Consider the following 72089-nt stretch of genomic DNA (forward strand, 5'->3'; position numbering starts at 1 on the left):
ATAAATTTCATAATTTGATATTAGAAGACTGTTCAGTGTGGTACATAACTCACCTTCTACAGTGTCAATAGCCCAGTTAATGCAATGCCCTTCCTTTAATCATTTATTTTCTGTGTATTGAATTGTGAACATTAATGTGTTTTCATATCTTCTTCCTTATGTCATATCCAGCTGTATGTTTCTGAGTGCCAGAATGTTCAAGAAGATTAGTAAAATAAATCTGAGCAACGGAGAGAGCTGCCTGTAGCTTTGTTACATGATACATTCAAACAGGGTAGCTTCTTAATCCAGTCTGTTAAATTCACTTAAATTTATTTTTTTGTTATTTAGGTGAGTAAGTGATTTTTAAACTAAGTGATTATGTTAAATATTTTTATCCCAATTGCATTGTTTGTGGCACTATTATTTAGATTCTAACAGCTACTTTGTTGTTGTTGTTGTTATTCCTCATATATTCCAAGCACTGTGCTAGGCAGTGTTCAATTCTGTTTTCACAAGAGTTCTGCAAGATAGGTGTTAACTTGCCCAGGATCACACAGTAGGTCATACAGTACTTGAACTCAAATCAATCTGATTTTTTTTTAATTTTCCTTTAAGTATGTGACATACCAGGACTGTTGAGTTCAGTGTTACTGGATTGAATCAGATAAGGAGCCCTGGTGGTGCAATGGTTAGGCGCTCAGCTGCTAACCAAAAGGTTTGCCGTTTGAATCCAACAGCTGCTCCTTGGAAACTCTATGGGGCAGTTCTACTCTGTCCTATCGGGTTGTTGTGAGCTGGAATTGACTCAACGGCAATGGATTTTTGGTTTGTATTGAGTTAATCAGTTGTGAACATGTCTCGGCTATGGTACGTCACCCCACAGATTGCCAGAGTGCGTTTCCTTTTCCCTTCTCTCCAAACCACATGCTTTCTTCCTAAAATGGCACTCTTCATCCTGCCTGAAAAGCAGCCCATTTTTCTTTCTGGGTTATATGTGTGGCTGCTGTGCTCCACTACTGAACCATCCAAACAAGCAGAGCACACTTACATTGATCTCCTATGTGCTCAAGACAGATTTGAGAAACATTCAGGAGGGAAAATCAACAGGATTTGGTAATTAATTGCACATGGGAGGAGACAGAATTAGAAGGTGCCTTGAATGATTGTCAAATTTCTGGCTTTAGTAAATGCTGAATAGATTGATGAGTGGAGAGAAGAACCATTCACCAAGAAGCAAGTACAGAGGAGGAGCACTTAGCAAGAAAAAGACAGAGTAAGGAGAAGGACTGAGCGAAATGTCAATTACAGGGTTGAAACTATAAAACAGAGTAAAAGACTGGAGAGACTTACATTTAGAGTGGGCCGTAAAGGATGACAGGGATATGAGGCAAGGTGGGATTACTGTGCCACAAGGTGGGATTAGTGGCCCTGCTGACAAGTTTGGTCAGAGTCACACAAGATTCTGCCAAATGATGTTCAGATTGGAAACTCAGCAATGGCGATGTTCAGAAACTCTGCTTTTTGATGACAGGATAGCAAGTCTGAAATTCATTTATTCAATAATTCATTCAACTAATCCCTACCATTCAGTAGCAACTGAGTCAACTGAGAATATAAAGATGAATTTAACATCATCCATAAATTATAGGGGCTTTCGGTCTAGAGTGAAAAACATAAACATATAATTTAGTTATTACATCATACGCTGTAGTGGATATAACATGTATGGAAATATCACCCAGATGATCCTCAGTGGTCTGGGGTGCAGGGTTCAAACCTGTAGCTGACTGGTGACACAGTGGTTCAATTCCACCTTTCAGGCGACCAGTAGCCTGCTTTTTAGGAGCCCTGGTGGTGTAGTGTTAAGGAGCTCTGCTGCTAACCAAAAGGTTGGCAGTTCAAATCCACCACCTGCTCCTTGGAAACGCTGTGGGGCAGTTTTAGTCTCTCCTGTAGGGTCTCTATGAGTTGGAACTGACTCGACAGCACCTAACAACAACAACATGGAAATATAAAGGGAATTTTTCTTATATGTAGTAGGGTTTTGTCTCACTGGTTTCAGTATATGATAGGTATCAAAAGATATCTAACATTTTCATCATCAAAAACTAGGGCACTCTACATTGACTTATCTAATCATTAAATAAATTCATTTTATAGGTCAAGCATAAATCTATCACTAGGGGTTAATTCAATTTTTAGAAGATAATGCAGTGATTGAATTAATGATGTAGAGCCATATATTTTTACACGGAAAGAAGACTGAAAAGCATTAAGTTAAAAAAAAAGGTTATGAAACGATGTATTTTGAAAATCTCAATTTAGTGTTTTTCTTTTTTTATTAACTTTTATTGAGGTTCAAGTGAACGTTTACAAATCAAGTCAGTCTGTCACATATAAGTTTATATACATCTTACTCCTTACTCCCACTTGCTCTCCCCCTAATGAGTCAGCCCTTCCAGGCTCCCCTTTCGTGAAAATTTTGCCAGCTTCCAACTCTCTCTATCCTCCCATCCCCCCTCCAGACAGGAGATGCCAACACACTCTCAAGTGTCCACCTGATATAATTAGCTCACTCTTCATCAGCATCTCTCTCCTACCCACTGTCCAGTCCCTTTCATGTCTGATGAGTTGTCTTCGGGGATGGTTCCTGTCCTGTGCCAACAGAAGGTCTGGGGACCATGACCGCAGGGATTCCTCTAGTCTCAGTCAGACCATTAAGTATGGTCTTTTTATGAGAATTTGGAGTCTGCATCCCACTGATCTCCTGCTCCCTCGGGGGTTCTCTATCGTGCTCCCTGTCAGGGCAGTCATCGATTGTGGCCGGGCACCAACTAGTTCTTCTGGTCTCAGGATGATGTAGGTCTCTGGCTCATGTGGCCCTTTCTGTCTCTTGGGCTCTTAGTTGTCGTGTGACCTTGGTGTCCTTCATTCTCCTTTGCTCCAGGGGGGTTGAGACCAATTGGTGCATCTTAGATGGCCGCTTGTTAGCATTTAAGACCCCAGATGCCACATTTCAAAGTGGGATGCAGAATGTTTTCATAATAGAATTATTTTGCCAATTGACTTAGAAGTCCCCTTAAACCATGGTTCCCAAACCCCCGCCCTTGCTCCGCTGACCTACGAAGCATTCATTTTATCCCGGAAACTTCTTTGCTTTTGGTCCAGTCCAATTGAGCTGACCTTCCATGTATTGAGTGTTGTCCTTCCCTTCACCTAAAGCAGTTCTTATCTACTAATTAATCAGTAAAAAACCCTCTCCCTCCCTCCCTCCCTCCCCACCTCGTAACCACAAAAGTATGTGTTCTTCTCAGTTTATACTATTTCTCAAGATCTTATAATAGTGGTCTTATACAATATTTGACCTTTTGCCTCTGACTAATTTCACTCAGCATAATACCTTCCAGGTTCCTCCATCTTATGAAATGTTTCAGAGATTCGTCACTGTTCTTTATCAATGCGTAGTATTCCATTGTGTGAATATACCACAATTTATTTACCCATTCATCCGTTGATGGACACCTTGGTTGCTTCCAGCTTTTTGCTGTTGTAAACAGAGCTGCAATAAACATGGGTGTGCATATATCTGTTTGTGTGAAGGCTCTTGTTTCTCTAGGGTATATTCCGAGGAGTGGGATTTCTGTGTTGTATGGTAGTTCTATTTCTAACTGTTTAAGATAACGCCAGATAGATTTCCAAAGTGGTTGTACCATTTTACATTCCCACCAGCAGTGTATAAGAGTTCCAATCTCTCCGCAGCCTCTCCAACATTTATTATTTTGTGTTTTTTGGATTAATGGCAGTCTTGTTGGAGTGAGATGGAATCTCATCGTAGTTTTAATTTGCATTTCTCTAATGGCTAATGATCGAGAGCATTTTCTCATGTATCTGTTAGCTGCCTGAATATCTTCTTTAGTGAAGTGCGTGTTCATATCCTTTGCCCACTTCTTGATTGGGTTGTTTGTCTTTTCGTGGTTGAGTTTTGACAGAATCATGTAGATTTTAGAGATCAGGCACTGGTCGGAGATGTCATAACTGAAAATTCTTTCCCAATCTGTAGGTGGTGTTTTTACTCTTTTGGTGAAGTCTTTAGATGAGCATAGGTGTTTGATTTTTAGGAGCTCCCAGTTATCGGGTTTCTCTTCGTCATTTTTGGTAATGTTTTGTATCCTGTTTATGCCTTGTATTAGGGCTCCTAAGGTTGTCCCTATTTTTTCTTCCATGATCTTTATCGTTTTAGCCTTTATGTTTAGGTCTTTGATCCACCTGGAGTTAGTTTTTGTGCATGGTGTGAGGTATGGGTCCTGTTTCATTTTTTTGCAAATGGATATCCAGTTATGCCAGCACCATTTGTTAAAAAGACTATCTTTTCCCCAATTAACTGACACTGGGCCTTTGTCAAATATCAGTTGCTCATATGTGGATGGATTTATATCTGGGTTCTCAATTCTGTTCCACTGGTCTATGTGCCTGTTGTTGTACCAATACCAGGCTGTTTTGACAACTGTGGCTGTATAATAGGTTCTAAAGTCAGGTAGAGTGAGGCCTCCCACTTTCTTCTTCTTTTTCAGTAATGCTTTGCTTATCCGAGGCTTCTTTCCCTTCCATATGAAGTTGGTGATTTGTTTCTCTATCACCTTAAAAAATGACATTGGAATTTGGATCAGAAGTGCATTGTATGTATAGATGGCTTTTGGTAGAATAGACATTTTTACTATGTTAAGTCTTCCTATCCATGAGCAAGGTATGTTTTTCCACTTAAGTATGTCCTTTTGAATTTCTTGTAGTAGAGCTTTGTAGTTTTCTTTGTATAGGTCTTTTACATCCTTGGTAAGATTTATTCCTAAGTATTTTATCTTCTTGGGGGCTACCGTGAATGGTATTGATTTGGTTATTTCCTCTTCGATGTTCTTTTTGTTGATGTAGAGGAATCCAAGTGATTTTTGTATGTTTACCTTATAACCTGAGACTCTGCCAAACTCTTCTCTTAGTTTCAGTAGTTTTCTGGAGGATTCCTTGGGGTTTTCTGTGTATAAGATCATGTCATCTGCAAATAGAGATAGTTTTACTTCCTGCTTGCCGATCCGGAAGCCCTTTATTTCTTTGTCTAGCCTAATTGCCCTGGCTAGGACTTCTAGCACGATGTTGAATAAGATTGGTGATAAAGGGCATCCTTCTCTGGTTCCCGTTCTCAAGGGAAATGCTTTCAGGTTCTCTCCATTTAGAGTGATATTGGCTGTTGGCTTTGCATAGATGCCCTTTATTATGTTGAGGAATTTTCCTTCAATTCCTATTTTGGTGAGAGTTTTTATCATAAACGGGAGTTTGACTTTGTCAAATGCCTTTTCTGCATCAATTGATAAGATCATGTGGTTTTTGTCTTTTGTTTTATTGATGTGGTGGATTACATTAATGGTTTTTCTGATATTAAACCAGCCTTGCATACCTGGTATAAATCCCACTTGATCATGGTGAATTATTTTTTTGATATGTTGTTGAATTCTATTGGCTAGAATTTTGTTGAGGATTTTTGCATCTATGTTCATGAGGGATATAGGTCTGTAATTTTCTTTTTTTGTAATGTCTTTACCTGGTTTTGGTGTCAGGGAGATAGTGGCTTCATAGAATGAGTTAGGTAGTATTCCATCATTTTCTATGCTTTGAAATACCTTTAGTAGTAGTGGTTTTAACTCTTCTCTGAAAGTTTGGTAGAACTCTGCAGTGAAGCCATCCGGGCCAGAGCTTTTTTTTGTTGGAAGTTTTTTGATTACCGTTTCAATCTCTTTTTTTGTTATGGGTCTATTTAGTTGTTCTACTTCTGAATGTGTTAGTTTAGGTAGGTAGTGTTTTTCCAGGAATTCATCCATTTCTTCTAGGTTTGCAAATTTGTTAGAGTACAATTTTTTGTAATAATCTGATATGATTCTTTTAACTTCAGTTGGGTCTGTTGTGATGTGATCTTTCTCATTTCTTATTCGGGTAATTTGTTTCCTTTCCTGTATTTCTTGAGTCAGTCTAGCCAAAGGTTTATCAATTTTGTTAATTTTTTCAAAGAACCAGCTTTTGGCTTTGTTAATTCTTTCAATTGTTTTTCTGTTCTCTAATTCATTTAGTTCAGCTCTAATTTTTATTGTTTTCTTCTGGTGCCTGATGGATTCTTTTGTTGCGCGCTTTCTATTTGTTCAAATTGTAGGGACAGTTCTCTGGTTTTGGCTTTTTCTTCTTTTTGTATGTGTGCATTTATCGATATAAATTGGCCTCTGAGCACTGCTTTTGCTGTGTCCCAGAAGTTTTAATAGGAAGTATTTTCATTCTCGTTGTCTTCTATGAATTTCCTTATTCCCTCCTTGATGTCTTCTATAACCCAGTCTTTTTTCAGGAGGGTATTGTTCATTTTCCAAGTATTTGATTTCTTTTCCCTAGTTTATCTGTTATTGATTTCTAGTTTTATTGCCTTGTGGTCTGAGAAGATGCTTTGTAATATTCGATGTTTTGGATTCTGCAAAGGTTTGTTTTATGACCTAGTATGTGGTCTATTCTAGAGAATGTTCCATGTGCGCTAGAAAAAAAAGTATACTTTGCAGCTGTTGGGTGGAGAGTTCTGTATAAGTCAATAAGGTCAAGTTGGTTGATTGTTGTAATTAGGTCTTCCGTGTCTCTATTGAGCTTCTTACTGGATGTCCTGTCCTTCTCTCAAAGTGGTGTGTTGAAGTCTCCTACTATAATTGTGGAGGTGTCTATCTCACTTTTCAGTTCTGTTAAAATTTGATTTATGTATCTTGCAGCCCTGTCATTCGGTGTATAAATATTTAATATGGTTATGTCTTCCTGATCAATTGTCCCTTTTATCATTATGTAGTGTCCTTCTTTATCCTTTGTGGTGGATTTAAGTCTAAAGTCTATTTTGTCAGAAATTAATATTGCTACTCCTCTTCTTTTTTGCTTATTGTTTGCTTGATATATTTTTTTTCCATCCTTTGAGTTTTAGTTTGTTTGTGTCCCTAAGTCTAAGGTGTGTCTTTTGTAGGCAGCATATAGACGGATCGTGTTTCTTTATCCAGTCCGAGACTCTCTGTCTCTTTATTGGTGCATTTAGTCCATTTACATTCAGCATAATTACAGATAAGTAAGTGTTTAGTGTTGTCATTTTGATGCCTTTTTATGTGTGTTGTTGACAATTTCATTTTTCCACATATTTTTTTGTGCTGAGACGTTTTTCTTAGTAAATTGTGAGATCCTCATTTTCGTAGTGTTTGACTTTATGTTTTTTGAGTCGTTACGTTTTTCTTGGCTTTTATCTTGAGTTATGGAGTTGTTATACCTCTTTGTGGTTACCTTAATATTTACCCCTATTTTTCCAAGTAAAAACCTAACTTGTATCGTTCTATATCGCCTTGTATCCCTCTCCATATGGCAGTTCTATGCCACCTGTATTTAGTCCCTCTTTTTGATTATTGTGATCTTTTACATATTGACTTCAGTGATTCCCTGTTATGAGCATTTTTTTTTTAATTAATCTTAATTTGTTTTTGTGATTTCCCTATTTGAGTTGATATCAGGATGTTCTGTTTTGTAACCTTGTGTTGTGCTGATATCTGATATTATTGGTTTTCTGACCCAACAATATCCTTTAGTATTTCTTGTAGCTTTGGTTTGGTTTTTGCAAATTCTCTGAACTTGTGTTTATCTGTAAATATCTTAATTTCGCCTTCATATTTCAGAGAGAGTTTTGCTGGCTATATGATCCTTGGCTGGCAGCTTTTCTCATTCAGTGCTCTGTATATGTCATCCCATTGCCTTCTTGACTGCATGGTTTCTGCTGAGTAGTCTGAACTTATTCTTATTGATTCTCCCTTGAAGGAGACCTTTCTTTTCTCCCTGGCTGCTTTTAAAATTTTCTCTTTATCTTTGGTTTTGGCAAGTTTGATGATAATATGTCTTGGTGTTTTTTTTTGGATCAATCTTAAATGGGGTTCGATGAGCATCTTGGATAGATATCCTTTCGTCTTTCATGATGTCAGGGAAGTTTTCTGTCAGGAGATCTTCAACTATTTTCTCTGTGTTTTCTGTCCTCCCTCCCTGTTCTGGGACTCCAATCACACGCAAGTTATCCTTCTTGATCGAGTCCCACATGATTCTTAGGGTTTCTTCATTTTTTTTTAATTCTTTTATCTGATTTTTTTTCAGCTATGTTGATGTTAATTCCCTGGTCCTCCAGATTCCCCAGTCTGCATTCTAATTGCTCGAGTCTGCTCCTCTGACTTCCTATTGCGTTGTCTAATTTTGTAATTTTATTGTTAATCTTTTGGATTTCTACATGCTGTCTCTCTATGGATTCTTGCAACTTATTAATTTTTCCACTATGTTCTTGAATAATCTTTTTGAGTTCTTCAACTGTTTTATCAGTGTGTTCCTTGGCTTTTTCAGCGGTTTGCCTTATTTCGTTTCTGATGTCTTGAAGCATTCTGTAAATTAGTTTTTTATATTCTGTATCTGATAATTCTAGGATTGTATCTTCATTTGGGAAAGATTTTGGTTCTTTTGTTTGGGGGGTTGTAGAAGCTGTCATGGTCTGCTTCTTTATGTGGTTTTATATCAACTGCTGTCTCCGAGCCATCGCTGGGAAACTTGTTTTTCCAGAATATCCGCTAAAAAAAAAAATGCAGTCAGATCCCTATTGGAACTGCCTTTGGATTTTAACCGCCACCTTGTTCCCTGTAAGGATGCAAGTCCAAGATTTGGATCATATATGCCTGGCTGTAGCTGGTTCTGTAGCTGGTTCTGTGTTTTTAGTCCAATTATGGATGGATTTTTGGTTCCTGGGTTTTTTGTGGTTCCTTCTCTCAAGCTGGAAGAGTGGGTTAGGAAAAGACCAAAAGAAAAAAAAGGGGGGGGGAAGCAAAGCCGCCGCGGAGCTGGAGCCGTTCTCCCTCTGGCTCAGGAAATTCCAATGTTAATGAAGCCGCCTGGGGAGGGTGGGGGAGGGATCAGAGAGATAGGAGAGTCGCACCTCGGAATATAACCAGAGTTGCTTGTCTTGCTTGGAATGACTATTTTATCTGAGATTCCCGAGGGGCGTGTAGCCTATGTGTGCTGGCTGTGTGGAGATTGCCCCCGGGGGTCTGGCCCGCTGAAATTGAGGTCAGATCCTCCACTGCCAGTCCAAAGCTCAGCGTCAAGGTTCCCCTGCTGGGACGCTGCTCTCCCAACTCCAAAATCAGTCGCTGCCTCCCGGGAACTTCTTGTCCTGCCAGCCGCGTCGCCGCGCGCCCTCACGGACTGGCTGGGCCCCCTCCCAGGGTTAGTTCAGGGGAGTAGAGCTGCGCCCTGTGCTTGTGCCCTGGCAGCGCCCAGTCAAAGCCAAGTTTCCCTGGCTGGTACCCTGCGCTCCCGGCTCCAAAACCAGTCACTGCCTCCCGGGGACTTCTCCCACCAGCCGTGTCGCCGCGCCACCCACGCGGACCCACTGGGCCCCCTCCCAGGTTCAGTTCAGGGGGGTAGGGCTGCTCTCCTTGTTTGTGCCATCACAAGATTTATGAGTTCAGCTCCCCTGGGCCCAGACCTAATCACGGTGCCAAGGTTACCTGGCTGGGACGCTGGCTCCAGGCTCCGAAAACAATCGCTGCTTCCCCTTATTTGTTCTTTTTCCGTCTCTAAATCTGTGTTTGTTGTTCAGGGTTTGTAGATTGTTATGTCTGTGATCGATTTACTTGTTTTTCTGAGTCTTCGTTGCAAGAGGGATCCGAGGTAGAGTCTACCTAGTCGGCCATCTTGGCCCCGCCCTAGTGTTTTTTTTAAAGTAGACAAACACAATACTCCAAAAGGATAAAATTGTTTTCTCCAGGGAGACGATTTCTCATTTCTCTTTGTCTGTTTCCATATTTTTTTATGTTCTTAATTATTAAAAAGACCAATTCTATTTTAGAAAAGTAAATTTTATATACCGTGGTGTTAATAAACTAAAATCACAAGGCACAAGTGCTTTCGATTATTTTAAATTTTGTACCAAATAATATGTATATTTTTAATGTAATAGGTTTTATTTTTTAGAGCAGTTTTAGGTGGACAGAAAAATTATGCTAAAAGTACAGAGAGTTCCCATACATATACTCTCCAACCATTTCCTCTATGATTAACATCTTTTAAAAATTTTTATACAAAATAATATTAATAAACATCTTTTCATTTCAAAAATGCTTGTTGAATATTTTTTACGTATATGTTTTGTGTATCACCAACCTGAAAGAAAAGAAAATTTCATGTGTGCTCAGCAAGAAGAAATGACTTTTAGCAACTTTTAGAGATATGTTATGTTTTATGTTTGCTTATTTGTTTGTTTGATTTTTTGACAAATGATCTTTCTGAGTTTATTAAGATTCTGAGTTTCCTGTATGCGGGATTACAGTCAGAAATATGGAAACCTATCTTGTGCAATATCTGGTTAGCACAAGAATGATTACTTTTAAGTACCCAAACCATGTATTTTGAGAAGAATTGTTTCAAATGGGATTTATGGTAAAATTATTTAAAACACTGCATTTGTTTAGGGTAGCACAGATTCAATTGATAAATTAGAGGAGTGTAAAATAAAAGCTTGAAGTAAAGCAAATTCAAGGAATGTTTGAGATAAACATTAGCTCTCTACTCTCCAGGAAAACATTACTATGACCTTTCCTCTTGGCTTCTGTGTTAAGGCTTGTAATTCACTAATACTTTACAAGAGAAAATTATTCTGATGTGAACAACACAGAGAAACAAGTGATTAATGGACATTCACAGTACCAGGTTATCTGAGAAGTGTGTCAAGGACTTTCCTTTGGGTGAGACATGTCAAAAAACATAGTCATTCCACTCCTAATAAAAGGTAGCTTAGACTAAGAGTGGTGCTATCAAAATAAATAACTTTGGGTGTGAAAAAAAAACACAAACTGATAGTCACTTGGCTGCCCTTCAAAGAGGTGAGAGAGGGTGATGTTTCTGAGTTCTCAAAATTTCAAAGGGGAGAGAGAATTTTTTAAAAATCTAACTCATTGATAAAGAAAATCCATAAAATATAAAGCTTCTATTGCTGTGAACCCAATTTTATTGAAATTTAGAATCACTAGGATCATCAATCAGTGGTTTTTAATGATCATCAATCAGTGGTTTTTAAGGAAGAGTCAGAGAGTGGATTATTCCAAACTAATTCCCAAATGGTCAAAATATGTGCCATGCATTGGCTTCCTACACATTTGTCAGGAAACAAAACAACTTGTATAATGGTGTTCTCTGTCTTCTCTGCAGACCTGGGATTCATGAACAATTCAGTGAAAAGCACTGTGACCGAATTTGTCCTTCTAGGCTTCCCTAGTGGCCAGGAGATGCAAATTTTCCTCTTCTTCCTGTTCTTTGGGGTCTATATATTTACCATGATGGGAAATGGCACCATTATCTGTGCTGTGAGGTGGGACCAACGACTCCACATCCCAATGTGTATTCTCTTGGGGAACTTTGCTTTCCTTAAAATCTGGTACAGTACCTCCACTGTGCCTAGTATGCTGGCCAATTTCCTTTCAGAGACAAAAACCATCTCTTTTGTTGGCTGTTTCCTGCAGTTCTATTTTTTTACTTCCCTTGCTACAACTGAAATATATCTCCTCTGTGTCATGGCATATGACCGGTACCTCGCCATCTGCCACCCATTGCACTACCCAACCATCATGACCCTACGACTCTGCTATATCTTGATGTTTCTTTGCTGGGTGTTTGGGTTCCTTAGTTACTCAGTCTCCACAGTGTAACTCTCCCAATTATCTTTCTGTGGGCCCAACATCATTGATCACTTTGTGTGTGACATGGACCCACTGATGTCTCTGTCCTGTGCCCCAGCTCCTACTACTGAGATTGTCTTCTATATCCTGAGCTCCCTCATTATGATCCTCACCCTTCTATACATCCTTGGCTCTTATACCCTTTTACTGATAACTGCGTTAAAAGTTCCTTCAGCAGCTGGTAGGCAAAAGGTCTTTCCCACCTGTGGATCTCATCTGACAGTGGTCTGTCTATTCTTTGGGGCCCTCTTGGCAATGTATGTGAGCCCCACATCTGAAAACCCAGCTGAACTTCAGAAGATTATTACTTTGTTCTATTCTGTGGTCACTCCCTTCTTAAATCCTCTGATTTACAGCTTACGTAACAAGGAGATGAAGGCCGCATTGAAGAAAGTCTTGAGGATAGAATGAGCATAATCTATGTGAGACCAAGCAGACCACTGTCCACACAAAAAGGATCACTTAAGAAAGACTTGATTTCAGCTGCCAATGCACACTTTAAAGAAAATATTTTCTCAGTGGGGCCCTTCATTGACTTATTCTTCAGCTAACCAGGAAGAGGTATATTATAATTGACTTAAATGTAACAGCTATATTTTCAACATGGGCAATCCCAGTAGATTTAAGGGCATTATATCTGTGGTATTTCTCAATGTATTAGCTTTGATTACTGGGGGGATTGGGTGTAGAAGGTTGCAGAGCCGTTATCCCAGGTGGATCATCATTGGTGTACTCAAGGCATTTCATAACACAGTCTAATATTTTAAAAAATGAATTTGAAAGAAATTTTAATCCCTAATGACTACAGAACTAAAAGAGTTAGTAACAGAACAGCTTTCTAATTTCCTTGCTTCTTGATGGTTGAGAGCCTTCCAGACTAGGGACAAACTGAAAGTTTCATGCTTATATAAGTAGTAAATGTTTTAACATTAGAAAAAGTAGTAGTCATTCTTTCATTGGACAACAAATACTATTGGGCAACTAGTATGTTCCAGGCATTCTTCTAGGCACTAGAGAGACGCTATAACCAAAATGGTCAAAAACCAATACCAACACGGAGTTTGCATTCTAGTTGCAGAGAGAGAAACAATAAATAAGTAAAATACACAGCACGTCAGAGAGAGGTAAGTGCTATGGAGAAAGGGATAAGAGGGTAGGGATTGTAAGAGAGAGGGCTGAAATTTTAAATTTTAAATAGGAAGGCCACCCTGAGGAGTCAAGACTTTTTAAGCAAAAACTTGAAGGAGGTGAGGGAGTAAGCCATGTCAACAGCTGAGGGAAGAGTATTTCCTGCAGAAGCAAGTTCTCTACAAAATTCTGAGGCGGGAGCGCGTTCAAGTAACACCAAGGAGGTTGGTTTGGCAGTCGAGAGAATAAGGGAAAGACTACTAGACATCAAGCCAGAGAGTGACAGGGAGGCAAATTGTTCAGGACCTTATAAGTCATTTTAAGAACTTTTATTTCTTCATGAGATGAGAAACCTTTGGAAAGTTTCAAGCAAAGGAGCAACATTATCATATTTAGATTATAAATTTTCAACTCCTTGGATGTTTTGTTGATAGTAGACTGTAGGTTGGAGGTTATGTGAGATTGAATCTGAGATGAAATCCACATAGGACCTTACAGATCCAATTTTGCTATTATTTCTACTGTAAAAATGACTAAGTCCTAATCTCCAGCTAGCAAGATTAGATAAAATAGCAATTTTCATTGAAAATGAACATAATGTAATAATTTTACAATTCAAATCATTCTAGTTTGAGTCCACTAAAATTGCCCCATGAAACTTTGCTATTACAAAGGCCTACGAAGGGAAAGTTTGTATGAACAAACCTTTCATGTGTATATGACTCACATTCTACTCCTTAATACCTAAGTAATACATTTGATTAAAGAAACTCTCCTTCATGAATTATATCTTTTTTCACATCATGTGATCCACATACATAGAGGTTTCTGATCATGATGAATCGTACTGTTAAAGCATCCTGGATAACTCTAACCAGTAGCTTGTTGCTGTTAAGTTGATCCAACTCATGGAGACTCCATGCATGCATTACACAGTAGAAATGCTCCATAGGGTTTTCTTAGCTGTAATCTATAATAAGCAGACCATCAGACCTTCCCTCCACGGTTCTGGTATTAGGTTTGAACCACCAAACTTTAGGTTAGTATAAAAAACAAAAACCCAAACCCATTGCTGTCGAGTTGATTCCAACTCATAATGACCCTCTAGGACAGAGTAGAACTGACCCATAGGGTTTCCAAGGAGTAGCTGGTGGATTGCAACTGCCAACCTTTTGGTTAGCAGCCAAGTTCTTAACCACTGCTCCATAGTAGCCAATCACAAACTGCTTGCACCACCCAGGGATCCAGGACTCTGACCTAGAAGTTGAGCAATTTTTCCTAAACAGTGTTCCTGCTGTTCAAGAAACTGTCATTTAATGGAGGGTGAATCCGGGGACAGCAGCTTGTAAAAGTGAGATATAAATGTATAATGCAGTTGATTTTGCTTTTATAAACAAAACAAAACATAACAAAACTGCCTGCTAGAACAGTAGTTTGAATAGTGTTTAAACAGCAGCGCAGTATGTGAAGAAGTTCTACCCTGTGATTATATGTGTCCTGCATAGATAATGACAAAAGACGGGGAGAGGGCTCACTCAGCAAAATTGTGATGGTTTGGAAATTTTCCTTTAGTATATTCAGTATCTCCACCTCATTCTATTCTTTTTTTATATTTGTACTTTATTATAGTTAATAAGTGGAAAATTCAGATTGTTTTACTCTAAATCAATTTTATCCCCCTCCCTCCCCCTCATTGAACCATGTAGGGAATCCCTTTTCTGTACAAATGGTTAACACACTTGTTTGGAGATCAGCTACAATGGAAAATGATATGGTGCTTCCTTAAAAGACTAGAAATAGAAATACCATACAATCCAGCAATCCCATTCTTATGAACATATCATAGAGAAAATAAAAGCCACCACTCAAATAGACATGCAAACACCCATGTTTGTTGCATCATCATTTACAATAGCAAAATGATGGAAACAACTTAATGCCCATCAACAGATGAATGGATAAACAAATTATAGTACATACACACAATGGAACACTATACAATGAAATATCTCACAACATAGACCAGGCATTCTTCTAGGCACTAGAGAGACGCTATAACCAAAATGGTCAAAAACCAATACCAACACGGAGTTTGCATTCTAGTTGCAGAGAGAGAAACAATAAATAAGTAAAATACACAGCACGTCAGAGAGAGGTAAGTGCATTATGCTCAGTGAAATAAGTCAATCACAAAAGGACAAATACTGTATGAGACCACTATTTTAAAAACTCAAGAAAGGTTTACACACAGAAAAAAACAATCTTTGATGGTTAAGAGGAAGGGAAAAAAACTAACCAGATTGTTGTTGTTAGGTGCGTTTGAGTCAGTTCTGACTCAAAACAACCCTATGTGCCACAGAAGGAAACACTGCCCGGTCATGTGCCATGCTCACAATAGTTGTTATGGTTGAGCCCATAGTTCCAGCCACTGTGTCAATCCGTTTGGTTGGGGGTCTTCCTCTTTTCCGCTGACCCTCTACCAAACGTGATGTCCTTCTCCAGGAACTGATCCCTCCTGACAACATGTCCAAAGTATGTAAGACACTGTCTCTCCATCCTTGTTTCCAAGGAGCATTCTGGTCGTACTTTTTCCATGACAGATTTGTTTGTTCTTTTGGCAGTCCATGGTGTATTCAATATTCTTCACCAACGCCACAACTCAAAGGCGTCAATTCTTTTTCGGTCTTCCTTATTCATTGTCCAGCTTTTACATGCATATGATGTGATTGAAAATACCACGGCTTGGGTCAGGCACACCTTAGTCTTCAAAGTGACATCTTTGCTTTTCGACACTTTAAAGAGGTCCTTTGCAGCAGATTTGCCTGATGCAATGCCTGTTTTGATTTCTTGACTGCTGCTTCTAGGGGTGTTTGTTGTGGATGCAAGTAAAATGAAACCCTTGACAACTTCTAACTTTTCTCTATTTATCTTGATGTTGTTTATTGGTCCAGTTGTGAGGATTTTTGTTTTCTTTATGTTGAGGAGTAGTCCATACTGAAGGCTGTGGTCTTTAATCTTCATCAGTAAGTGCTTCAAGTCCTCTTCACTTTCAGCAAGCAAGGTTGTGTCTTTTGCATAACGCAGGTTGTTAATGAGTCTTCCTCCAATCCTGATGTCCCGTTCTTCTTCATATAGTCCAGCTTCTCGGATTATTTGCTCAGCATACAGATTGAATAGGTTTGGTGAAAGGAGACAACCCTGACACACACCTTTCCTGAGTTTGAATCAAGCAGCATTCCCTTGTTGTGTCTGAACAACTGTGTCTTGATCTATGTACAGATTCCTAGTGAGCACTATTAAGTGTTCTGGAATTCCCATACTCCACAATGTTATCCACAATTTGTTATGATCCAAACAGTCAAATGCCTTTGTGTAATCAATAAAACACAGGTAAACATCCTTCTGGTATTTTCTGCTTTCAGCCAGGATCCATCTGATAGAAGCAATGATATCCCTGGTTCCACATCCTCTTCTGAATCTGGCCTGAATTTCTGGCAGTTCCCTGTTGATATTCAGCTGCAGCCACTTTTGAATGATCTTCAGCAAAATTTTGCTTGTGTGTGATATGAATGATATTGTTTGATAATTTCCACATTTCATTGGATACCTTTCTTGGGAATAGGCATAAATATGGATCTCTTCCAGTTGGTTGGCCATGTAACTGTCTGCCAAATTTGTTGGCATAGATGAATGAGCACTTGTAATGCTGCGTTTATTTGTTGAAACATCTCAATTGGTATTCCGTCAATTCTTGGAGCCTTGTTTTTTGCCAACGCCTTCAATGCAGCTTGGACTTCTTCCTTCGGTACCATCAGTTCCTGATCATATGCTGCCTTCTGAAATGGTTGAACATCAACCAAAAACTAGATAGTAGACAGGTGCAAACTTTGATGAAGGAAAAGACAGTACACAATATACAGGAAATCATTACACCTTGACCAAGGAGAAGCCATAGAAGCTTCCTAGGCACATGCAAACACCCTGAGGAACTGAGTTACTGGGGCTGAGGGCTGGGGACCATGGTTTCAGGGGACATGTAGCTCAATAGGCATAACATAGTTAACATAGTTCATAAAGAAATGTTCTACATTCAACTTTTGTGAGTAGCGTCTGGGTTCTTAAAAGCTTGTGAGCAGCCATCTCTTTGTCCCATCCGATCCAGAGCAAGGGAGTATGGAGAAAACCAAAGACATAGGAAATATTAGTCCAAAAGACTAATGGACCCCATGAACCACAGCCTCAACCAGCCTGAGCCCAGAACAACTAGCCAGTGCGAAGCTACCACCATCGACTGCTTTACAGGATTCACAATAGAGGGTGGAGAAAAATGCAGAACAAAATTCAAATTCACAAAAAAACAAAACAAACCAGGCTTGCTGGTTTGACAGAGACTGGAGGGACCCCTAAGACTATAGCCCCCCAGACACCCTTTTAACTCAGAACTGAAGCCACTCCTGAAGTTCACCTTTCTGCCAAATATGACGCAGTTTTATAAAATAAACAACACACATAAGGAAAGTGCTTCTAAGTTTAATTGTGTATACAAGACCAAAAGGGCAACACTCGCCTGAAAGCAAAGATGAGAAGGCAGTAAGGACAGGAAAAATGGATGGACAGAAACCACGAAAGACGGGAGTGTTGACACATCACAGGAATTGCAATCAACGTCACAAATCAATTTCTGTAGGAATTGTTGAATGAGAAACTAATTTGCTCTGTAAACTTTCACTTAAAGCACACACACACACACACACACACACACAAAAGGAGTTAAGAATCCACCCAAAGTCATCTTGGAAGACACACCTACTTCAAAAAAAATCAGCCATTGAAAACCCTGTGGAGCAGAGCACAGATCTAAACTGAGACACATGGGGTCGTCATTGGTTAGAATTGACTCAATGGCAACTAGTTTGGATTTGGTTTATACAATGTAGACTTGTTTTCCTCTTCTGTTTCTTTCACAGATTTTTCTAAAGTACTTTTTAAAAAGATTTTTAAAAGTTTTATTGCATTTTAGATGAAAGTATACAGCACAAATTAGTTTCTTATTCAAAAATTTAGGCACAAATTGTTTTGTGACATGGGTTGCAATCCCCACAATGTGTCAGCACTCTCCTTTCCCTTTCCACGCCATTCATCTCGTTTTCCTATCCCTTCCTCCCTTCACATCTTCTTTTGGGCAGGTATTGCCCATTTAGTCTTGTATACTTGATTGAACCAAGAAGCACATTCCTCGCCTGTGTTATTGTTTTATAGGCCTGTCCAATCTTTGGCTGAAAAGTGGACTTTGGGAGTGGCTTCAGTTCTGAGTTAGCAGGGTGTCTGAGGGCCACATTCTTGGGGTTCCTCTAGTCTCTACCAGACCAGGAAGTCTGGTCTTTTTTTTTTCTTTTATGAATTTGAATTTTGTTCTACATTTTTTTCCTGCATTGTTTTGAACCCTCCATTGGGATCTCTGTCATAGTAGTTGGTGGTGGTAGCCAGGCACCATCTAGTTCCTCTGGGCTTAGGCTGGTGGAGGTTGTGGTTCATGTGGTCCATGAATCCTTTGGACTGGTATTTCCCTTGTATCTTTGATTTTATTCATTTTCCTCTGCTCTGAACATGGTGGGGCCAATAGGTGTACTTTAGACACTCACTGGCAAGCTCTGAAGACCCCAGTTGCTACTCACCACAGTTGGATATAGAACATTTTCTTTATGAACTATATTATATCAATTGAGCATGATCCCAGACCTCAGCCCCAGTAACTAGGCCCTTCAAGTTGTTTGGATGTGTCCAGGAAGCTTCTATGACTTTGCCTTGGTCAAATGGTGCTGACTTCGCCTATAACATGTGCTGTCTTGCCCTTCGCCAGAGTTAACACTTTTGTATTATCTAGTTAGTGGTTTCTCCTCTCCACCCTTTCCCTTCCTCACAACTGTTAAAGATTGTTTTTTTCTATGTGTAAAACTTCAGTTGGATTTTTATAATAGCGGTCTCATGCAATATTTGTCCTTTCATGGTTGACTTATTTCACTCAGCATAATGCCCTCCAGATTCATCCATGTTTTAGATGTTTTGAAGCTTCGTCATTGTTGTTTATTTACGTGCAGTATTGCATTGTGTGTATGTACTAACTATAATTTGTTTATCAATTCATCTGTTGATGGGCACTTAGGTTGTGTTCATTTTTTTGCTATTGTGAATAATGCTGCAAGGGACATAAGTGTGCACATGTGTATTTGTTTGATGACTCTTATTTCTCTAGGATATATTCCTAGGAGTGGGATTGCTGGATTGTGTGGTATTTCTATTTCTATCTTTTAAGGAGGTGCCGTATCATTTTCCATAGTGGTTGTACCATTTAATTTCCCACCGGCAGTGCATAAGAGTTCCAATCTCCATGAAACCCCTCCAACATTTGTTATTTTCTGTTTTTGTTTGTTTGTTTAGTGCCAGTTATGTCAAGGTGAGATGGTATCTGATTGTAATTTTGATTTGCGTTTCTCTGATGGCTAATGGAAACCCTGGTGGTGTAGTGCTTAAGAGCTATGTCTGCTAACCAAAAGGTCAGCAGTTCAAGGGCACCAGGCACTCCTTGGAAACTCTATGGGGCAGTTCTAGTCTGTCCTATAGGGTCGCTATGAGTCAGAATCAAAGGCAATGGTTTTTTTTTTTTTAATGGCTAAAGGTCGTGAACATTTCCTCATGTGTCTATTAGCCTCTTGAATGCCTTCTTTGGTGAAGTGTCTGTTCATATCCTTTGCCCATTTTTTAATTGGATTATTTGTGTTTTGTTATTGAGGTGTTGAAGTATTCTATAGAATTTAATATTAGACCCTTGTTCAATATGTTGTAGCCAATTTTTTTTTCCTCAGTCTGTAGGTTCTTTTTTTATGTTTTTGGTGAAGTCTTTTGATGAGCATAAGTGTTTAATTTTTAGGAGCTCCGAGTTTTCTAGTTTTTTGTCTGGTGTTTGTGCATTGTTTGTTATGGTTTGTATTGTATTTATGCCATGTATTAGGGTCCCTAGCATTGTCCCTATTTTTTTTCCCATGATCTTTATCATTTTAGGTTTTATATTTAGGTCTTTGATCCATTTTGAGTTAGTTTTATGCCTCATTCTATTCTTGTTTCCCCACCCTACCCTCTAGCTTCCAGTTGCTTCTCTATTACAAATTCAGAAAGAACTTTCTATCATCATTTATTAGTTTTCCTAAAAATCTTTCATGCCAGTGTGCCTTCTCTCTTGGGTATTTGTATTTTAAAATTCTTATCTCTAGTTGTCAAATAAAAAAAGTTGTTTCTTCTTAAAGGAATTTATACCTTTCACCTGCCCTTGAGAATATGCTTTTGGTTAGGGGGAAAAGCTAGGGAGCTTAGTTGCCCCAGAGGAATGGAAATTTCTCTAAGCCCTAGGGAAGGAAATTCTAATTTAGGAATGATGTTTCCATGATTATCTTGAGAGAAAAAATGGGAAGTTGGAAATCAAGCCTTGAGATTCTTGAACATGTAATCATAATTATTATTACATAATAATTTAAAAACATTTATATTCACTATTTTATTTCCTCCCTGTTTCCCATATCTGCCCTAACGACCCTATAGGACAAGGTAGAACTGCCCCACAGAGTTTCCAAGGAGGGCCTGGTGGATGTGAATTGCTGACTTCTTGGTTGGCAACCATAGTACTTAACCACTATGCCACCAGTATTTCCCAGGAAAAGTAATTCTGTATTTAATACTTGAAGAAACTGGAGCTCACCAAGCTGCCACATCTAATAAGTGAAAATACTCAGATTAGAACCCAAATTACCTGTGTCCCAGTTTTCTTTCCATTACCCCTGTCTTCGCTTTAGAGCCAACCCTGCTCTCACCCAGTGTCTCTCTTTAGCCCAGGGCACCCACGCTCATAAAATGTCTGAATAATCTTTTCCACCATTTCCTTGCCTATCCTAGGACTCTTTCAAAATTCTCTCCAGTTGCTTAAATCCAACCCTGCTTTTCCAGATATTAGATCTTAGCCCCAAACTCAACATCGCACATACCTCAGCTCAAAATGCCTATTATGCCTACAAATATCATTCTTATTCCTCTGTCCAAACTATACTCAATTGATTCCTGATTCTACTGACTCCAGTGCTCTACCTCCTACCACAGTGGTTCTCAAACTTTGGTGTGCATCACAAATGCTGGAAAGCTTGTTAACACAGATTGCGGGGCCCCACACTCAAAGTTTCTGATCAGTAGGTCAGGGTAGGGGCTGAAAATATGCATTTCTAACAAGTTGTCAGGTAATGCTAATACCGCTGGTCCAAGGACTACATTTTGAGAAAATTTATGCTTCTTCATCCTCACTTCTAAACTCAGCCGTGATCTCTACTCGAGCTCTTATGGCTCAGATTGAATTCGTCTTTCTCTCAGGTCCTCAGGTGCTCTGCCTCATGTTGTTTGTCCTCCTTTCACTGACTGGTATCACTGAAAGAAGTCATACTTCCCACCTCTGAACCGTTTACAGTGCCAAACTTTCATTTTCAGTAATATTACATCATGTCAGCCAACAGCCTCGCAAATTTTGTTTTATAGAAGACTAACTTTTTTCAAACAGATGCTTTCAAACTGCATTTAAAATTGAAAAAGGGGATTCTTTATACTGAATATAACAAAATTAAATTATGTATAGACAAAGATTTTTTAATGTAATTGCTTATTGGTTAGTTACCAAGAATGAAGTAAGTCTATTTTCCAGAGACGATCAAACACACACTCACACTGTTGTCTCTCCTCCCCCATCTACCACCACTCCCCACCTCCCACCCTGCCCTCTCCACTGCCCACTCTCTTCACCTTCCCCTCTTTCTCTCAGGAGATTCGATCCTTAGAGGATGATGTCTTCACTAAGAGGGAAATTCCCCTGGCCTCTCCTGATATTTATTCTGGTCTCTGTGTCTCACTAGTCCAGCGCCTGGGGGAAATATACACAAATATAGATCAGATTAGATGTAAGCGCAGGGAATGATGCCTCCCAAGAAGCACACTGGGGAACTATGGGGTCCTTTCAGGGGAGACTTGACCTGTAAAATAAATTTCATTTTGTTCTGAGTACTAAAGGCTCTTTACACTGTAAGGAAACAAGTCTCTGGAGCCAGAAATGTTCTCTGTCCCTGACTCAGTTTTTAGGTCATGTTAATAAGGAAAGTTTTGTGGCTGGAGTTTCTCTTACAACTTCCTCTTGGAGCCAGAAATGCCACCAGGTACGTAAAGAAGGTGCACGCATCAGTGCATCACCACGCCTGTGCACCACTGCTGTCAGAGCCTAAGAGCATGCTGGCCCTTCTGTAAATCCACTGAGTCTTCATTCCTTTGTTCTTTATAGGGCTCTGCAGTTCTCTTCTCCCAAGACACCCCGGAGGAGTGCTCAGAGTGATATAGTCACATTTAGGGCTCACAAGGTACCACAGTGTGCCCACCGTGCTGCTCACTTAGGGAAAATGATGCTCAGATGTCTTGGGTATTATTTTTTGGACACTAAATTTCCTTCCATTAGGATGTAGTCTGAATCTGGTAACCAGACCAATTGCAGTGGAGGCAATCCAACTCATGGTGACCCCACGTGTGTCAGAGTAGAACTGTACTCCATAGGGTTTTCAATGACTGATTTTTCAGAAACAGATCACCAGGCCTTTCTTCCAAGGTGCCTCTGGGTGGACTTGATCTTCCAGCCTTTTGACTAGCATCCAAGTGGATTAACTCTTTTTATTACCCAGGGAATCTGTCAGGGCTTTGTTTTTAATATTGGTGCAATGTAGTTTTCATTGATGGATTACCCTTCATCAAGAGAAATTAAAGCAGGTCATTCTTATATTTTTCAAGTTGTTGTCAAGTGGCAAGGGGAAACTGAGAAAGAAGTAGCCCAGCAGACTCTCTGGTCTTTTAAATTTATCATAATACCTAAATATTAAAGGGAGAATAACCTTTTCACTTATAACTTAAAAAGTGAATGCTCTTTGCTGGTCAAGTGGCTTAAATACCCAGCAAATTGTTGGTTATCAGGGAGGGTTTGGCTTGCTTTCTAGTTCATACAGGATGGATTGCCCAGGCTCTCTGTTCCTCCCCTTCTCTGTAGCTGCCCTTTTGTACAAACAGTTTTGGTGAATAGAAAGATAAATGAACTAAATTTATTTTTCCCTTTAAGCTACCGATAGATGTATTTTGGAACTAGAGGCAGTAGAAACACATCCAGTAAGATTTCAAATTATCTGTGAAGTTCATTTATCCACCTTATCCATCTTTCTCTGACCCTGTATTCCATAGATAACTGAGATTTCACTGCACCACGATTCATGGCGACAAAATCTCAGACATGATGAAGTCAAATGACTAGCTGGGAGTCAAGACTTACAAGATCTGGCTACAGGTCAGGGACCATGAGTTGGGATGATATTTCTATTCTTGAGGCCAAAAAATGCCTGACCTGTGACTAAGGAAAGTTAATTTGTGTCTCATATTTCTGCCTATTGTTTCAAAAAGTCCAAAATGTCCATTGCTGGGTGCAGAGGTGTGCTACATTATAATTATCCCCTCGACATCTCCTTATCTGCTAATGGACATAATAGCTACTAATCAACATAAAGTATGTGCTTTAGGGGGAGATTATTGCCCTCTGAAGAAACCCAGAACTCTGTCAAGCTCTCTTAGTGTGGCAAAAGAGGAAGGACTATTATCTGGCACGAGTAAATATAGCAATAAATGATGTCCATTGCCCACAGGGGGCCTTCCACTTGTTCTTTTTTCACCTTTTATTACTATCCTTCCCCTACCTGTTCTCTCTACATGCTATATGGCCCATTGACACAGCTGTCCGATTAGTATTTAATTCTGAGGGAGAGGAACTTGGATGTTCTGCTCCCAAGACATGAACTGGGGCATGCTTGGATACGATCTAACCCTGTGAACGGGAGCCTAACTTTATAGGCCCGAGGCCGGTGATGATGCGTGCTGTTCTACTCATCCCTGCCCTGTTTATCCTGTGAGTAATAAATGCCTCTTGGTCATGCCATAAGAAGTGTCTGGTCTGTGCTCTGATCCAAATGGTCTCCCACTGAGAAATTGTGAATATAGTGACATTGCATCCATGTTATGCCAAGTAGAGTTCGTTATCATGCCACTGCCACTACATATGTTTATCTAAATTGCTTCTAATTGGAAAAAATATTGTTTTCCCCATAAACGGCATACAGTGGTATATGCATGAAACACACTGCTCCAGGAAGCCCCACTCACACAGACACACATCCGTACAGATGTAGGTGGCAGCAATGATTGTTTCCACAAATCGTAAGTTTCAAAGGTGGAGAAATTTTTCAAGATCTTAGCACACTGGTAGGACCATAACAGTGAAGAAAACATTTGTTAAATGTCTGAATTAAAAAGTGGAGGAAATTCTGCAGTACATATTCAGCATTCAATTTTTTTTTTTTTTTTTTAATCACAAGCCCAGTAACTATAATTTCCAACCAAAAATGAGAGCATGTAGTCTGGCAAATATAAGTATAGCTGTAGGAAGTATATTGAAAATTATGTCTCTGCTACTCATTTTGGTGTACAGGTCATCATAATTACATTCCAGTGAACCAAATCTTTTAGGTGAAATTTACATTTTCAGAAAAATCATGTGTGTTAAAGATAATTTTTTTCATCATTCTAAAAAAAAAGATTGATGCAAATATCCAAAGTAACCTTAGCAATAAAATGTTTATCTTTCCGGGTTTGCTCCAGGTTTGATCAAGTGCTAAGAAGCAGGCCTCTTGCTCTCTCCAGATGGTATAAATGGCATGAGAATGGAATTAGGTGAGTATCTTAACAGTGACCTAAATAAATAATATGGTCATTTATTCTATTTTTAAAGCCAATATATTACTGAACTTAAGATATTGATGGTGGCTTTCCCAGCCAAACGTTCTGAGTTTTAACTGGCAAAGTTTAGGACATAGAATTCAACCAGGACTGATAGGTTCAAGAAGGTTATTAGCAAAATACCCAGGTTTATAGCCTTGTCTCAACTTCTGATTCAGCCATCATCAGAAAAACCTTTTTTGGTCTCCGCGTATTGTAAGGAGACCCCTCTGCTCATTATTGAATTTAGGTAAAAGCAAGATTATGAGGGGACATAAGTTGTGTTTAGAACTTAATTCCTGGTGAATATGAAGGCACATGAGTGTATGTACTAGAGAAATTGACTTGGTAGCAGCAAAACACCAAGCTGCCTCAGGTGCCCAGCTGTGACTGTGGGGTTGTGGAATAGTACAGCTGCTGGGGAAAACAAGCCAGGGGAAATGGTGGTGAAAAGAATGGTGTATAGGGCACATAACAGCTGTCCTCAGTAATTTAAACCCTTTACCTCCATGGTCGAAGAATTAGACTTGTTTTGTGTAGCTACAAAGAGAAGCCCCAGCATCAGCATGTAGGAGTAATAAGGGAGACAGCATTTGTGCAATATAAGGAAGTGCTTCGAGAGAACCAGGGCACCTTAAGCAAAATATGGACGAAGTGTTCAGCAAATCCAGATGCCACCTGAGAGATATGGTCTAGAGGGAGCAAGGCTGGTGGTTTGTGAACCGTTTTACAGAACCCTAAGCATTCTGCAGCACCCCCTTGGGAGCAGTGACAGCAAGGGAGCGCAAGGTTACCACCTAGCTCCATTCTCATCTGCTTATGTTGAATGTCTACATGTGAAACTTGAACTAAGAAGGCAAATTAACAGCAATATTTGTTTTAGATTTATACTCAGTTTTGCTTCAAAGTGAAAGGGTGAGTCCAAAGTTTATATGTATATATAGGATATCCAAGAGGCCCTGATTCTATCATTAAAGTTGAAACCGAGACTTACAGTTATAGGAAGGTTTGAAATGTTTATTCCAAACCAACCTCCAAATGGGCCAGTGTATCTAGGAATTATTAGCTTTGGATATTCAAGCAAACTCCTTAAATCTCTCCGAGCTTCAGTTTCTTTATCTGTAAAAAAAATGGAGAAGAAGAAGGCAATAAAACATACCTCCTTATGGCTCGAGGGGCCATGAGCAAGACCAAATGAGATAATGTATGTGAAGACGCTTAGTACATTTTTCCACCAATTATTAGCTTTTTCTACAAATGTTCATTATTATTCATTCCTTGCTCTCTTCTGTTTCTTGAACAGCTTTGAGAGCCCAGAATAAAACAATGCATGTCGTGACTGAGTTTTTCCTCCTGGGTTTCCCTGGCCAAAGAGAGACACAGATCTTACTGTTTGCATTAATCCTGATGGTCTATCTCCTGACCCTGCTGGGGAATGGGGCTATTGCCTGTGCAGTGAAATGGGACAGGTGGCTCCACACACCCATATACATCCTCTTGGGAAACTTTGCCTTCCTAGAGATCTGGTATGTTTCCTCCACTGTCCCAAAAATGCTGGTCAACATCCTCTCTGAGACTAAGACCATCTCTTTCTCTGGCTGCTTTCTTTCTTCAATTCTACTTCTTTTTTTCGTTGGGTACAACTGAGTGTTTCCTCTTATCAGTTTATGGCCTATGATCGGTACCTGGCCATCTGCCGCCCACTGCACTACCCCTCTATCATGACTGGAAAGTTCTATGTGATGCTGGTATGTGTGTGCTGGGTGAGTGGATTCCTCTGCTATCCAGTCCCCATTGTCCATATCTCTCAACTTCCCTTCTGTGGACCCAATATCATTGACCACATTGTGTGTGACCCAGGCCCATTGTTGGCACTGGCTTGTGTTCCCTCACCTCCTACTGAGCTTATCTGTTACACCTTCAACTCAGTGGTTATCGTTGGACCCTTCCTCTTCATTTCGGGATCTTACACCCTGGTGCTCAGAGCTGTTCTTCGTGTTCCCTCTGGAGATGGTCGAACTAAAGCTTGCTCCACATGCGGGTCCCACCTGACGGTGGTGTCTCTATTCTATGGAACTATTATGATAATGCATGTGAGCCCAACATCAGAGAACCCAGCAGGGATGCAGAAGATCATCACTTTGGTGTACTCAGCAGTGACTCCACTCCTAAACCCCCTTATCTATAGTCTCCGAAACAAGGACATGAAAGATGCTGGGACTATGAATTAGCCCAAACAGAAACATCTTGAAAGAGAAGCTAAATTTGTCACTTCTAGCCTGTGTTATTTAGAATAACGATAGAGAATGGCATCCGTAAATCACATTCTGGCTCACACTTAGGAAGAGAGAGAATTATCTTTCCCTGTTCCTTAACAATTCAGGGGGCCCTGGTTGCACAGTGGTTAAAGCGTTCGGCTGCTAACCGCAAGGTTGGCAGTTCAAACCCACGAACTGCTCTGCAGGAGAAAGATGTAGTAGTCTGCTTCCTTAAAGGTTTACAGCCTTGGAATCCCTGTGGATCAGTTCTACTCTGTCCTACAGGGTTTCTGTGAATCAGAATCAACTCTAACGCAGTGGGTTTGGTTTGGTTTTTAATAGCTCGAGTTCAGTTAATTGGTGATAAATTCGATAAAACATTTTAAATATGCATAGCTCACTGAGTATTATATGGGGTTATTATATATCCAGATTTTTTCTGTGCTATGTCTTTGCTGGTTTTAATCTTAAAAAGTTTTTTTTTTTATTTATGTTGCTCTTTTTTATTGTACTTTAGATGAAGATTTACAGAGCAAACTATTTTCTCATTAAACAATTAATACACATATTGTTTTGTGACATTGGTTGCCAACCCCACCACATTGCACCACTCTCCCATTTTTGACCTCAGGCTCCTCATTACCGGGTTTCCTATCCCCTCCTGCCTTCTCATCCTTGCCTCTGGGCTTTCAGTGTGCCCATTTAGCCTCCTTTTTTTTATTTTTATGGGCCTTTCTAATCTTTAGCTGAAGGGTGAACCTCAGGAGTGACTTCAGTACTGAGCTAAAAGGTGTCTGGGGACTGCACTCTCAGGGTTTCTCTAGTGTCAGTCAGACCGGTAAGTCTGGTCTTTTTTTGTGAATTTGAATTTTGCTCTACACATTTTTCTCCAGCTCTGTCTGGGACCCTCTATTGTGATCCCTATCAGAGCAGTTTTTGGTGGTAGCCGGGCACCAACTAGTTATGTTGGACTCAGTGTGATGGAGGCATTGTTTAATCTTGACTGGCAGAAGAAATTAATTGCATATGTTCTGAAGCCTTTCAAGAGAGGGAGGAATCTTTTAAATTCAGAAAATAAATATTCTTAAAGACAATGAGTCAAGGAGCCTCAAAAACAAACAAAAAATAAAAACAAAAAATCAAACATGCACATCTTTCTTTGAGGTTGTCTTTCACACAAAAAACAGTATGCTTCATATCTCTATCAGTTATGAAGTACAAACTCTCCATTTGTCGTTCAAAGTCCATTCAATAGACTGCTAGACCAGTCTTTTTTCCTACTGATCCACTGTAGAAACCTGCACTTCACAATGATCAGCCTTCTTACTTCTCTTAAACACACTTATTCCCAACTGAGTCTTGGTGTGTAGTGGTTAAGAGCTCCGCTGCTAACCAAAAGGTCTGCAGTTTGAATCTACCAGCTGCTTCTTGGAAATCCTATGGGGTAGTTCTACTCTGTCCTGTAGGGTTTCTATGAGTTGGAATCAGCTTGAAGGCAGTGGATTTGGTTTTGGGTTTGGGTGTTTTAATCACAGTGTTTCCCTTGACCATGAGCACTTGCCCCTGCCTATCTACTGAAGCAAATCTTAATCAACCCTTTCTCTTCCATGAGATAATAGATAATGCCTGATGTCTCCTTGAACTCTCTTTTCCCTGAAATTTACCTTTATCATAATTTGGCCATTTAATGGTTTATTATTTGTTTGTTTTTTTTTATTTGGTAGGGATGCTTAGCTGTACCTTTATGAGCAAGACTAAAACCTAACTATCTTTTGCCTCCCCTCAATGCCCAAATCAGGGCAATGTACACAATAGACACAAACCAAATTCCTATAGATAAATTAATAAATATCTAGGGTACTGATTCTATCATCAAGACTAGCCAAATATATATCTAAATTCCTCGATTTGATTTCTAATCCTGCAAGTTATTCATGCAGAGTACAGTCATATAAATAAACATTAATTTATTCTTCACATATACTTAACTGAGTCCCAACTATTTTGGAATATTTTTACATGGCCTTATCACTTCCAGGGGAAAACTCAGTAAGTCATACCAGAATGCGTCTGTGGGAAAGGGAACTCTAAAGCAGGTTTTGAGGGCAGGCTGTTCAGCACTGAGAAGAATACCATAAAATCTAGCAGTCAATTCTACTAGATTCGATCTTACATTGCCTCCTTATTGTTTTATGTAAATACACCTTAGATTTTGAACTGTGGAAAGGAATAATCCATACCTTCTATATCTGTAATATTTTCATAGTTGCTCGGCTCATACTAGTTCTTCAAAAAGAGTTTAATTATTAATGTGATACATGCAGTAAAGTTCTGCCTAAACTGTTAGATTAACATGACAATTGGAGCAGCAGTCACTTTGAAATTTCCTTTGATGATAACCTGTTACAATAATTGTGATGTCAATCCACTTCATTCATACAGATTGAAGGCAGTGAAACTCTTCACCACTGTAACACTAAAACAATGTGTGTGTGTGTGTGTGTTATATGAAAGGAGAGAAGATTGGTACTCCACTTGACAACGATAGAAGAGGCCCTCAGGCCTTACAACACACATAGGGTTAAGGCATTGCCACCTACTTTCTGGCATCTAACCAGTTTTTTGGAGACGTGATGGCATAGTGGTTAAAGAGCTGGCTGCTAACCAGAATGTTTGGCAGTTTGAATCCACGAGGCACTCCTTGAAAACCATATGGGGCAGTTCTACTCTGTCCTATAGGGTCCCCATGAGTCAAACTGACTTGACAGCAATGGGTTATACATACATATACACATACGCACATATACATACAGGGATACACACACATACACACACTCACATACGCACATATATAAGGAACCCTGGTGGTGCAGTGGTTAAAAGCTCAGCTGCTAACCAAAAGGTTGGCAGTTCAAATCCACCAACTGCTCCTTTGAAACCCTATGAAGCATTTCTACTCTGGGGTTGCTATGATATGGAATCAACTGGATGGCAATGTGTTTGGTTTGGTTTCTCCTCCCCAATTTGTTCCCAGTCCCCAGGAAACCACTGATGTCACTTTCAGTGTATTTTCTGCCATTTTATGCAAATGAAATCATACAGTATGCACTTATTTTTGTCTGGCTTCTTTCATTCAGCATAATTATTTAGAGATTCATGCATTTTGTTGCATGTATCACTAATTTATTCCTTTTAAGAATATTTTTATTAATTGAATTTAAATATTCAATTGTATGGATATAACAAAATGTGCTTATATATTCACTTGTTAATGGATATTTGGGTTGTGTCCAGTCTTTATTATAAATAAACCTGCCATGAATATTTGTGTTCAAGTTTTTGCATGTTTTTTTTTTATACCTTTTTTACTCTTGGGTTAATACCTAGGAGGCAAATGGCTGTATCATATGGTAGGTGTATAATTACCATTTTTTTTAATAAAAAAAAATTTTATTGTGCTTTAAGTGAAAGTTTACAAATCAAGTCAGTCTGTCACATATAAGCTCATATACACCTTACTCCATACTCCCATTTACTCTCCCCCTAATGAGTCAGCCAGCTCTCTCCTTCCAGTCTCTTCTTTCATGATCATTTTGCCAGTTTCTAACCCTCTCTACCCTCCCATCTCCCCTCCAGACAGGAGATGACAACACTTTCTCAAGTGTCCACCTGATACAAGTAGCTCACTCTTCATCAGCATTTCTCTCCAACCCATTGTCCAGTCCCTTCCATGTCTGATAAGTTTGTCTTCAGGAATAGTTCCTGTACTGGGGCAACAGAAGGTTTGGGGACCATGGCCGCCGGGATTCCTCTAGTCTCAGTCAGACCATTAAGTATGGTCTTTTTATGAGAATTTGAGGTCTGTATCCCACTGATCTCCTGCTCCATCAGGGGTTCTCTGTTGTGCTCCCTGTCAGGGCAGTCATCGGTTGTGACCGGGCACAGTTCTTCTGGTCTCAGGATGATGTAAGTCTCTGGTTCATGTGGCTCTTTCTGTCTCCTGGGCTCATAGTTATCGTGTGACCTTGGTGTTCCTCATTCACCTTTGATCCAGGTGGGTTGAGACCAATTGATGCATCTTAGATGGCCGCTTGTTAGCATTTAAGACCCCAGATGCCACATTTCAAAGTGGGATGCAGAAGGTTTTCATAGTAGAATTTATTTTGCCAATTGACTTAGAAGTCCCCTTAAGCCATAGTCCCCAAACCCCGGCCCTTGCTCCGCTGACCTTCGAAGCATTCAGTTTATCCCAGAAACTGCTTTGCTTTTGGTCCAGTCCAGTTGAGCTGACCTTCCCTGTACTGAGTATTGTCCTTCCCTTCACCTAAAGTAGTTCTTATCTACTAACTAATCAGTAAAAAAACCCTCTCCCACCCTCCCTCCCTCCCCCACTCGTAACCACAAAAGTATGTGTTCTTCTCAGTTTATACTATTTCTCAAGACCTTATAATAGTGGTCTTATACAATATTTGTCCTTTTGCCTCTGACTAATTTCACTCAGCATAATGCCTTCCAGGTTCCTCCATGTTATGAAATGTTTCAGAGATTTGTCACTGTTCTTTATCGATGCGTAGTATTCCATTGTCTGAATATACTATAATGTATTTAACCATTCATCCATTGATAGACACCTAGGTTGTTTCCAGTTTTTTGCTATTGTTAACAGAGCTGCAATAAACATAGGTGTGCACATATTTGTTTGTGTAAAGGCTCTTATTTCTCTAGGGTATATTCTGAGGAGTGGGATTTCTGGGTTGTATGGTAGTTCTATTTCTAACTGTTTAAGGTATCGCCAGACAGATTTCCAAAGTGGTTGTACCATTTGACATTCCCACCAGCAGTGTATAAGAGTTCCAATCTCTCTGCAGCTTCTCCAACATTTATTATTTTGTGTTCTTTGGATTAATGCCAGCCTTGTTGGAGTGAGATGGAATCTCATCATAGTTTTAATTTGCATTTCTCTAATGGCTAATGATTGAGAGCATTTTCTCATGTATCTGTTAGCTGCCTGAATATCTTCTTTAGTGAAGTGCGTGTTCCTATCCTTTGGCCACTTTTTGATTGGGTTGTTTGTCTTTTTGTGGTTGAGTTTTAACAGAATCATATAGATTTTAGAGATCAGGCGCTGGTCAGAGATGTCATAGCTGAAAATTCTTTCCCAGTCTGTAGGTGGTCTTTTTACTCTTCTGGTGAAGTCTTTAGATGAGCGTAGGTGTTTGATTTTTAGGAGCTCCCAGTTATCGGGTTTCTCTTCGTCATTTTTGGTAATGTTTTGTGTTCTGTTTATGCCTTGTATTAGGGCTTCTAATGTTGTCCCAATTTTTTCTTCCATGATCTTTATCGTTTTAGTCTTTCTGTTTAGGTCTTTGATCCACTTGGAGTTAGTTTTTGTGCATGGTGTGAGGCATGGGTCCTGTTTCATTTTTTCGCAAATGGATATCCAGTTATGCCAGCTCCATTTGTTAAAAAGACTATCTTTTCCCCAATTAACTAACACTGGGCCTTTGTCAAAGATCAGCTGCTCATATGTGGATGGATTTATATCCAGGTTCTCAATCCTGTTTCGTTGGTCTATGAGCCTGTTGTACCAGTACCAGACTGTTTTGACTACTGTGCCTGTATAATATGTTCTAAAATCAGGTAGAGTGAGGCCTCCCACTTTCTTCTTCTTTTTCAGTAATGCTTTCCCTATCCGGGGCTTCTTTCCCTTCCATATGAAGTTGGTGATTTGTTTCTCCATCATATTAAAAACTGTCATTGGAATTTGAATTGGAAGTGCATTGTATGTACATATGGCTTTTGGTAGAATAGACATTTTTACTCTGTTAAGTCTTCCTATCCATAAGTAAGGTATGTTTTTCCACTTATATAGGTCCCTTTTACTTTGTAGTTTTCTTTGTATAGGTCTTTCACATCTTTGGTAAGACTTATTCCTAAGTATTTTATCTTCTTGGGGGCTACTGTGAATGGTATTGATTTGGTTATTTCCTCTTCAATGTTCTTTTTGTTGATGTAAAGGAATGCAAGTGATTTTTGTATGTTTATGTTATAACCTGAGACTCTGCCAAACTTTTTTATTAGTTTCAGTAGTTTTCTGGAGGATTCTGTAGGGTTTTCTGTGTATAAAATCATGTCATCTGCAAATAGATACAATTTTACTTCTTCCTTGCCAATCCGGATGCTCTTTATTTCTTTGTCTAGCCTAATTGCTCTGGCTAGGACCTCTAGCACAATGTTGAATAAGAGCGGTGATAAAGGGCATCCTTGTCTGGTTCTGGTTCTCAAGGGAAATGCTTTCAGGCTCTCTCCATTTAGAACGATGTTCGCTGTTGGCTTTGTATAAAAAAAAAAAAAAATTTTTTTTTTTTTTTTTTGTATAGATGCCCTTTATTATGTTGAGAAATTTTCCTTCAATTCCTATTTTGCTGAGAGTTTTTATCATGAATGGGTGTTGGATTTTGTCAAATGCTTTTTCTGCATCAATTGATAAGATCATGTGGTTTTTGTCTTTTGTTTTATTTATATGGTGGATTACATTAATGGTTTTTCTAATATTAAACCAGCCTTGCATACCTGGTATAAATCCCAGTTGGTCATGGTGGATTATTTTTTTGATATGTTGTTGAATTCTTTTGGCTAGAATTTTGTTGAGGATTTTTGCATCTATGTTCATGAGGGATATAGGTTTGTAATTTTCTTTTTCTGTGGTGTCTTTACCTGGTTTTGGCATCAGGGATATGGTGGCTTCATCGAATAAGTTAGGTAGTATTCCGTCATTTTCTATGCTTTGAAATACCTTTAGTAGTAGTGGTGTTAACTCTTCTCTGAAAGTTTGGTAGAACTCTGCAGTGAAGCCATCCGGCCAGCGCTTTTTTATGTTGGGAGTTTTTAAATTTCCTTTTCAATCTCTTTTTTTTTGTTATGGGTCTATTTAGTTGTTCTACTTCTAATTGTGTTAATTTAGGTAGGTAGTGTTTTTCTAGAAATTCATCCATTTCTTCTAGGTTTGCAAATTTTTAAGAGTGCAATTTTTTGTAATAATCTGATATGATTCTTTTAATTTCAGTTTTGCCTGTTGTGATATGGCCCGTCTCATTTCTTATTCGGGTTATTTGTTTCCTTTCCTGTATTTCTTTAGTCAGTCTGGCCAATGGTTTATCAATTTTGCTAATTTTTTCAAAGAACCAGCTTTTGGCTTTGTTAATTCTTTCAATTGTTTTTCTATTCTCTAATTCATTTAGTTCAGCTCTAATTTTTATTATTTGTTTTCTTCTGGTGCCTGATGGATTCTTTTGTTGCTCGCTTTGTATTTGTTCAAGTTGTAGGGACAGTTCTCTGATTTTGGCTCTTTCGTCTTTATGTATGTGTGCATTTATTGATATAAATTAACCTCTGAGCACTGCTTTTGCTGTGTCACAGAGGTTTTGATAGGAAGTGTTTTCATTCTCGTTGCATTCTATGAATTTCTTTATTCCCTCCTTAATGTCTTCTATAACCCAGTCTTTTTTGAGCAGGGTATTGTTCTGTTTCCAAGTATTTGATATCTTTTCCCTGTTTTTTCTGTTATTGATTTCGACTTTTATGGCCTTGTGGTCTGAGAAGATGCTTTGTAATATTTTGATGTTTTGGATTCTGCAAAGGTTTGTTTTTTGACCCAATATGTGATCTCTTCTGGAGAATGTTCCATGTGCACTAGAAAAAAAACGTTTACTTTGCAGCTGTTGGGTGGAGTGTTCTGTATAAGTCTATGTGGTCAAGTTGTTTGATTGTAGCAATCAGGTCTTCCATGTCTCTATTGAGCTTCTTACTGGAAGTCCTGTCCTTTTCCGAAAGTTGTGTGTTGAAGTCTCCTACTATATTTGTGGAGGTGTCTACCTCATTTTTCAGTTCTGTTAATATTTGTTTTATGTATCTTGCAGCCCTGTCATTGGGTGCATAAATATTTAATATGGTTATATCTTCCTGGTCAATTGCCCCTTTAATCATTATGTAGTGTCCTTCTTTATCCTTTGTGGTGGATTTAACTTTAAAGTCTTATTTTGTCAGAAATTAATATTGCTATTCCTGCTCTTTTTTGCTTGTTTTTTGCTTGATATATTTTTTTCCATCCTTTGAGTTTTGGTTTGTTTGTATCTCTAAGTCTAAGGTGTGTCTCTTGTAGGCAGCATATAGACGGATCGTGTTTCTTTATCCAGTGTGAGACTCTCTGCCTCTTTATTGGTGCATTTAGTCCATTTATATTCAGCATAATTACAGATAAGTATGAATTTAGTGCTGTCATTTTGATGCCTTTTTGTGTGTGTTGTTGACAATTTCAGTTTTCCACTTACTTTTTTGTGCTGAGACGTTTTTCTTTCTAAGTTGTGTGTTCCTCATTTTCATAGTAGTCAAATTTATGTTTGCTGAGTCGTTATGTTTTTCTTTGTTTTTATTTTGAGTTATGGAATTGTTAGACCTCTTTGTGGTTACCTTAATATTTACCCCTATTTTTCTAAGTAAAAACCTAACTTGTATTGTCCTATATCACCTTGTTTTCCTCTCCATATGGCAGTTCTATGCCTCCTGTATTTAGTCCGTCTTTTTGAGTATTGTGATCTTTTACTTAATGACTTCAATGATTCCGTTTTCAGCATTTTTTTCTTTTTAAAATTAATCTTAATTTATTTTTGTGATTTCCCTATTTGAGTTGATATCAGGATGTTCTGTTCTGTGACCTTATGTTGTGTTGGTACCTGATATTATTGATTTTCTGATCAATTTCCTTTAGTATTTCTTGTAGCTTTGGTTTGGTTTTTGCAAATTCTCTAAGCTCGTGTTTGTCTGTTTTATTTTCAGCTTCATATTTTCAAGAGAGTTTTGCTGGATATATGATCCTTGGCTGGCAGTTTTTCTCCTTTAGCGCTCTATATATGTCATCCCATTGCCTTCTTGACTGCATGGTTTCTGCTGAGTAGTCTGAATTTATTGATTCTCCTTTGTAGGAGACCTTTCTTTTATCCCTGGCTGCTTTTAAAATTTTCTCTGTATCTTTCGTTTTGGCAAGTTTGATGATAATATGTCTTGGTGATTTTCTTTTTGAATCAATCTTAAATGGGGTTCGATGAGCATCTTGGATAGATATCCTTTCGTCTTTCATGATGTCAGGGAAGTTTTCTGCCAACTGATCTTCAACTATTCTTTCTGTATTTTCTGTTATCCCTCCCTGTTCTGGAACTCCAATCACACACAAGTTATTCTTCTTGATAGAGTTCCACATGATTCTTAGGGTTTATTCATTATTTTTAATTCTTTTATCTGGTTTTTCTTCAACTGTATTGATGTCAATGCCCTTATCCTGCAACTCCCCCACTCTGTATTCCAATTGCTCTATTCTGCTCCTCTGACTTCCTATTGAGTTGTCTAATTCTGTAATTCTACTGTTAATCGTTTGGATTTCTGAATGCTGTCTCTCTATGGATTCTTGCAGCTTATTAATTTTTCCACTATATTCTTGAATAATCTTTTTGATTTCTTCAACTGCTTTATCAGTGTTTTCCTTGGCTTTTTCTGTAGATTGCCTTATTTCATTTCTGAGGTAATCCCTGATGTCTTGAAGCATTCTGTAAATTAGTTTTTCATATTCTGCATCTGGAAATTCTAGGATTGTATCTTCCTTTTGGAAAGGTTTTGATTCTTTAATTTGGGGAGTTGTAGAAGCAATCATGGTCTGCTTCTTTATGTGGTTTGATATCGACTGCTGTCTCCGAGCCATCTATAAGATATTGTAATGATTTATTTTATATTTGCTCACTGAGTATTATCTTGTTTTGTTTTCTTTCAATATACGTAGATGGGCTACTAGATTGTGCTGTCTTGATTGCTGAGCCTTTGAATCACTTATGTCCTATTACCAGGTGGTTTGGGCTCTTACCAGATATATAAGCCTAAGAGTCCATTCACTCTTCTTGAGTAGAATCTTATATGGGGTCACCAAGTGTGTGGGGTAGACTGTCACTTATTCACTTAGAGGAGTAGTTGTGATAGCTGTGTGCACCAGATTCTAGTAGCAGCAGGGGGTCACAATCCGGGGGGGGTAGGATGCTGAAAGGCTTCCCCCAAGTGCCAGTGAGGTAGGTGTGTCTCTATTCCTAAAGCACTTTGGTGGGTGGACTCTGCAGCTGTACCTTAGGCACTCCATGCATGTACCTCTATAGATTGGTAGCTATCACTATCCTCAGACCCCTATGGCAGGAGGCTAGGTGGTTTGGGTGGAGCTTCAGCCCTCAGTTCCCTGTTGTGGGTCAGTGAGGGCTCTGTTTAATAGGTAGAGATATCAGACCTGGGAAACTTGTCTTTCCAGTAGTCTGCTAAAACAATTACTGTCAAATCACTATCAGAATTGCCTTTACATTATAATAGCCACCTTATTCCTTGTAGGGATGAAAGCCCAAGACTGTGGATCTCATATGCTTGGCTGGAGCTGGTTCTGTATTTTTAGTCCCATTTCAGGAAGTCAGGGAAGGATTTTTGGTCCCTGGGTTTTTTATAGCTGCTTCTCTCAGTCCCATGATCTCTCAGGCCAGGAGAATGGGTTAGGAAAAGACAAAATAAATAAATAAAAACCACAGAGCAATCCACTCTCTGGCCCAGGAAATTCCAATGTTAATGAAGCCACCTGGGAAGGGGAGGAGAGGGATCAGATAGATAAGAGAGAGTATCATCCAGGAATATAGACAAAGTTACTTATCTTGCTTGGTGATGACTGTTTTATCTGAGATCCTGAAGGGTGTGTAGCCCCTGTGCATTGGCTGGGTCAAGATTGCCCCCGAGGTTCAGGCCTGCATCCTGTGCTTGTGCTGTCTCAGAAGACTTGGTCAGTTCTTCCGCTCCCAGTCCAAAGCACAGTGCCAAGGTTCCCTGGCTGGGATGCCACACTCCAGTCTCCAAAACCAGTCACTGCCTCCCCGTGACTTCTCCTTCTGTCAGCCACGCTGCTGCGACGCCTGCGTGCACTGGCTGAGCTTCCCCTGAGGTCACTTCTGGGGGCTAGGGCTGCGTCCCATGTTTGAACCATCTCAGGATGCCATGCTCAGCTTCCCTGCTCCCAGTCCAAAGCCCAGCGCCAAGGTTTACTGACTAGGACGCTGGCTCCAGGCTCCAAAAACAGTCGCTGCTTCCCCGTGGTTGTTCGTTCTCTCATTAGCCGGGTCAGTGTGCAGTCTGCTTGCGCTGGCTGAGTCTCTGTCACTCAGGCCAGCTCTTTATATCTGTGTTTGATGGTCAGGGTTTGTAGATTGTCATGTATGTGATCGATTCACTTGTTTTTCCGAGTCTTTGTTGCAAGAGGGATCCGAGCTAGCTTCTACCTAGTCAGCCATCTTGGCCCCACCTCCTGTATTATTAACTTTTTAAGGAACTGAGAAATTGTTTTGCAAAGTGCTTGTATCATTTTGGAGCCCTGGTGACACAGTGGTTAAGAGCTCCACTGCTAACCAGAAGGTAGGTAGTTCAATCTACCAGTCACTTCTTGGAAACACTATGGGGCATTTCTACTCTGTCTTACAGGGTTGCTATGAGTTGGAGTCAACTGGACGGGAATGAGTTTTTGTACTGTTTCACATTCCCATTAGCAGTGTATGAGAGCATCAGTTCCTTTATATCCTGTCCAACACTTGGTATGGTCAATCTTTCAAATTCTAGTCATTCTGGTATGTGTGTATCTTGTGTTTTAAACTTGTATTTCCCTAATGGCTAATGATGTTGAACTTTTTTTTTTTAATTGTGCTTTAGGTGAAAGTTTACAGCTCAAGTTAGTTTCCTGTTCAAAAATTTATAAATATTGTTTTATGACATTGGCTGCAATCCCTACAATGTAACAGCACTCTTCCCCTGTCCACCCAGGCTTCCCTGTGTCCACTTGTCCAGTTTTCCTGCCTTCTTGTCTTGCTTTTGGGCAGGAGTTGCCTATTTGGTCTCCTATATTTGATTGAACTAAGAAGCATATTCCTCACGTGTGTTATTGTTTGTTTTATGTAGTTGTCATTGTTGTTAGGTGTAGTCGAGTCACTTCCAGCTCATAGTGATCCTTTGCACAACAGAATGAAACACTGCCCAGTCCTGTGCCTTCCTCACAATTATTACCATGCTTGAGCCCATTGTTGCAGCCACTGTGTCAATCCATATCATTGAGGATCTTCCTCTTTTTTGCTGACTCTGCTTTATCAAGCATCATGTCCTTCTCTGGTGACTGATCCCTCCTGATAACCTGTCCAAAGTATGTGAGACAAATTCTCACCATGCTTGCTTCTAAGCAGCATTCTGGTTGTAATTCTTCCAAGACAGATTTGTTCATTCTTTTAGCAGTCCATGGTATAGTCAATATTCTTTGCCAACACCACAATACAAAAGTGTCAATTCTTCTTCGGTCTTCCTTATTCATTGTCCAGCTTTCACATGCATGTGAGGGGATTAGAAACACCATGGCTTGGGTCAGGTGCACTTTAGTCCTCAGGTGACATCTTTGCTTTTTAACACTTTAAAGAGATCTCTTGCAGCCAATTGCTCAACCCAATGTATCTTTTGATTTCTTGACTGCTGCTTCCATGGGTGTTGATTGTGGATCCAAGTAAAAAGAAATCCTTGACAACCTCAGTCTTTTCTCTGTTTATTATGATGTTGCTTATTGGTCCAGTTGTAAGGATTTTTGTTTTCTTTATGTTGAGGTGTAATCCATACTGAAGGCCGTGGTCTTTAATTTTCATCAGTGAGTGCTTCAAGTCCTCTTCAGTTTCAGAAAGCAAGGCTGTTAATGAGTTTTCCTCCAATCCTGATGCTATGTTCTTCTTCATTTAGTCCAGCTTCTTGGATTATTTACTAAGCATACAGATTGAATAGGTATGCGGAAAGGATACAACCCAGATGCACACCTTTCCTGATTTTAAACCAATCAGTACCCCCTCCTTCTGTTGGAATGACTGCCTCTCGATCCATGTACAGATTCCTTATGAGCACAAGTAAGTGTTCTGAATTCCCATTCTTCGTAATGTTATCCATAATTTGTTCTGGTCCACACATTCAAATGCCTTAGCATAGTCAATAAAACACAGGTAAACATCCTTCTTGTATTCTCTGCTTTTAGCCAGGATCCATCTGACGTCAGCAATGATATACCTAGTTCCACGTCCTCCTCCAAATCTGCCTTGAATTTCTGGCAGTTCCCTGTAGATACAGTGCTGCAGCAGCTTTTGAATGATCTTGAGCAAAATTTTCCTTATGTGTGATATTAATGATATTATTCAATAATTCCTGCATTTGGCTGCATCACCTTTCTTGGGAATAGGCATAAGTATTTATCTCTTCCAGTCAGTTGGCCAGGAAGCTGTCTTCCAAATTTCTTGGCATAGACAAGAGAGCTTTTCGACTGCTGCATTAGTTTGTTGAAACATCTCAATTGGTATTTCGTCAGTTCCAGGAGCCTTGTTTTTCTCCTTTGCCTTCAGTGCAGCTTTAACTTATTCCTTCAGTACCTTTGGTTTCTGATCAGATGTTGCCTCCTGAAATGGTTAAATGTCGACCAATTCTTTTTGGTATAGTGACTTTGCCTAACCCTTTCATCTTTTGCTGATGCTTCCTACATCATTTAATATTCTCTATGTAGAATCCTTCAGTATTGCAACTTGAGGCTTCAATTTTTTCCTCAGTTCTTTTAGCTTGAGAAATACTGAGTGTGTTCTTCCCTTTTTTCTTTCTTTCTCCAGGTCTTTGCACATGTCATCATAATGCTTTACTTTGTCTTCTTGAGCCACCCTTTGAAATCTTCTGCTCAGCTCTTTTACTTCAACATTTTTCCCTTTTGCTTTAGCTGCTCAGTGTTCAAGAGCAAGTTTCAGAGCCTCTTCTGATATCCATTTAGATCTTTTCTTTCTCTCCTGTCTTTTTAATGACCTCTTAGTTTGTTTTATAGGCTGTCTAATCTTTGTCTGAAAAGTGTGCTTTGGGAGTGATTTCAGTTCTGAGTTAGCAGAGTGTCCAGGGGCCATGGTCTCAGGGGTTCCTTCAGTCTGTGTTGGATCAGTAAGTTTAGTCTTTTATTGTGAATTTGAATTGTGTTCCAGATTTTTTCTCCCTGTCTGTCTGGAGCTCTCTGTTGTGATCCCCATTAGAGTGGTTGGTACCTGGGCACCCTCTAGTTCTTTGGGGTCAGGCTATTGGAGGATCTGGTTCATGTACTCTGTTAGTCCTTAGAGTTAATATTTTCCCTATGTCTTTGGTTTTCTTCATTTTTCTTTGCTCCAGGCATGGTGGGACCAATAGATGTACATTAGATGGCTACTCACAAGGTTTTAAGACCCCAGATGCTACTCACCAAGTAGGATGTAGAACATTTTCTTTATGACCTGTTATGTCAATTGACCTAAATGTCCCCTGAGAGTATGGTCCCCAGCCCTCAGCCCCAGTAACTTGGTCCCTCAAGTTGTTTGGATGTGTCTAGGAAACTTGCATGGCTTTGCCTTGGCCAGGTTGTGCTGAATTCCCCTATATTGTGTGTTTTGTTCCCCTTCACCAAAGTTGACATTTGTCTACTATCTAGCTAATGATTTCCACTCCCCATCTCTCCACACCCTTATAACCATCAAAGAATTCTTTTTTTCTCTGTGTAAACGTTTTCTTGAATTCTTATAATAGTGGTCTCACAATATTTGTCCTTCTGTGGCTGACTTTTTTCACTGAGCATAATGCCCTCCGATTCATCCATGTTGTGAGATGTTTGACAGATTCATTATCGTTCTCCATTTTTGTGTAGCAAGCATGTTTTCATTTACTTATTTTCCACCTGTATATCTTCAGGTGAAATGTCTGTTCAAATATTTTGTCTCTTTACCATGTGGGAGACCTTGTTTTGATCCTGGCCAATGAATCTCAAGTGCAGCCACTACCTGCTTTCAGTGGATGCTTGTGTCTTAGTCATCTAGTGCTGCCATAACAGAGATAACACAAGTGGAGGGCTTTAACAAAGAGAAATTTATTTTCTCACAGTCTAGTAGGTTACAATTCCAAATTCAGGACGTTGGCTCCAGGGGATGGCTTTCTTTCTCTGTTGAGTCTGGAGGAAGGTCCTTGTCCTCAATCTTCCCTTGGTTGAGGAGCTTCTCAGGCTTAGGGACCCTGTGTTCAAAGGATGCGCTCTGCTCCTGGTGCTGCTTTCTTGATGGTATGAGGTCCCCAACTCTGTGCTTGGTTCTTTTTCCTTTTTTGTCTTGAGATCTAAAAGGTAGTGCAGGCCTCACCCCAGAGAAACTCCCTTTACCTTGGATCAGGGAGGTGACCTGAGTAAGGGTGATGTTATAATCCCACCCTAATCCTCTCAACATAAAATTACAGTCACAAAATGGAGGACAACCACACAATACAGGGAATCATGGCCTAACCAAGTTGACACATACTTTTTGGGGGACAAAATTCAATGCATGACCACTTGTGTGTTGCTGTGAAGCTGAATAGGTTTCAGCTAGGCTTTCAGACTAAGCAGGGTTAGGAAGAAAGGACTAGCGATCTACTTCCAAAAATCAGCCAGTGAAAACCCTATGGATCATAATGTTCCCATCTGCAGCCAATCATGGAAATGGTGAAAGACCAGGCAGCATTTGGCTCTGTTGTGCATGAGTAAGGGGGCTAACTCAATGGCAGCTAACAACAAGAACAACAAGGAGCATAAGAATTTTACTTCCTCTGAGAAACCCATTTGTTTCACAGATAATGAAAATCATATACACATAATATTTCCCCCTTTCCTCATTTTGCTTAAAAGGGAGTTCAGTACAAATTTAGAGACTTGACTTCAATAACAACTCAAAATCTTATAGTCCAGAAATGTTCATTCTTAAGAATAGTTTCTGAAGGTGGTGAGATTTTCATTAAGACCTTCCTTTTATATATAGTATTGAACAACCCCCAAAATCAAAAACGTATCCCCTGTTTTCAAGTCGATTCTGACTCATACTGACGCTATAGGACAGATTAGAATTGCCTCATGGGGTTTCCAAGGAGCGCCTGGTGTATCTGAACCACCAACTTTTTGGTTAGCAGCCCTGGCTCTTAGCCACCAGGTTTTCCATAGTATTGAACATTTTCCCTCAAAAGTTCAGATCAAATCCTAACTCTTTACTGTTGCCTGGAGGTTCTAGATGATCTGATCCTGCCTACTTCTCCAGCCTCATATACCATTTTCTTCCTGTGTAGCCCAAAGCAACATTTTCTATTCTTTGAAAGGAGCCCCAGTGGCACAGTGGTTAAGAGCTTGGCTATTAACCAAAAGGTTCGTAGTTTGAATCCACCATCCATTCCTTGGAAACCCTGTGGGGCTGTTATACTCTGACCTTTAGGGTCCCTATAAATCAGAATCGACTTGACGGCAATGGTTTTTTGTGTGTGTGTGGTTTATTTTTTGAAAACCCCAAACATATACCTAGACTTACTTGGAACATGCTTCCTCTAGACCTTTGCATTACTTAATCCCTCCCTTTGAAATAGCACCTCCTAAAAAGCCATTCTCTGATCATGTTATCTAAATTATTCCCCATCTATCCCTAAATTTTTAAAATTCCTACTCCCTTTTATTTTTTTATAACACTTATGACTACTGAAATTCTAGATCTATGTGTTTAACTGCTTATTACATGTCTTCCTTACTAGAATGTAACTTCATGAAGTCGAGCACTTGGTCTTGTCAATAAATGTTTATTGAATTAATGAATGTAATACATCGACCCCAGATGCCAACAGACCTATTTTTTTTTTTGAGCAAATAGACCAAATCACCTGGAGTGCCATCAAATTCTTTTGACTCTGCCTTTTTTTTCCCTCAATATCTTAGAATCACTGTACATTTTCCCTTTCTGCTTTTACCCATCCTGGGCAGCGTGTTCAACTTAAAGTTCCTTCTTTGGAAACTAACCCCAAGGTGTAATGCCACTGCAAGTTAATCTTTAAAAATGTAACCCTATTCCAGGTATCTTACCTATCCTTCACAGATAGGGAAAAGTAAGAAGAATGTAATCTACTTCTTATTTTGTAAATGAAGGTCTTGAAAGTAGAATCAGGATGGGGGGGCAGGAAGAAAGCTTCTACTCTCTTAAGTGTTTTTGTCACAGCATTCAATGTAGATTCTTTGCTTTTCCCTGTTAAGAGCAGAACTAGATTTTTATATCTCTGCCTATATCACATACTTATTTAAAATAGTGTCTCTAAAAGAGCAGTCCGTGGACTGGTGCTGGTCCAGATGCATCAGAATCACCTGACTGCATTAAAATAAAGATTTTTCAGGGTCCACCTAAAGATTCTGTTTTAGGAGATTTGAGGAAAGGCCTGGGAATCTGATCTTTGAAAATGTTTTCCAGGTAATTGTGAAAGAGAAAGGCTTGGGAGGCAGCACTTTAGATCATTATTAGCAATTTTGATGCCAATTAAATAAAAATTTTAGCTCAGTTATGATTTGTTGAGTGGCACTAATTTCCTTTTACCTGAGCCTCAATGATGTGAATGCTTTATTCCTCTTCTAGGAGGACAGTAGACACACTAGGCTGGAAAAAACCAGGCATAAGAATGGGATATGCACTGATCAGAGGTAAATACAAAACAAAAACATGAGGTCAGGGAGTAGGTAAAAAATCACATGTAAAAGGGAAAGAAATTATTGGAGAAAGTTCTAAAGTCCAGATATCCAGGTCATTTAATTCATTTTACCAGCTACCAAGTCCTGATTTGCAGGCAAGATCTGGTTTAAACGTGATGCTCTTATTCATTCCTTAACTAGGTAGAAATTGATGAATTTGGGTCTGGGTCTGTAGGTTCACAGGAACAGAAGCTTACCTTTTACTTGGGAATAGAAATAGGGGGAAAATAGCCTGATCCTGTCCACTCATTTTCTCTCATTCACTTTGATGAATTTTCATGCACAGCCCAATTTTTCTCAAGCCAGCCTTCATGTCCTTGTTCTGGAGACTGTAGACCAGAGAGTTTACCAGTGGGGTCACTGATGAATAGAACAAAGTTACAACCTTCTGTATCCCAGCTGGATTTCCAGAGGTTGGGCTGATATACATCACCATGAGAGTCCCGTAGAACAAAGACACCACGACTAGGTGGGAACCACAGGTAGAGAAAGCCGTATGCTCACCAGCTGCTGAAGGAACCCATAACACTGCTCTGAGAGCCAGGGTATATGACCCAATGATGAAAAAGAAGGTGATGAAGATAATAAAAGAACTCAATATAGAACAAGAAACCTCAATTCCAGGGGCAGAGATGCAGGACAGGGCCAGAAGGGGACCTGGGTCACAGACAAAGTGGTCAATGGTATTGGGGCCACAAAAAGGGAGTTGTGTGATAAAATAGATAGGAACTGGGTATCAGAGGAAGGCTGTCACAGAGCAGATGGCCACCAAGTTCATGCAGAGACGACTGGTCATGATGGTCGGTTAGTGGAGAGGCCTACAGATGGCCAGGTACCGATCAAAAGCCATGAGGGGCAGAAAGAAGGTCTCAGTAGAGCCCATAGAGAAGAATAAGTAGAACTGGAGGAAGCAGCCAGTGAAAGAGAGGGTTTTAGTCTCATATTGGGAACAGTAGTGTTGATGTAACAGATCTCCAGGAAGGAGAAATTGGCCAGCAGAATGTACATGGGGGTGTGGAGCCTGTGATCCAGCTTCACGGCACAGAGGATGGCTCCGTTGCCCATCAGTGTCAGGATGTAGGTCACGGAGAACAGCATGAAGAGGAGGACCTGAACCTGTCTGGAGCAAGGGAAACTCAGAAGTATGAATTCAGTTACTGTGTTGACTCCTGACATATTCATGACTTCCTAAGGTATAGAGAGGAAAAGAGTGACAATGACTGAGGTGGCCTTATTACTTAATTCCCAGGGATATTTCTTTCTTTCTTTTTTTAAAAAGACATTTCTAAGTTCTTCAGATTACATTATTTTATTAAATAAATAATAATCTTTACTGCTGAACACTGCTGAACTTTGAAAGTGCTTTATATGATGTGATGCTGCGAATCGTTGAAGTCTTTCTCATTCCTCTTTCAGAATTTTCTCAAAGGATAGGATCCTATGCAATAAGCATCATGGAGAAGGTTAATAGCAGCACTTAGAAACCTGTGTAAGGAAATATGAAAATTACGCATAAAATAAGATATAAGAGGCTTTTAATATGACACACATATAGTGACTCTATAGGACAGAGTAGAACTGCCCCACAGAGTTTCCCAGGAGCACCTGGTGGATTCAAACTGCAGACTTTTGGTTAGCAGACATAGCTCTTAACCAATACACTGCCAGGGTTCCCTTCAAGTACTTAGACCTTTGGAATCAGAGTCACAAATGCTATGCATCAGGGAAGGAGAAAATGGAGAGGTAACAAAGTCTTTATGCAATTCACTTTCATTCTAGATCAGTGTTGGAGTTAAACTGTTATTAATTTTAATTTGATCTGATATCCTAGATCAAAAAAAGGTCAAATGTGCTGTCCTTTCTTTAGCATTCATCAAGCCTGTTAATGCAGGAAATCTTTGAACATCCAAAAACCAGTTACCATTGAGTTGATTCTGAGTCATGGTGATCCTATGTGTTGCCGAGTAGAACTGTTCCGTAGGATTTTCAAGGCTATGACCTTTGGAAGCAGGTCCCCAGCCCTTTCTTCCAAGGTGCCAACATTTCAGTTAGTGGGTAGAGCTTAACCATTTGCACCACCCAGGGATGCTTTTTGAACACCTAGGCATCTACAAAATGGTTTTCTACCTGATTCCATCTTTTACCAGCTAAATTTAAATACCACTGGTAAACCTCAGTCTAAGTTACAACTTTCCTCACAGGTAGAAAAAATGAACAATAGATTTGGTATCTTATTTTAAGATTTTTTTGCCTTGAAGTGACAGGATTTATGGAAAGGTTCCTGTTCATCTGGTTTATGGGTGGACACAAAATATTACAAATGCCAGGCACTCCCAAGTAGAAACCTCTGGGACAAATGGCAGAGCCATAAACCGTCTCTTCAGATAAGCATTTCCTCTCTTACTTCCCAGCTCTTTCTGTTGCTCTCATCTCATTAAAGGTGTGGGAGGTTGGAGTTGTTTTGGGAAGTGGAGGGAGAGCTGGGGAGTCACTGCAATATTGAAACATATAATATCTTCATGAAAACTGCCTTCTCAGAATTAGGCTTCATCTGGAACATTGTCTGACTTCCATTGTGAGAGGGGCAAAACGAGGCCAAAGAAATCTCCTAAGATTCAGTAGCCAATAGTTTGGTCTTTTTGGACCCCCTCAGTTAGTGAGGGACAGTCTTTACTTGGGCCTAAATGACCTCAAGTGGTGATATTTATTTAGGAAAACAGAAGTCCAGAATGCAGCCCCAGATGCTTTGATTTTTTTAATATTCTAGCTAAAAATATTTCTTAAGGTATTAGTTAAAAATGTGTTACATTCCACATCACAAAATGCCATACCTGTAAGGATGACCTTGATTATTGCGATTGGAGACACAATGGGATGGGAGTGATTCAGAATTTCACACTTTGCTGTAATGCTCCTCTTCGCTCTATGAGTAGATTGTCTGTGGTGTGGCAAAGCTGTGAGTGTGTTTTATGTAATAGGAATTCAGAGTACCCAAGAAGCTAAAGAAACAGCAAGGAAAGAGTAAGAAAAACAAGAAGAAATATACGGTAACTAATGCGTATGAGAATTTCCATGGCTTGCAAACCAAATGGAAATGAATTCATCAATCTGGCATGCTCAATCATCTTGTTGCTCTCCCATCTTTCAGTGTCTATCATTTGATCTGGGGCAGAGCCAAACACATCTAAAAGACAGAGAAAGCTGTTGTTTCTTTCAGCCCTGCTCCTCATCATCCCTCTCCAGTCTTTCCCAGAAAACACTTTGCCAATGTCTCTGTTCCCTAAAAAGAGCTGGTTTTGATTGGTTAATACAGACAGCATTTACATACTACTGACGTTTCTTCCTTGCCCTCATCTCTCACTTTCCTGAGTTTCCCCAGCCCTCCTTAGTTGTAAGGATGAGTCTCCTTACATTCATTCATATAACTTGAGGTGCTGTTGTTTTTTACAGTCGCACATTAGAAGACATAACTGGACAGTGAGCCTAAGAGCTGTCCTATACTTGTATCTCTTTTGAACCCATCTCCACATAGAACTGGCAGGTCTGACTTGTAATCTTCTGTTTTTACTGCAACAAATGGGAGGCAGGATGGAAGGCATAGCATGTTTGGCAGCCAGCAGCCAGAGAGAGGACTTATATTGCTGGACACACAGTATTGGTTTGTGGGGAAAGTGGCATATTTGGCATACTACAGGGACTTATCTATGTGACTCTGAAATCTATGTCTTATGCATCCTAAGGGATATAGTCTCCTGTGAATTCTAAAAGTGGGACTTTATGCAGGAAGATTGTCGGTCATATCCCCCAAGTTCTCTTCCCTCAGGAGCCCATTAATTGGCTCTTGGGACTCAGTGTGTCAATGATGATCGCATCATCTCATGTTATTTTCGAGTTTTATTTTGGTCCTATTGAAAGGTTACTTTTATGATGGTACAAACACCAGCAACACCAGCTGTCATGGATTGAATTGTGCCCACCGAAAATATGTGTATCAATTTGGCTGGGTCATAATTTCCAGTATTATATGATTGTCTACCATTTTCTCATCTGATGTGATTTCCCTATGTGTTGTAAACCCTATCACTGTGATGTAATGAGATGGATTTGTGACAGTTATATTGAAGAGATCTACAAATTTAGATAGTGTCTTATGGCAATCTTTTTTGTGATATAAAAGAGAGAAGCGAGCAGAGACACAAGGGGACCTCACACCACCAAAAAAACAGTGCCAGGAGCATAGTGTGTCCTTTGGACCCAAGGTTCCTACTTTGAGATGCACCCAGGCCAAGGGAAGACTGATGCATCACAAGGACCTTCCTCCAGAGCCTACAGGGACAGAAAGCCTTCCCCTGGAGCTGGCGCCCTGAATTTGGACTTCTAGTCTACTAGAAACCCTGGTGGTATAGTGGTTAAGTGCTATCACTGCTAACCAGAGGGTTGGCAGTTCAAATCCACCAGGCACTCCTTGGAAATTCTATGGGGCAGTTCTACTCTGTCCTGTAGGTTTGCTATGAGTCAGAATTGACTCGATGGCACTGGGTAGTGGGTATATGTACTATAGTCTACTGGACTGTGAGAGAATAAACTTTTCTTTGTTAAAACCATGAGCTTGTGGTATTTCTGTTATAGCAGTACTAGATGACCAAGACACCAGCTTAGTTGGAACACTACGTTTATGTCATTCTACCTATTCTCTCACACTCAATTTTATTCATTTTTTTGCATCTGTCTGTAAGTTTTGGACTTTCTTATTTGTTAATATCAGAGTTGACACTTGAGTTATAATTTTCTTTCCTATTGACTCACTTAACAGTTTGGGAAGGGCTAGTTCCTTTTTTTGGTCAAAGACTTCCTCTTCCAGGTCAGCTCTGTGCTTATAGTATGATACTGATAATAAGTGCTAGGCAAGAAAACTGAGGCAAGAGTAAAAAGAAAATGTAACTCTGTTCTCAGCAATTTCATGACATAAACTATAAAGGAAATGGGGTTAGGCAGGGGACAATTATAATCTTGTTCCAAATTATAAGGATCCATATAGAGACTTTCTAAATTCATAATCCTCTTGACATTGCTGCTTAGTAGATATTCTGCTTTGGCAGTGATATTGTGGCACTGAAGCTTACAACTTGTTTCCTGTGAGTAGTTCTATCAGTGGAGCAGAACCTGTTAGGTTAATTCTGAGCTACTAGAAATGAAAATACAAAAGACCTAATTTCTCTTTACATAGAGTGTGATTTTTTAGTGGTAAAAGTATTTTTACTTCTATGACTGAATCAAGAGCCTCTTGGAAATTCTGAATCCCCCAAATACGTGCCTTACACCCAATAGTCATGTTGTTTAAAATGCCACTGTTGAATTTTTTGAGTTAAGATTAATGATGATGAAACACCTACAATTTACTGAACTCTCGATACGTGCTCTGTGCATATTATCTCATTAAATCCACACAATACTATTGTATAAACCAAAACCAAACCCATTGCCCATAAGTCGATTCCAACTCATAGTGGCCCTGTACTACAGAGTAGAACTACCCAGTAGGGTTTCCAAGGGGCTGCTGATGGATTCAAACTGCCCATCTTTTGGTGAGCAGCCAAATTTAACCACTTGGCCACCAGGGCTCCATATTATGAGATAGTCGGAATATAATATGTCTTGTTAGTATATAATATCTGATCAATTTTGGTTAATTTCTACCAAGGTGGCTTTTGAAAAGAAAAGAAATGAGGTGGTGTCTCATTCTGTGTTATTGTAGTAAAATCAAAAACCAAATCCACTACCGTCAAGTCAATTCTGACTCATAGCGACCCAATAGGGGGGAGTAGAACTGCCCCATAGGGTTTCCAAGGAGCACCTGGCAGATTCAAACTACCAACCGTTTGGTTAGCAGCCATAGCACTTAACCACTACACCACCAGGGTTTCTGTTATTGTAGTAAAAAAAAAAAAAAGACTGAAAATTCCTAAATGTGAATGCAGTGATTCCCAATTCTCTTTGTGTATTGGAATCTCCTGGAGAGCTTTTTAAAAATAGCTGTGCCTAGGCCCACCCTCAGTTTTGAGATAATTGGTTGAGAAACACTGCTCAGGTGGAGGGAGCTGTCAATAGAAAGTCCCACATTTGGTTGTGATCACTGTAACTGTCCCAGGATGGACTTGTAAATTTAAACTTGCTTCCAAAAATGGAGGGAACTGAGGGATCAAGAAATGAGGAAGGCAACTCCAGGGTGGCAGTGAAGGAGTTTATTATGGAGACTTATGAGGTAGATCTTGGGCATCAGCAGGACCAAGTTGATCTCTGCTTCCCACAGTGGCAGGGCAGAGGTTTTACAGCGCTGGTGAACAATAGTGGCTACATGCTAGAGATGCTCCTAGGCTTACATAAGGCTAACTCAGCAAGAATTTCATAAAAATAACTTAGCGAATGGCAGTGAGTTAGTGGAAAGCATGAGGGTGGTGATGCATGGCCTTGGAAAGCCTATTTCTCCTTCAGTCCACCCCTCAAGGCTGGCTCCTACAATCTGCCATGTTTTCCCTCTTCCACAAAGTCCCTGAGGGATCCAAGAGCAGGTGTTATACCTTTACAGGTAGGAAAAGATAGTGTTGCTGTAGTTAAAGACACAGACCACACCAGCAATAGAGACAAATACAGCAGAGAAACCCTATACCTAGGAGGAGACCAAGACCCAACAAAAAACCTCACCACCTGAGGGGAAAGAGGAAAACCAGCTGGCCACAGCAAACCACCCATGAGGTATGTCCAAGGCATTTATCTGTTATACCCCAATGAGTTAAAGAGGCTTTAATGCCCCCTCTCTTGTCTTCTACAGTTGTCTCATCAGTTCCAGCCAGAGGTTCCACACTCTAAGACATGTCTTCGGTGCTTGAGAAGAAGAGCTGTCCACAGACTCAGCAGCTGTTTTTGTTGTGGACTACGGCAAAGCTATGAGCCCACTCTAGACAGACATTGGCAGGCCCGAAGGGAATAAAGAAAAGTAGACCACTATTACAATCAGAAAGACAGGTGTTTAGTAAGTACCAAGAAGGATAAACCTTCCCCTTCAATCATGATCACACTAGTGGCTTCCCTTCAAGCAGTGAGAACAGTGACTGATTTAGGCATTTTCCCTGGCTGAGTGTATCGTATGTGCTGTCCCAGGGAAGTCTCTTGAGGAGTTGTGTGTGAGTAAAGTCATCCATTTTGCCATATGCCAGAAAGTGACCTACTTCTGTCCCCCCTGAAATAGTCATCGTTCATTTCCATGTAAATTGTGATTGTTGAGGCCCTCGATTAGTAGAATGGTGGACTCCTACAGTAGGCCAATTAGTTTCCCCACTCCCAGAGTTGAAGTAACCAATCCACCTTGGTGGGGTGACCCATGACAGGTGCCAATAGGTGATTCCACTTACCAGTGCTAGGTCCCGAGGTGTCCAGAGGACCGGGCTGTTTTGCTCTGGTAACAATCTTGGTGGATACACTACCAGAGCCTGTGATGCCAGTTATATTTTGGAGGGCCACTCAGGGCTACTAGTCTGGTATATGGGGCTAAAGCCCCAGTGGGAGCCAAATTTATCAACCTCAAAGCTCCAGGCAGCCCCTTGGTCCCCCTTGTCAGGGAAGCCTTGCACATAAACGTTTGTGTTTGTTGTTTTAGGACGCCGTTCTTCCTTTCCACCAGGCCCATGGCCTGGGGTTTATAGGGCAGGTGGTAATGCCATTGTACCTTGTTCTTGGTCCCCCATTTATACACATCATGACCTGTAAAATGTGTATCCTGGTCACTATCAATCCTTCAAGGTATTCCGTACAAAATGTTCACTTTTTGTTATCTTTTTTATTGTAGCAGCCTGGTTCGCTTGTTTACATGGGAACATGTGCCAACCTGGTAAAAGTGTCAACACAAACTAGCATGTATTTTGCTTCTTCACTGGGGGTCAGGGGCTCTATATAATCTACCTGCCAGTCTGTCACTGGTTGTATTCCCTTATGCATAGTCCCAGAATCATGGGGCACATGCCTTGGGCGTCGGTGTGACCACTCGGGACAATTTTGTGTAGAAAACACTAAATCGCTCTACTTCACTATTATACTTACCTCTTTTGCTATTTTCCAGCCAATACAGGCATTACAGTGTCTACTTTTCTGGTGAATCTCGTGGGCAGTGTTCCCTTCGGGAAGCACCATTCTAACTTGTGCTATAGTGTTTGCTTCTTGGTTTCCCAGCAGGGAAAGAGGTGAATGGGCTGCTGACCAGATGACCCTTAAGAATTTTACTGATGTTGCAGGACCCTGCACCTTTTGGGTATTCACGGCCCATCCTGTCCCCTGTAGGTGGATGATTAGGGTATCTAGACACTCCTGTATCAGAGAAACATTTTCAGCAGTTAACACGGTATCATCAATGTAATGAAACCAACAGATAGTAGCGGGGAAGGGGAAAGAGTCTAATCCCTAGCAACCATACCACAGCAAATGGTGACACTATGTAGATACCCCAGCGTAGCTCCTGGAATATCCTTTGCTTTCCCTCCTTCCCTCCTAGGTGAAGGCAAAATGGTCTTGAGTGTACAGGGCTACAGGGATTCTAAATAATGCATTGGTCAGGCCTAACACAGCATGATGCGTACCCAGGTCTCTACTAAGGATGTTACTTTTGGAACTGAAGCATGTGTAGTAGAGATCATCTTGTTATGTTCTTTATAGCCCACAGTCATGCTCCAGGACCATCTGGTTTCTTCACAGGCCACACAGGGTTATTAGAAGCACTGTGGGCTCCCTGGAGGATGCCTGCTCTTTTTGATTCCAGAATGGTCTCATTGATTTCCTAATGTCCTCTGGGCAACTTATATTGTCTGATACCTACAATTCTTCATGGTGGGAGCGGGGTCACTGATTCCCATGCCACATTCCTCCTCAAGGCTGCTTTTGCCACCCTCACTGGCAGTTGTAATTCTCCAAAATATGTGGTCAAAGTTAGCCCCATGAGGACAATCACTCCTAGAATATATTCTGCTATTGGGGAAATATAAACTTGACATGGTTTAGGGGAGTATGTTCTGGTTGTACGGTCAGGATTACCTGACATACATGAATGGACTTTCTGCTGTACCCATCAGTTGCCAAGTGGGATCCTCAAAACTACTCAGGCTTTCCAAAGATAATGGTGTACTCTATCCCTGTTACAACCAGAGCTGGCAATCACTGCTTGTTTGTTCTTTTCCAAAGTATTCGTATCTCTACATGGGGCCTCTGGTTCCCCTGCAGGGCCCTGATCTGTGGGTGGCTTTGGCCCCAACCCCATTCCCTAACGATTGGTGGGGTCCACCCAGTGGCAAGTGGTACTTCCTCATGGGAGCCGGTGGGACCCAGAGAGTGGTATTGTTGCTTTGGCTTCAGATTCTTCCAAAGATTATCCAAAAACTGCATTTGGTTATTTATCTTTTCCACTGCTGTCCTGGCACCTGTTAAGTCTACCCATGTCTGCTTTTGGATTACTTTCAAGGGACACTTAGAGAGTTGTCTTACAGGGTTTTCAGCCTTTCTTTTATCTCTTCCCATGGCTCACACCCCCTTCTCTCTAGCCCTCTCAGTTTCACCCAAGTTGGCTATGGCTTGTTCCACATGGTAGACAGTATGGTCTACTAAGGGGCTAATGATAGGCACCAGCATGACATACCAGCATGGGGTTGCCTGTAGGATCTCTGGTTTCATTCTTGCAGTAAAGAATTCATTGTCTGGTCTCTGGGAGTGCTCAGCATAAATGGCGTGGACCATACCCAGGTCCTGTATCAGCTGTAAGTTCTCTACCAATGACCACTTCACAGTCGTACTGGGAAGATTCCCCTCATTTGCCAATGCCTTTTTATAACACAAGGTGATCCAATTCGTTAGGGCGTGTATGCCCTCTGTGTTCTGAGCTGCGTATAAACACTGCTGGAGTGTGGAATGGGTGGTTTTACTCCTCATTCTTTCTGCCTCAGTTCCATTTAAAGATATATTGTCTCCCCTGGTACTCCCCAGAGATAATAACCAAGGTGCAATTGTTTCCTTTCCTTTCTGCTGACATTTCCCACACAATTCAGTCAACTCAGTGGGGGTGTATTCCTGCATCATCATAGAACTGGTGGATGGCATTTCTTGTCTAGTGCCATCTGGCTAGTGGGTAGCTTTCATTTTATGGGTAACAATGGCCGTGCCTGGAGGGGTCAGTCTGCAAAACTAGGCTCCTCGTCTACTATCACCTTCACAATTGAGTCCCTAGGCTCACTCTCCCAAGGATTCTACACTTTTGAGTCTCAGTCACCTTTCATCAACACTGCCCTGATCTTCACCTTTGGCACTTTCTTTCCCTATCTTTACAAACCTGTAGGTGAGCGTTTCCAGTTGCTTATCCTGTTCACAGATATAGCTGCTGAATACATCAGTCATGGCCACACATGACTGCTGCACATCCCTTTCTAACTGTAATTCTTCCTTCAAGGCTTTTATGCATGCTTCAGCAGCTAGCTGGGCATTGGTGACCAGACAAATGACCCAGAGCAGTGACCATCCTATGGCTGCTACTGCTTTCCTAGATTTTTTTCCACACTTATGAAGACATGCTTCTTCCAAAACATGCTATGCTGCTTGACATTTTCAGGGTGTCCCCATACTCACTTGGCAGTCCACACACATCAAGCATACAGGCCAAACTTCCCCATATTGAGGTTGCCGGGCAACCCAGGATTTCCTCCACAGAGGCCTCACTTGCCATTTCCTTGATGTCCTGGCTGGCTTGCCAATTGTCCTGGCATGGATTTGTAACATCAAACTTGCCTCAAGAAATGGAGGGTGATGACAGGCTGAAGAAAGAGCTGGGTGACTCCACAGTGGCAGCAAAGGAGTTTATTAGGGAGACTTACATACAAGGCAGGTCATGGGTGGCAACAGGAGCAAGCAGATCTCTGTGCCCTGCAGTGGGAGAGCAGAGGTTTTATAGTGGTGGTGAACAAAAGTGGCTACATGCCAGGAATGCCTCTAGACTTACATAGGCTGCCTCAGCAAGAATTCCTTAAGAATGACATTGCAAACTGCAGTGAAGTAGTGGAAAGCATGAGGGCAGTCATGTTTAGCCTCACAAAAACTGTTTCTCCTTCAGTAACCTTTTTAGATAATCTGTTGTAGATCAGTGCTTCTGAAAGTGTATATAAATCCCTGGAAGATATTGTTAAAACACAGATTTTGATTCAATAGAACTGGGATGGGGCTCTGAGATTCTGTCTTCTAACCTCCTTCAACCCCCTAGTGATACCCAGCTGATGATCCAAAGACCACACTTTCCATAGTAAGGGTTGTATAATATATATTTTAAATACGCAGAAGAAGAAACATACAGTGTTGAGAATGTAAATTAGTTTACAGAGGACTGAGGAGGAGGTAATAAAAGAGTGGAAGAAATAAGTGTAGTGCATTATTTGAAAAGTTTGGTAAAAAAAAGAAGATCAATGGTAAAATATCCCCAATAACAAAAATAGCCTAGGGAAGAAATTTTTTAAGGTAGAGAAAAGTGAATCATATTTTGATACTGAAGGAAAGAATAATGAAAGATTGATGACGTGAGGGTGATAAAATGGATAACCAATTAGTATAATTACTAGACCATATAGAAAGGGTGAGGAGTTTAGGTGGAGCTGCTAGAACTAAAAAGAAAGAGATGAAATATGGACACATAAGAAAAGATACAGGAGGAGGAGGAATTGGTATTCCACATAGGGTCAGATGGCTTTAAATTTTTTCAGTGCTAAGAATGATGGGCTTTTAAGAGATGAGATTGATGGAGGCTACGCCAGGTGTTACAGAAGAATGTGTAATACTACTCAGTCGTAGGGGAGATAAGGGTAACTAGAGTTAAGAGTTCAAGGAATTATGAGGCCAGGCATTGGTGGGTTATATATTAGAATCTTGATACTTCCATACATTGTTTATTGAGTATGAGTAGGTCAAATCACAGAATGTATGAGAAGATGCCTAGGGAGTTAAAGTGTCATATTTACAGCTAGAATCCCTGGGTGGTACAAATGACTAAGTGCTTGGCTACACACCAGAAGGTTGGTGGCTCAAATCTACCCAGAGTTACCATGGAAGAAAGACATGTTTATCTACTTCCAAAAGATCACAACCATTTAAAATCCTATGTAGCACAATTCTGCTCTGACACAGATGGAATAGCCATGAGTTGGAAACAAATCAAAAGCAACTGGTTTGTTTATTTTATAGTCTGTCTCCTTCCACACATTCACCTCTACTTGCCAGTTTCTTAACTCTTCACTGACAGGAGGTTCATACTTGTAACTCATGTAGAAATGACTCACTAATGTCACAAAATTTTTTTAGGAGCCTCCTAGTACTTTCTTCAAGGTATCCTTCATCTCTTTATCCCAGAGGCTATAAATCATGGGGTTGAAAAATGGAGTCAAAACTGAGTAGAACAAAGCAGTGAACTTCTGCATGCCCTGTGCTTGTTCTGATCCTGGGCTCACATATGTAATCATGACAGATCCATAGAATAGAAACACCACAGCCAGATGTGAGGAGCAGGTGGAAAAGGCCTTCTTTTGGCCAGCAGCTGAGGGTACCTGCATCACAGCCCTGAGCACCATAGTGTATGAGCCAATAATGCAGAAAAAATTGGTAAAGATGAGGAGGGAGCTTATGGTGCTGAATGTGAGAACAGTCCCAGGGATTGGGACACAGGCTGAAGCCAGGTCCAGCAGAGGATCCAGGTCACATAGAAAGTCATCAATCACATTTGGGCCACAAAATGGCAGTTGAGTAACAAGTATCACTGGGATCAGGAACCAGAGGAAACCATACACCCAGCAAAAGACGACTAGACTGGTACAGAACTTAGTAGTCAAGACTGTGAACTAGTGCAGGGGTGGCAGATTGCCAGGAACTGGTCATAGGTCATGATACAGAGAAATAAGCATTCAATTGTGCCCAGTGAGAAGTACAGCTGCAGGAGGCTCTGAGTGAAGGACATCGTTTTGGTCTTGGAGAAGAAGTTGACCAGCATGTTGGGCACATCGGAGTTGACATAGCAGATCTCCAGGAGGGAGATGTTGGCCGGCAGGACGTACATGGAAGTGTGGAGTCGGTATTCCCAGTGCACTGCACACACAATGGATATGTCTCCAAGGAGAGTCAGGATGTATATCACAAAGAATATGGAAAAGAGGAACAGCTGTATTTCCCAGCAGCAAGGGAAGCCCAAGAGAATGAACTCATTCACCATGCGGGAGAGATTTCTGGCTTCTGAGATCATTTCCTTTTGTCCTGTGGGGATTGTAGCAGAAATTATATACTATACAGTGAATAATGTCTCCTAATGCCTCCCTAAGAGAGTGAGCATACTTTCCTGATGATAGGGTGAAGGTCTGGACCAGTGGTTTCCATTTTTCTTTTTTAATTGGGCACCAAAAAAAAAAGTAGTTGAGCGTAAAAAAACTATGAGTTCTGACTCATAGCGATCCTATAAGACAGAGTAGAACTGCCTCAAATGTTTCCGAGGAGCCACTGGTGGATTTGTGCTGCCAACCTTTTGGTTAGTAGCCATAGCTCGTCATAGTTCTTAACCACTCTCATATGATCATTTACTTACATACTAGATATAAAACACTGTCAGTCAACATTGTTTATACCAGTGAAGCTTTTTGAAAAAAGTTTCTTAGAATTAAAATAAAAATAGAAATTCAAATATTCCTTTTCTGCTGTAAGGGTAAATACAAGTTGAAAAAAAAAATCCTGCAAAAAGGAAAGGGACTCCCCTCTTTCTTTCCTTAGAACATTTACTTTAGAGAACTTGTAACTGTGATTCTTTTTCTGCATCTTTGAAATGTATATAAATCCTTTAAAAAGCTAAATAAGCCTCTTGCCAGTTTTATAACTCAGGATCATTTCCTCAAGAATGTGGGAGCCATCTCTCTGGCATGTATTCATCAAGGAAGATGGCTCTCCTTTCTCTTAGTTTCTGTGGCAGGATAAGGAGGCTAATTTCTTCAATTGCAAGTCTTACTTGCTCCAAGTTACAAAACTATCTCCTGTAATAAAGAGAGGGAAAGTTTATTTTTCCTTTGGATGAAAGCAATTAACAAGCACAGGTTGGTACTTAAACACCAGGTGAATTTAAGATGAAGTATATGTGACAAAAATCTAGAGAACATGTGAGAAATGAGTTGTATCTGCTTGGGTATATAAAAGGTCAGATTTCTTTCTGTCTTTGCAATCTCTTTAGAGGATTGCCTGTGTAAAAACGGCATGGTGGCCACATCAGACCTCCTCCTCTAACTTCACAAGGGGAAAGAGAGAGAATCATTGTCAGTGTCAACAGCCCCAGGCTGATTTCTATGAGGTGGGGGTCCTCTCTCCAACCTTTTTACCAATTCTGACACCAGCTGGACCTCCCACAACACTCTCTACTTTTCTGTTGGGTCCGATAATATGTTGTAATGGCCACACAGAACTCACAGACAATAGTCAGAATTATGGGGCTTATTAGGCAATTTACAGATTACAATTCAGAATCAGGAACAATTTAGTACACAATTCTTTGGTCAGGATATCTTCTCAGCCATGCCCACAGGGAGACCTCTCCATGGCCCTCGGTTTCTTAACCCTTGGCCCCACACCTCAGGCTTCTTGGGGTGGGCTGACTTCTGCCGTGCTTGGGCAAGTGTTACAGAGCTCTTTAGCTCCACTGATAAGTGCCCAGAGGCACCTCACTCTGCCAGTAAGCCTCGGTCTGAAGGTGTTCCGCTCTCTCCCTCTTGGGCCGGTATTCCCACTGTAGTAACCACCTTGCTCTGTGGGCCAGGAAACCCACTGTGCCATTTTGCATCGGTCCCCTGGTTCTGTTGCTGCTATTTCTCTGCCACCACTTCTCGCTGTCTTTCACCATCTCTGGTGTTACAGCTCTCTGTCTCTCTGTTCCCTGGGTCTAGGAGGTTCTCAGTACAGGGACCTTGGTCCAAAGGATGTGGCTCTGCTCCCATCTCTTCTTCTTGGTGTTAGCGTGACTCCCCCCTGCTCTGAGATTTGCTCTTTTAAACTCATTGGATGGCAAATCTAACCAATTTCCTCATTAGGGTTCCATATACATATTTGCATGGTCCCACCCCTACAAGAGTGCCATGCACCTTACTTGTATTATTAACAAGCTGTCTAATTCCCTTGGTGGGCCACAACACCATGGCTAGGAAGACCATATGAAAGTGATCCATTATACCACAGCCTGTGGTGTGCATCATATTCTCGCTTAATGCTAATTCAATAATAAAAATATTTTCTTTCTCTTCTACCTTTGTAGAGAAATTTTCTGGGTTGGCAGGGGATTTTGGGTTTAATTACATTTCCCCAACACTGCATCCCTTAGTGGGCTGCCTGGTATGCCTCACTTCAGAGGGTAGTGGTTCTCTTCAAGTTTTCTTAACATTATTTCTCTGGAAAAAAATCCCCATAAACTTCTGCAAGAACTTAACTCCCCAAATCTGTGAAGAGTTTAGTAGTGTTTGAAACAGTTTTCCATGTTATCATATGCACAATGCCACAATGCTCCAGATCTATTGAAGCAGTGTTTACTGGGGAAAACTCAGGTACCTAGGATTAGTCACAGTCAAGCAGGTTGCCTTTGCTCATTATAGCCACAGCAGTACACAGCAATCTAGGCATCAGATTCCAAGAGAGAGAATTTAACCTTTGGGCTGTGGGCTTTTTAGCTGCATTATTAGGGAAAGACTGACCCTTCCCCTGATATGATGAAGGGACAGATTATTATTATCAAAATGATGATAAAAATTATGATCCTGTCCTATTTCAGGAATCAAAGTTTGTGACTGGAGGAGAAGGACACCAGCTCTTCTCCTAATGTGACTGGAGTCTGGGCTTCAAGATTTACAGTTGTGTCTGAATGATGGAAACCCTGGTGGCGTAGTGGTCGGCAGTTAGAATCCACCAGGCACTCCTTGGAAACCCTACGGGGATGGCAGTGGGTTTGGTGTTTTGGTTTTATCTGAATGACATCATGAGCTAATATCAAGATTCTCTGCATCAGCCAATGTGTTGGAGAAGGTGATTGCCTGAAGCACTGTACAATAGCTGATTTCATTCCTATGGACCTTTGCAGGAGGGGAACTTCCTCTTTGGAGAGGCAGCTTGAAGGAGATCAGTTTGTAGTTGTTGTTAGGTGATGTCAAGTTGGTTCCACCTTACAGTGACCCTATGTAAAACAGAATGAAACAATGCCCAGTCTTGTGCCATCCTCACCATCATTGCCATGTTTGAGCCCATTGTTGCAGCCACTGTGTCGTTTCATCCGGTAGAGAGTCTTCTTTTTCACTGACCTTCTGCCTTACCAGGCATGATGTGCCTCTCTTGGGACTGGTCCCTCCTGATAACATGGCCAAAGTATGTGAGATGAAGTCTCACCATCCTTGCTTCCCAGGGACACTCTAGCTGTACTCTTCCAAGATGGGCTTGTTGGTTCTTCTAGCAGTCCATGGTATATTCAATATCCTTAACCAACACCACAATTCAAAAGAATCAATTTTTTGGTCTTCCTTATTCATTGTCCAGATTTTACATGCATGTGAAGTGATTGAAAATATCATGGCTTCAGTCAGGCACATCTTCGTCATCAGAGTAAAGTCTTTGATTTTTAACACTTTAAAGGGATCTTTTGCAGCAGATTTGCCCAAAGCAACATGTTTTTTGATTTCTTGACTGCTGCTTCCATGGGCATTGATTGTGGATTCAAGTAAAATGAAATCCGTGACAACTCCAGTCTTTTCTCCATTTATCATGATGTTGCTTATTAGTCCAGTTGTAAGGATTTTTGTTTTTCTTATGTTGAGGTGTAATCCATACCAAAGGTTGTAGTGTTTGATCTTCGTCAGTAAGTGCTTCATGTCCTCTTCACTTTCAGCAAGCAAGGTTGTGTCATCTGAATAGCTCAGGCTGTTAATGAGTCTTCCTCCAAGTCTGATGCCCCATTGTTCTTCATATAGTCCAGTTTCTTGGATTATTTGCCCAGCATACAGATTGATGAGTATGGTGAAAGGATATAACTTTGATGCACTCCTTTCCTGATTTTAAACCAGTATCCCCTCTTTCTATTCGAACAACTGCCTCCTGGTCTATGTGCAGTTTCCACATGAGCACAATGAGGTGTTCTGGAACTCCCATTCTTGTCAATGTTATCCATATTTTGTTACGATCCACACAGTTGAATGCCTTTGCATAGTCAATAAAACACAGGTAAACATCTTTCTGGTATTCTCTGCTTTCAGCCGAGATCCTTCTGATATCAGCAATGACATCTCTCATTTCATGTCCTCTTCTGAATCGGCTTGAATTTCTGGCAGTTCTCTGTTGATGTACTGCTGCAACTGCCTTTAAACAATCTTCAGCAAAATTTTACTTCCATGGGATATTAATGGTATTGTTTGATAGTATCCACATTTTGCTGGATCACTTTGCTTTGAAATGGGTACAAATATGGACCTCTTTATGCCTATTCTCTTGATGCTTCCTGCTTGTGCTGGACTAATAAGCAACATCATTATAAAGGGAGAAATGGGTGGAGTTGTCAAGGATTTCATTTACTTGAATCCACAATCAACGCACATGGAAGCAGCAGTCAAGCAATGAAACAACTTATTGCTTTGGGCAAATCTGCTGCAAAAGATCTCTTTAATGTGTTGAAAAGCAAAGACTTCACTTTGAGGACTAAGTTGCACCTGCCTGAAGCCATGATATTTTCAATCACCTCATATGCATGTAAAATGTGGACAATGAATAAGGAAGACCAAAAAATTGATTCTTTTGAATTATGGTGTTGGTTAAGGATATTGAATATACCATGGACTAACTGAAGAACCAACAAGTCTGTCTTGGAAGAAGTACAGCTAGAGTGCCCTTGGGAAGCAGTTGTTTGAACAGGTATCTGTCTTCCAAATTTCTTGGCATAGCTGACTGAACACCTCCAGTGCCTCATCCATTTGTTGAAACATATCAGTTGGTGTTCCATCAATTCCTGGAGCCTTGTTTTTCACCAATGCTTATAGTGCAGCTTGGACTTATTCCCCTTCAGTGCCATCAGTTCTTGATCATATGCTACCTCCTGAAATGGTTGGACATCAACCAATCCTTTTGGTACAGTTACTCTGTGCATTCCTTCCATTTTCCCTTGATGCTTCCTGTGTCATTCAATATTTTGCCCATAGAATCCTTCAAAGTTGCAACTTGAGGCTTGAATTTTTCTTCATTCAGTTCTTTCAGCTTGAGAAATGCCAAGCATGTTCTTCCCTTTCAATTTCCTGACTCCAGTTCTTTGCACATTTCATTATAATGCTTTGTCTTCTCGAATCTCCCTTTGGAATCTTCTGTTCTGTTCCTAAACTTCATCATCTCTTCCATTCCCATTATCTATGTTCAAGAGCAAGTTTCAGAGTCTCTTCTGACATATATTTAGGTCTTTTCTTTCTTTTTTGTCTTTTTAAAGACCTTTTGCTTTCTTCATGTATGATATCCTTGATGTCATCCCACAACTCATCTGATCTTTGGACATTAGTGTTCAATGCATCAAATCTATTCTTGAGACAATCTCTAAATTCAGGTGGAATACACTGAAGGTCGTATTTTGGCTCTTATGGGCTTGTTTTAACTTTCTTCATCTACTACTTGAACTTGCATATGATCAATTGGTGGTCTGCTCTGCAGTTCGCCTCTGGCCTATTTCTGACTGATGATGTCCAGCTTTTCCAATGTCTCTGCACGGATGTAATTGATTTGATTCCAGTATTTTCCATCTGGTGAAGTTCACATGTAGAGTCACTCTTTATGTTGTCGAAACAAGTTATTTGTAATGAAGAAGTCTATGGTCTTGCAAAAGTCCGTCATGTGATCTCTAGCATCATATCTATTATCAAGGTCATATTTTTCAACTACTGTTCCTTCTTCTTTGTTTGCAACTTTCACATTCCAATCACCATAATTATCAATGCACCTTGATTGCATGTTTGATCCATTTCAGACTGCAGAAGATGGTAAAAATCTTCAATTTCTTCATCTTTGGCCTTAGTTGTTGGTGTGTAAATTTGAATAATTGTATTAATTGGTCTTCCTTGTAGGCATATGGATGTTATCCTATCATCGACAGCATTGTACTTCAGGATAGATCTCAAAAAGGTCTTTTTGACGATGGATGCTTCACCATTCTTTTTCAGTTTGTCATTCCCAACATAGTAGACCATATGATTGTTTGATTCGAAATGGCCAGTACTGCTCCATTTCAGCTCACTAATGCCTAGGATAGGATGTTTATTCTTTCCAGCTTATTTTTGATGATTTCTATTTTTCCTAGATTCATACTTTGTACATTCCATATTCCTATTATTGATAGATGCTTGCAGTTGTTCTGAGTCATGCCACATCAGCAAATGGAGGTCCCCAAATCTCGACTCCATCCACGTCATTAGGGTCAACTTTACTTTGAGGAGGTAGCTCTTCCCCAGTCATATTTTGATTACTTTCCAACCTGAGGGGCTCATCTTCCGTCACTATATCAGACAATGTTTGCCTGCTATTCATAAGATTTTTTCTGGCCAGTTGTTTTAAGAAGTAGACCACTAGGTCCCTTTTTCCTAGTCTGTCTTAGTTTTGAGGCTCTGCTGGAATTTGCCCACCATGGGTGGTCCTAGTATTTGAAATACTGGTGGCATAGCTTCCAGCATCACAGCAACACACAAGTCAACACAGTACAAGAAACTGATGGACAGGTGGTGGGGGATCAGTTTAGGACAAGTAAATTCTTATGTCTGAGATACATTACCTTTTTTGACTTTCTTAATTACTTTTTAGGGGAGCCATAGCAAAGATTAATTTCAAATATGAGAAGATGAAGGCTCAAAGCTGTTAAATGCCTGAAGCCCCAAACCAAAAATAACAGGAGAAGAGTTCATGCCTTACAGCTCCTAGTTTACTGTTTTCTCACTATAGAGGAGCTTTAGTGTAAATGTGTCTAATATGTCACCCCTCCCAGGGAAAAAGTGTATCAAACTGATAAAATACATTACTGTTGGTGCTGCAGACATCACCCCAATATCTGAAGCAGACCAGGTAGGGTCTTCAAGTATCTCTCAAATCACACCACTTATGTGGAATTACAGTTTTTTCTCCTTTATTTCTCATTCTCACATGGGTATCATATTTTGGTAATAAGATTAGTTCAACTGCATGAAAATATCCCACAATTTAGTTCAGATTCAAGAGTTATACTTAATCCATCCTCAAATGTGGTCATAGGATGGCATCAACTGGCCATTGAAAATGAGATCTGCTGCAGGTGTTCTTTCACAGCAATAGTTCAAAAAGAGGTGGCCCCTCTCAAATTAACTGACTTGAGAAGGGCACAGTAGGCAGTTATTTCCAGGACTATTTTATTCTAGTGGACTTCTGTGACATGCAATATTCAATTCCTCCGTAGTCATCTATAACCTAAGAAAAATCGCTCTTTAACCACTCATACAAAATCAAGATAAATGATCAACAAAGACCATTCTTGAAAAAAAGGAAAAAAGAAGATACCAAAAAGCAACATGATATGTACTGAGGAAACATGTGAGGAGGATACAGGAAACTGTGTAGTTTTTTTTTTTTTAATGTTATAATTATTTGTGTAATTATATTATCTGTGTCTCTATAATTCCATTTGTTGGACCCTTTTATTTATCACTATGTTTCATTATTTTTATTTTTTCCACTAATTAGACATATCATCTCCTTTTCTCCCACTGCCTTCCTTAGTATGTATTCTTCACTTATTTTTATAATACAAAGGGCATTTGTTTCAGTGTGCTATGTCCTAGGAACCCACTTAAGAGAATAGTTGAATTCTGTCCTATGCTCAGTTGTTCCTTCCTCTACTCTGGAGAAAATAAAGACTGTCAAGTCCAGACTTCTATTTCTTGGAATAATGTGTTGGCCACATACACTGGCCACAGAGAAACCATGGATTAGAACAGGGTCTTGAAAGTCATAGTCTCTGCTTCATCTGAACTTAATGACTTTTGGAACTAGGAGATACCTTTTTGGTTCTCTAACCTGTCCTTCCACAGTGGTAAAGACCAGGGGTGAATCAACTAGTAAGCAAGGCATGCACAGGATTACAATAAGTCAAGTATGCACAGACTTACTTGTACTTACTTACTAATCTACAGTGCACAATCTTTGATGTAGTGAAAAACAGATGAAGTTGTGCACTACAGATTAGCAAGTAAGCAGCAGTAAGCCCATGTGTACTTGGCTTATTGGGTAATCTGTCCTTAGTAAGGACCCTTCCTTCTAAGTTCTTGCTAGGAGGCTATCTAGCTTCTGCTGCAATCATCAAAGGGCTCATTACAAAGGAAGGCAGGGTACCACCTTCAGAACAGCCTTCCTTTTTAGAAGGTGTAGTAAACTTTTTTGTCTCTTAACTTTCTGAGTCACTTTCCCATCTTGATTTTTAATCTTGGTGTTGCTTACTTCTGCCTTAGAGAAGTTAACGTTTACTGTGTACCTGTCATATGTACACATTTTGCTAGCAATCTGAACAGGTATTATCTTCTAAATGCTTCAACAGTGACAGAAGGCTTTAATCAGCACAAACTCACAAAGGTACTAAAGTGGCATCACTGGGTGAGATTTGTGTTCTTTCAACTATACTATAGTTATGCTCAGAATAAGTCTACACAGCAGCCCTTGGATGTATTTTAGGAAAGTGCTTGTCTCCTACTTGAGCCTTTTCCACTTAGACTAAGCACTCTTGATTTCTTCAACTGAATACTACATAATTTCCAGGGTGTTCATCATCCTGGTTGACTTCCTTTTATTGGTCATGTCCTTTTGAAAGTGTGAGGTTACTAACTGAACACAATGCCCCTGATACTGTGTGCTTGATAAGGAGCAGAGTGGTGCTGTAAACTGTCTTGCTTTATAAACTCATGCAGACTAAAGTTAACATTAGCATTGTGAGCAGCAATTTTGCACTTTTGACTTTCACTGAGTTTGTGTTTTACCAAAGTCCTTAGAGTTTGTTCACAGGAGTGTCTTTAAAACCAAATTTCTCCTCTCTGATGCTTGCACAGTTTAGTTTTTGAAGCATAAGAAGTTAAATATTAAATTTCTTCAAGAGTTTCAATTCATTAAGATGTTTTAGGCTTTGGATTGACTTTGAAAATATTAGCTGTCAAGAGTGTTGACACATAGTAGGGGTTGGCAACCAATGTCACAAAACAATATGTGTACTAATTGTTTAATGAGAAACTTGTTTGTTCTGTAAACCTTCATCTAAAATACAATAAAAAAAAAAGCAAAGGGAGATGTCAGACAGATCTTTTATGATCCTAAAAATTCTAAGCCCTCAATCAATTCTGAATTAAAAAATAAATTATATAATATGTATTTATGTATATTAGATATCTTTTCTATTTTTATTGCTCAAAAGTTTGATAAATATTCCTTGGGTGTGTGTGCACCATTTGTCTTGTATTGAAATATTAGGTAGAACATAATAAAGTGCTTTGTCAGGCCACTTAAACCTCCTTTGATGTTAACATATTATTACCAACAATTGTACATAGATAGCCAAACCAAAGACAGATAAATTGTGGGAAAAGTGGGTGAAAATGTCATTGTAGCACTGGAAAACATTCCAGCATATGTTATTAAACAGATGGGTGATAAAATTATTTTCAAAGTAACTTCTGGACTTTTACCTTTGTGCCATTAAAAAGCTAACAGCATTGCTCAATTTCAGGATTTAAAAAACTTCTTTTTTATGCTCCAGAATTCAACAAAAGTTTACTAAGTAACTATTGTATTCTAACATATTTTTCAATGCAATGGGTGTTTTATAACATTTGTATACCTGCAGGGTGAAATGTTTTAAAAATTAGAAACATTATTGTTTTCATAAAGTTAAGGGGCATTTTTAGGAGTGAAATTTCAGTGTGCACTCTGGAAATTACATCTACAATCTCCACATTTTCATATTGTTTGTCCATTTAAATACAAAAGATGTAATTTTTCTGTTGCTTTTCAAATTAGCAAAGATGAAAAACCATGGTGAAGGTACAATGCAATAACACTCAGAAAAACTTTTGGAGGGAAAGTAAACATGTAAAATTCTTTTTTTTTTTTTTTTTTTTTGAGACGATTTAGAAGTACTCAGAGCCTTTAAAACATTTATACCCATTAAACACAAATCAGAGGGTTGAAAAAAAAATAAGATTTTCATTATAACAGTGCATAAGGATCTCTTGAGAATCATGTTAAAATGAAGATTCTCATTCAAAAGGAATGGGATAGGGCATATGATTCCAAATTTCTAAAAAGCAATGGGATAATACTGATTCATTGAATAACAAAGGTTTATATTTTATTATATTGTATAGAGTTTTTAACCTAGCAAGTGTTTATAGATTTTTTTATATACATTTCTGAAGAAACAAGTAAATACATATAATGGAATAGAAAAAAAAAAACTCTGGAAAGAAAATGTACCTTCTCAATGGGATAAAAAAGTACCAACACAAAATATTCGATGGTATGGGAGCAAGAAGACATGTCATGTCCATCTGGGTTACCTTTGGAAGCTTGGGGAGGAGTGCTCAGAATATGATCTCAAAAAGTAATTCATATAATTAGTGAGATCCACATAACCTTACAAATAATCACATCATTTGATATTTAGTGCTTTCTTCCTGGGTTTTGAAAGGAGACACTGATTTAAAATTAAGACAAAAATTCTGACACGGGGAGGTGGAGCAAAGATGGCAGAATAGACAGATGCTCCTGGCAAGCCCTCTTTACAACAAAGACCTGAATAAACAAGTGAAACGAGTATATTTATGACAAGCTAGGAGCCCTGAGCATCAAAGGCAGCTTAGAAAATGAAATGAGGGGGAGGGGAAGGAAGAGGCGGATCAGAAGTGGAGAGGAATTACTGGACGAGAATCGTGGGGAGCCGTCAGGCACCATTCCCAGAGCTGCGGTGGCAAGCTGGTACTAGCATTCAGCCACAGTTTCCTCAGAGAGAAGAAGCCAGCCACACAGCCTACTCACACCTCCGGAACCTGAGAAGAACGGCACTCTCGACAAAAGCTAAGTACTTGTGCAAATTTTACTTTGCCTCCCCACCCCCAAGCCAGCTTCAGCAGCTGAACTCCCTGGGCCTGAGATAGGCCCTGTTGAACACCTAGAGCCGTCCTCTCGGCCATGAAGAAGGAAAAAATTTGCAAATGGGGGAAAAATAATTTGCCAGCGCCACTAACTGGGGAGCTCAGGACAGAAGTGGCTCCTGTCTAGGCATAAACGGCCAGTGGACTTTGGGCACCCTTCCCTTCTGCATGGATCTGTGTGGATGTATTTCAGGAGAATAGGCCCTTGTTGGCAGACTCCAACTGTTTCAGCTGTGCGGTGGAGAGGTAGGTGTTTGATATTTGACATTGCTTTGCCTATTAAACAAGATCCTCACCTACACATATCAGGGGCCTAAGGACTGGTAGCTCCACTCAGGTCACCCAGCAATCCATGATAGGGGTCCAAGGATAACTTGTACCTCCCAGTCATTACAACCAAAAACATGGGGTGCCCATAGTCTGCCTGCAGAACCCACCCACCTGCACACTCCGGGGAACAGGGACATGCTTTCTTCAGAGACACTCAGGGTCAGTTCTAACCCCCTGCCTAGTTCAAAGCATGAGCCCCTGCTGCAATCAGATACCAGTACATACACCAATCACCGCCCCCCCCCGCCCCTCTAAGACTGTAGGACAGAGTCTGTACCACACACTTGATGACCAGCTACCTGGACACCTGAGCTGAATTCATACCAGAAAAGTGAACGGACTCCTAGACTGATGTACCTGTTAACAGCTGTAGCCATCAGGGTCAAGACATCAGAGCTCCAAAGGCAAAAATAATCAAGCTAGCTCATTCATGCAACCCATTTGGGTATATCAAAACAAAACAAAGCAAGAAGCTATGACACAGTAAGCAAGCATAAACTAATATAATAACTTATAGATAGCTCAGAGACAACAGTTAATATCAAGTCACATAAAGAAACAGACCATGGTCAACCCAACAAGTTCTCAAAACAAAGAATCCAGGGATCTTCTAGATGAAAGTACATTCCTGGAATTACCAGAGGCAGAATACAAAAGATTAATATAAAGAACCCTTCAAGACATCAGGAAGGAAATGAGGCAATATGCAGAACAAGCCAAGGAACATACAGATAAAGCAATAGAAGAAATTAGAAAGATTATTCAGGAACATAATGAAACATTTAATAAGCTGGAAAAATCCATAGACAGCAATCAGAAATTCAGAAGATTAACAATAAAATTACAGGAGTAGAACACTTAATAGAAAGTCAGAGGAGAAGAATTGAGCAGGTAGAAGCCAGAACTTCTGAACTTGAAGATAAATCACTTGGCACTAATATATTTGAAGAAAAATCAGATAAAAGAATTTTTAAAAATGAAGAAATCTTAAGAATCATGTGGGACTCTATCAAGAGAAATAACCTATGAGTGACTGGAGTACCAGAACAGGGAGGGATAACAGAAAATACAGAGAGAATTGTTGAAGATTTGTTGGCAGAATGCTTTCCTGATTTCATGAAAGATGAGAAAATATCTATCCAAGATGCTCATCGAACTCCACATAAGTTAGACGTTAAAAGAAAGTCACCAAGGCATATTATAATCAGGCTTGCCAAAACCAAAGACAAGGAGAGAATTTTAAGAGCAACGAGGGATAAACGAAAAGTCACCTACAAAGGGCAGTCAATAAGAATAAGCTCGGACTACTAGGCAGAAACCATGCAGGCAAGAAGGCGATGGGATGACATATTTAAAAAATTGAAGGAAAAAAATTGCCAGCCAAGGACCATATATCCAGCAAAACTGTTTCGTAAATATGAAGGTGAAATTAGGATATTTCCAGATAAACAGAAGTTTAAGGAATTCGTAAAAACCAAACCAAAACTATAAGAAATACTAAAGGGAATTTTTTTTGGTTAGAAAACCAATAATATCAGCCATCAACCCAAGACTAGAACACTCGGCAGAGCAATCAGAAGTCAACCCAGACAGGGAAATCAGAAAAACAAAGCAAGATTAAAAAAAAAAAAAAAAAAAAACCGGGTAGCAGCAATGTTATTATGTAAAAGAAGACAACATTAAACTATAAAGAGGGACTAAGAAATGTAATCGCAGATCTTCCATATGGAGAGGAAGATACAGCAATACAAAAAAAATAAAAGTTAGTTTTAAATTTAGAAAAATAGGGGTAAATAATAAGGTAACCACAAAGGAGACAAACTATCCTACTTATCAAAATAAAATACAAGAAAAAAATAGAGACTCAGCAGAAACAAAATCAACAGCAACGAATATGAGGGAAGGACAATGTATAAAGACAATCTACTCAGCACATAAAATTAAGTGGGAAAAAAGAAACTGTCAAGAACACACAAAAAAGACATCAAAATGATAGCACTAAATTCATACCTGTATGTAATTACGCTGAATGTAAATGGACGAAATGCACCAATAAAGAGACAGAGAGTGGCAGAATGCATTAAAAAACATGATCCGTCTATATGTTGCCTACAAGAGACACACCTTAGATTTAGAGACACAGACAAACTAAAACTCAAAGGATGGAAAAAATATAAATATATCAAACAAACAACAATCAAAAAAGAGCAGGAGTGGCAATATTAATTTCTGACAAAATAGGCTTTAAAGTGAAATCCATTAGAAAGGATAAGAAATGACACTATATAATAATTAAAGGGACAATACACCAAGAAGACATAACCATATTAAATATTTATGCACCCAATGACAGGGCTGCAAGATACGTAAAACAAACTCTATCAGCATTGAAATGTGAGATAGACAGCTCCACAATAATAATAGGAGACTTCAACACACCACTTTTGGTGAAGGACAGAGCATCCAGAAAGAAGCTCAATAAAGACACAGAAGATCTAAAGGCCACAATCAACCAACTTGACCTCATAGACATATTCAGACGCCCCACCCAACAGCAACCAAATATACTTTCTTTTCTAGTGCACATGGAACATTCTCTAGAATAGGCCACATATTAGATCATAAAGCAAGCCTTAGCAGAATCCAAAACGTTGAAATTTTACAAAGCATCTTCTCTGACCATAAGTTCATAAAAGTAGAAATCAATAACAGAAAAAGCAGGAAAAAGAAATCAAACACTTGGAAACTGAAAAATACCCTCCTCAGAAAAGACTGGATTATAGGAGACATGAAGGATGGA

The 72089-nt window shown here is 39.9% G+C and overlaps 1 protein-coding gene, 2 non-coding genes and 3 pseudogenes across 3 annotated transcripts; 4 read left to right on the top strand and 2 right to left on the bottom strand.

The window, feature by feature from the left end:
* The first annotated feature begins 1718 nt into the window (after window positions 1-1718).
* Window positions 1719-1805, top strand: TRNASTOP-UCA (transfer RNA opal suppressor (anticodon UCA)). The gene has a single exon. It is a non-coding gene; the product is annotated as a tRNA-Sec (tRNA).
* An 8471-nt stretch (window positions 1806-10276) lies between these two features.
* LOC100660077 (olfactory receptor 11H7-like) lies at window positions 10277-12937 on the top strand. The gene is given in 1 exon segment (XM_023542407.2): window positions 10277-12937. A coding segment is annotated over 1 exon segment (1029 nt). The 5' UTR covers window positions 10277-11174; the 3' UTR covers window positions 12204-12937.
* Window positions 12938-25138: 12201 nt separating this feature from the next.
* LOC100670107 (olfactory receptor 11H6-like) lies at window positions 25139-27031 on the top strand (annotated as a pseudogene).
* Window positions 27032-29558: 2527 nt separating this feature from the next.
* LOC135232639 (U6atac minor spliceosomal RNA) lies at window positions 29559-29684 on the top strand. The gene has a single exon (XR_010323254.1). It is a non-coding gene; the product is annotated as a U6atac minor spliceosomal RNA (small nuclear RNA).
* A 15073-nt stretch (window positions 29685-44757) lies between these two features.
* On the bottom strand, window positions 44758-45984 carry LOC100673548 (olfactory receptor 11H6-like; annotated as a pseudogene).
* Window positions 45985-57076: 11092 nt separating this feature from the next.
* On the bottom strand, window positions 57077-58141 carry LOC100673255 (olfactory receptor 11G2-like; annotated as a pseudogene).
* Window positions 58142-72089: the final 13948 nt, after the last annotated feature.

This window comes from Loxodonta africana, chromosome 10, assembly GCF_030014295.1.
Source record: "Loxodonta africana isolate mLoxAfr1 chromosome 10, mLoxAfr1.hap2, whole genome shotgun sequence".
Taxonomy (NCBI): domain Eukaryota; kingdom Metazoa; phylum Chordata; class Mammalia; order Proboscidea; family Elephantidae; genus Loxodonta; species Loxodonta africana.